Here is a 60,948-nt window from a genome sequence, read left to right as displayed (position 1 = left end):
ACGATTATACCAGCCAATAACCTTGGGTAACACTCGTATGGCACGGGTGGATCGGATAGAAATACCTAAGAGAAAATGAAAATTGTAATTTTGAGAACAAACATAAAGGGTAGCTTGAAATTGGGAAATCATCAGTACATACTAAAATGATTGAACCGTGCTCTGAAGATAATATATTAAATATTAGATATAGTATGACGTTATTTAAATACATAAAATTACATTGATAGATAGACATATATAATAATTTTATGCTTATAATCAGATAACGCATTATGAATTCTGAATTACAGGATACAGCCACATGGAGACCACGCGAGCGTGTGATGTTGCTGTTTCCTGGAAACGCACACATACGCATTTTACGATAATTACGGGGATAGGATTATTATTATCTTATTGTTAGAAGAGGCGACACAAAGAAGCAGGCCTATATAGGAGAGACCAGAATAGATCAAATTCAGACGTGAATTTAAAGACCCAGTACAAGCACCTTCACGTCAGTCACCCTTCTGAAATTGTCATTTGGACTTCAAAATATTTCAATCGAATAAGTTTGGTGCTTAGAAAATATTCGAGTAATCTGATACTTTTCTGAGCACCAACGGTTAAGTTTGAAGGCTGGACTATATTTCTAGTTCCAATAATACATTTAACAGTTAACAGAGTTTCAATTCAATAAAAACCAAATACTTAAGCATTCAAACAATTTGTTAATTAATTTTACCACTTCCCTTCCATATCACCACAAGGATCACTCTTCCATCTGTTGAGACGCTATATAAGTATAATTATTAATATTTATTTAGTTCTAAAATTAAATTAAACATTGAAAAGATTCAATAGTAAGTGAATGTGATTAACATTTTTTTTTTTTTTTGTTATAAAGTATGTTAGGTAAATGTTATTTTTTAAACATTATATTTTGTTTCTAATCACTTTATAAGCGTTCAAATAAAAAAAAATTAAAAAATATATATTTGTTTCTATTCGCCCAATCTAGCAAGTGAATAGAAACAGAGCACTTAAAAAATAGAAAAATATCTCTTAAAACCCAATTATTTTGAATATATATATACTTGAAGCATTCAGATTTGTATAAGCATCTGAAGTTCAAATATTTTTGATATTAATTGTTATCCACCCTTAAATTAATTATTTCTCATTGATACTTTCAATTTTAACAAATTTTTTTATAGGTATGCATTTTCTGTACATGGTATAATTTTTAACATGATAGTTTATTTTCAAAATATTTTGAATCGTTTTGAGATATTTGATATTTGATATTTTTTTATATTGTTAAATATTGATAAAAAAAAATGTAAGCTAGGTGTAACAAAAATCTCAAAAACATGATACAAATTTCTGCATAAGTTGTAACTATAGTAGCTAAAATAATTCAAAATACGTATGTGCGATTATAAGTATTAAAACTTCAAATTTTGACACATTAACCAAACTCCATCAAAATCACAAAAACTTATCAATTATTTTGCAATCAAAATTTATAAAATGTTCAATGTATGTAGAAATTGCTAATGATTGGATATTTAGAACAAGGTTTCTCAAAATATGTAGTAACCAAAACAAAAAAACAAAATTATCTACTGTATTAAGTGGTAAAATTAATTACATTAATAGTGATGTTATAAATTATACTTAAAATATACTTAGTAATAATATATGCTGACAGATCGTCTTTTCTCGGAATCGTTTTTCGTATACGATTAATTTAAATTTAACTTATTCATTAATGTCAATGGAATTAATAGCAAAATTTGATCCATTTTTAGCATCACATATTTCTAAACATGCTAATAAAGGAAAAGAGTCAATATCATACTTATCATTCTATACATAATTTATATCTTTAATGAAAAACAAAGTATTGGAAAATATTCTAAAAGAAGTCCAAACAGCAAAGTATTTTTTTATAATAAGGTATGTTTTAGACGGGTATCATAAAGAGCGGTTCATGTGTTTTTCAGAGAATACTGGGCATAAATCTGAACAATTGGCTGATAGTATATTAACCATTCTTCCATTGTATAATGTTGATGTAACGAACTTGAGAGGACAATCTTATAATAATGCAAGTTACATGTTAGAAGCTTACTCAGGTTTACATGCAAGAATCAAGGAGGTTAATCCACTAGTAGAGTATTCTCCATGTGTTGCACACTCTCTAAATTTGGTTGGTAATTGTGCATCAAATTGTCGTGAAAAAGCCTGTCATTTTTTTGAGCTGTTACAAGCAGTTTTTTTACGGCATCTACTCAACGTTTGGAAATGTTGAATGCAAAAGTTACGTTAAAAGGTCTGTCTGAAACTCGGTAGTCAGCTCACGAAGATGATTTAAGCTTTTCTGCCGTACAAATACATTTTTATCAATATTAATTTTAAAAAAAACTAATAATGATCGAAAATTTCAAATGCCTATGAATAGTTTAACTTAAATCGAAAATTTTTGAAAATTGCACGGTGGATAGAATATACTTATATAAACATACGGTGAAAATTTCATGTATCTATGGTCATTTGTTTAAAAATTACATCAAAAACCAAAATCGATTTTGTCGAAAAATGAGTGTGCGTAAAATTTCCCGTTTTCCCTCAATTTTTAGTTTGTTTTTCTCGATTATTTAGAAAAGTATTAAGAACACTTTTGACCACCAAAGTACTAACTAGATTCACTTTCTCCTCGAATAACGTACTGAAGTCAAAAATCGAAGCACTTTTACTGCCCCAAAACGAGACGACAGACACAAAAAAAAAACACACACACATCATGGTAAAATCAATACATTCATCGCTCCACTCAGAATCTAAAATGTATAAACTAATATTTTTTTATGAATTTTCACGTTAAAATTTTAATTTTTCGTTAATCCGTTAGTGAGATATAGCTGCCCAAAGTTTTGTGGTTTGGGTAGGTGTGTTTGTGTGTAAATTTGCTATGCCTAGTCAGTAGATACCGCAGAAATTAGGGTTTGTATGCCTCGACGTAAAACCCTTTACAAATCAAATCACCAAGTACAGTATACAGTAAACTAAAGCTAGCCCCCAAATGTATTCTATTATATCCATTATCTTCCACCGCCATTACTTACCTATAGTTATTACATTTATTATTTTATATTATGTTCGGACTCTCAACTTTGCCAGTAGCCAGTAAGGCTTTCTAGTCATCAGACAATATTTATTACATTATATTATAAACGTAATGTTTATAGTCACCTACTTATCAGTTTGTGAATTATGACTCAATCCCTTAATTAGGGACAAGTTTTGACCAGGATTTTTATAAGGACATCGCGTCACGCGAAGTGCTTCGGCAGTCACATAACGTTAACTAACATACTTACATACTAAAAATCTTGTAGTCTTCGAAGAAATCTATTCAAATAAAACTATTTAAAAAAACTATTTCAATTTTTAAAAAAAGTATTCATAAAAGTATTCTGAATACTTTTATTTGTATTTATTTATTTATTTATTTTTATTAATTGAAACTTTGTGGTTTTACAATAATTTATTACAACATTTACATATATGTTTACAATTAAATTTATGAATTATGATATCTTAACAAAGGGGCAGTGAGGTGCAGTGATCACACAAGTTGGTCACGATGCGCGCAGTCACTAGTTGGAACCCGGCTCAGTGCAAAAAATATTCTGCAGAGTTTACTGTAGTCTCTCCCCTGCCGTAGTTTTGGTTGCCTATACTGCCCCCCCACCGGACCCACTCCACTGGGAGTGATGTCCACACACGTTTATATTATCTTCTTAGAGAAGGGTACAAGAGCTACATGCACTCTACCCCTCCTAAAGTGAAAAGACGTCGATGAAGACCTTGGGGTCGTTTCGATACAAAAACATTAAAATAAAAAAAATCTTAACAATTACAATTGTAACAAAAATGTATATCATATAATATAATATATCGACATAATTTTAAGGAGAAAATATAGGAAGAGAAGATGGGAGTAGATGATTGACAACTGTAGTTAATAAAAGTAATAAAGGGTTGATTGTGGCTTTAAGTCCTCGAGAAATTTGGAGATCAAACTTTCTGGCGTAACTATTGGGGGTGAAGTGTTGGCTGTAATATTGGCGTATGGATGTTTTTGTTTCAGGTTGGAGCTGGAGGTTGATTTGTTTACAGCCGGTGTGGTGTGATTGAGCGTCGGATCGTGATATCGTCATGATAAGGTTTGAGCAATTGAGATTTTTTGCGGTTTTCACTTAGTTTTTTAAACATGGGACATCCTTTGTATGAGGCTGTGTTTGGACCCGAGCATAAAGCACACTTGTCGGGTTCTGACGGTGATTTGGTACAATCGACCGTGCAGTGATTATCTTCACATTTGACGCAACGTGGGGACTGGTGGCTAAAATTACTAGGGTGATAATAAGCTTGACAATCATGGCATTGTGGAGGGGAGCGTTTTTTCTTGGGCAGCTCTATTTTGATTCTGGTGTGAAGAAGCAGATGTAATTTGAGAATATCGATATTATTTTCAGCAGCTTTTAAATCAATACGAAAAAGTGGCAGCGGTCTTTTAGTGATACGATGTAGAATATTAGAAACCCGAATAACTTCGTAGATCATATCAATTAGGCTGGCTTGTATGTCTTCCACAGCAGTGGACGGGTGGAGGTGCCTGATAAATATGGCATATGGTTTCATGTCATTAGGCAGATAAGTGTGGAAATTAATCTTATCATTAGCGGTAAGGTATTTATAAACTAAATTATAATTGGTGGCTCCGTCAGTGCGGATAATTAGATGCTTTCCGGTTTTTTTTTTAAATTAATACCCAAAGGAATGACAAGGTCAAGAAGAGGTTTCTTGAGCGTGTTGAATTAATAGCCACCGCTTAAATAAAAGGGAGGTGCCAAATAAAAATTTTTACTTGGAGAGGATTCCAGGTGGCTGGGTGGTGTGTTACAATGACCTTTGGATGGTATTGCGATAGAAGGAGGGCTAAACACCTTTGATCAAAAGCGTCGTCCTCGGAGAGTGAAGCATAGCGATTTGGTGTGAAGAATACTTTACTTCGGTTTTCGCTAGATTTTGTTTGTGATGAAATGTTGTATCTGTTCAGTTGAAAGGGTTCACTGCTGGACTACACAGGTTATGTCACCTGTACACCCCACCTCTTCCCCTCCGCAAGGTTCAGTCCCCGCAACAATAGCTGTGCCCGGACTTGCACTGTCGGTCGAGACGGCTGTGCCGCCAGCGGCAAAGACAGTGCAACCTGTGACCCAATAATTATATTATATTGTATAAAAAAGTCCCCCTTCCCGCACACAGAGCAATAAGCCGAGCCAAAAGACCGGAGTCGCCGTTTTTTTCTCCGCTCCGAAGCACCGAATTTCCGTGATCCAGCCACTTGGCACCGTCGACCGATATCACTTATATTATGATTATTCAACCTAGTACTTCAACTGCCATGATGGGCTAAGACACCGCCAGGGGCCTAGTGGCCGAAGACGCCGGCTTGCGTACTGTATACGACAACCATGTGACCACGTATTGTATTTATTATTTAATTCCCTTTTTCCCTCTCATTTCCCTCAATTGCAATATTCGCAAACGTCTATTATTTAAAAGTATTATTAATATTGAAAAAAGCTTAATATTATTATTAATATTCGCGCTCCATATTTTATAATATTCACATGCTTAGAGCGTCTTGCTCTGACGCAAACCTGGCAGGAGCTGCGTAATTTTTATTATTATATTATTAGTCGGATGTGATCGAAAGACACATCCTGACGTATTATTGCTTAGCATCACTGCGAATGTTATTCTTTTATTATTTTCCAAATATTATTCTTATTATTTGTCTACCTGCCATGTGCATTGTGCCCCATATTATATTATATTATTGCCAAAACCATTACTGTAAAACTATTAAATATTATTTAAATCAACTTGTAGTATTATGTTGCAATTATTATTATTTGCCTAAAAGTATTATTTTGTATCTTATTGCCAAAATGCTAATTAATATTCTTTAAAATGAAATCTTTATTATTTAAATGTGTTATGTTAAAATATATATTATTCTTTGTTACCGTAATCCAAGCCATATTTTAAATTATTTATTCAGGGTAACCTATGTCATTATATTATAAATCTTCGACATTCATTTGTCGATGCGTGTATCAAAACCTATCAGTTCTACCGACGTAAGTCTCACGACTTACCACGCGGTATGGCTGGCAGGTCATGGTTCCAATGCCCCTTGGAACCGTGGGTGGTTTGTGGGGTGTAAAAAACCCCACATTCTCACAAAGGATATGATACATAATCATTTGAAAAATTCATTAAAATTACGAAAATTTGCAAATTACTTTGCATCACATCTCACAACAACATGAAATACATATTGCTGAACGTAAACTTTATAAAATGTTGCACGTGGATTATAGAGATAAAACAAATAGAGCGCTGACATCCTTTCATAGTGGTTATTGTTGATATTGATACAATATTCAGTCTTAATTTTTTTGATTAAAAAAGTGCACATAAACCATCTAACATTAAAGTGGTCACTTTATACCCATATAATTCCCCTACACCAGGGACCGTCAACCTTTTCCAACAAGTGAGGTGTATTTAAAATTAAAAACACCAAGTATATAACTACTATTTGTTAAGGTATATGTATTGTAATATATTTTTTATACTATTGCACATAGCAGAATAATACATTTTATAATAATGTCCTTCTATTTCTTTATCAGAAAATTCAAAATGATATGTAATTCTTCGCTAATAAAATAAATACTTTATTTTGTGTATAAATTATTAGGGGGTGTTTAAGTCTTAAGTTGAAGATTACTTACGCCCGTGATAATGCAGATATTTATATAATTCCTTAGATTAGGTTAGGTTAGGTTGGTGAACACAACCAATGCCTGACACATTATCTTTGATCCAAGAATCAATTTCGTATTTCCCGTTATTAATTATCACGATAATATTAGTTAATATTCCTATTATTAATTGTATAAATAATAATTTGTTCGGAAAAAATATAGTTACTAAATGGATATCAAACGCGAAACATAATACATAGGTGGGTATTATAAATTTTGTTTAAGTCGTTCTTAATATTCGTGAGTTCCGTCGCGATTGACAGTTGCTTAATAAGTTGCTTCTGAAATTATAACAATAATAATATTCCAATCTCTAGTCTATAACGATGATACTTGTGATTGATATATAACACACTGATTCACGATGATTATACAATTTTTCTTTCTTCTATTTATCAACCGCAAATCTTTTTGTGTTTCTGACATCTCTCATTCTGATTGTTATTGTTGTACACCCATCATCATTGCAGCCTCCCGAGATCGTTTTGTGTTTTGTTTAGCAGACCAATAACTCTCATACCTATCCAACAATTTATACAAAAGAATTCTATCTTAATTACAATACGAGGTAGGTATCCTGACATTCTTACGATGAAGAGTGTGACGTACAGATTAATGGTGAGGGTTACCTACCAAGTTATTTGTAATGATCTACACAAAATAAACACAAAACAATATAAATATAAATTTCATGCATATGATATACATATATATACCTATGTAGGTTTATAAAAGCTAAATCATACATTTATCTAATATTTAAGTTTGTAATACCCTTTGTGTATATGTGAAATAAAAATTTATATTTATATTTTAAAAATATTAATAGTTTTTTACGTCGTTTAAAACGGGATAGTCAAATTGCACTTATTACCTACAAACAAATAGTCGAATTGCACTTGGGTTTAAAAATGGTAATGGTCGAACTGCACAAAGGTAAAAAAAAAAGGTAATGGTAGAACTGCACTCTGGTAAAAACCAGGTAGTGGTCAAACTGCACTTGGGCTCAAAAAGTATTTTAAGCGGTTGGGGCTAACACTCATTATCCTTCCCACTTATACAGACTTAGGACTGACAATGAATTTAATCATTGGCGTGGTTAAAAATGATTGTTTTAAACATCACATTACCTATGTTAATATTATATAATATATATTTACATTTTAATTATTACATTATATTATACTACATATTATTATCAACCATTTTTTTTTTTAATCGTCAAATTTAATTATTGTCATTGTTATATATTTTTATTTGTCATTTCGATCATTTTTGTAGTAATGACTAACTGTATTCAAAAATTCTAGCCTAGTAATACCTAGCCTTTTGTGTATATAAGTCAATTTATTTTTATCTGGTACCGTGTTGTTGATGGTCTTGTGTCAGTACTCTGCATTAAAATGTAGATGACGATTTGTAATCGTGTTAAAACATCAATGAAAACAAATATATTTGGATGTGGTGATGAAAATGATTTATTGAACTTCGCGTGGGAAGACTCATATTTGAGCTTAAAATATAATATAAAGTATAATATAATAATTATAGGAAAATGAGTGTTAACTAAATGTTGAACCCCTTCAAATTTATCATAATTTTATTGAAATACTTTTTAGCCAAGTGCAGTTCGACCACTACCTGTTTTTTACCCGAGTGCAGTTCGACCATTTCCTTTATTTTACTCGAGTGCAGTTCGACTATTTCCTTTTTTAAATCCAAGTGCAATTAGACTAAAATAAGTGCAATTTGACTATACCCGTTTAAAACATGTAAAAATCCAATTAAAAAAATTCATTTACCAAAATAAATTTCGCAAAATTAAAAATATAAACTTCATCAATCTGTATTAAGTATTCATAAATATATAATTATGCATTTGTAGAATAACATTTATATTTCTATATTAATATGTAGGTACGTATCTAATTCGAATATAAAATTATTTTCGGCTTTCTTCGTGATGGATCATAGCTTGCATGGACGCGACAACAATAAGACATAATGTAATACAATACGTGTAAGTAAAAGGTTTATTATTTGTATGTAAGTACCTATATGTTTTCAATCGTAATTGCAGTCTTTATGAAATATTGATATTTTGTCAATTAGCGCCTAGCATTTCATATTTTCATGATCTTCTGTTGAAAAACTACATACTTTTAATTTAAAAACATAGGTAGGTATTTATACCAACAATATTTGACTTTATATTATTTATGCACAATAGTACCTAATACTAATAAACATTAAAACATTTAGAATATGTAAAATTTTAATTAAATATTCCAAAAACAATAGTTTTGAACATATATGTTAATACATATAAACCATCGTTATATGTAATGACTGTGTGTGATGGGTGTATAAAATATATGTATGCGTATGTGTATGTGTATGTATATACAGGGTGTAACAGAAATATCAAAAAAAAAAAAATAATCCTAATTAAACGTATTACAAAAATTGTTAATATTATATGAAAAGTAAATAGGTAATATAAGAATTAATATTATACTCATGTCAGCGAATTCTCAAAAATCATATTTTTAAAAATTTTATTACGTTGCAAATTAATTTAACCAAAAAAATTCTAAAAAATAAACTATGTGATCGTGACGTCAGTTCTCACGATAGTAAAGTTTACCGCCATAGACTTTCCGTGACCAAGATGGCTTGGTCAGAACATTCATATAGGGCAGGGGCGTATTTAGATATATATATATATTTTTTTTTTTGGGTGGGGGGGGGCTGTGGTATTTTCTCCAACTGAAATTCCCAATTCAGCCTATATGAGTTGGAAAATTTACATCTGATAGGACATAATAAGCAGACTTCATAAACAATTCCTGGATTTCGAGGGGGGCTGAAGCCCCCTCAGCCACCCCCATAAATACGCCCCTGATATAGGGCCTCAGACGGACAGTTCCTTTGAGCCCCGTCGGTGATTAGTCAGTCGTATACAGTCGATTAAGTGCAAAATAAGTGTTTTACTGGTCAGAACCTCTATACAGAAAATCTAATAATTCAGAGCATTTATAAGTTATACTCAGAATCTCCATATTTCATTTAGTAATAAATAAATTAGAATTATACGAGTATCTCTTGTCAAATGTGTGTATTTTTTATTTAATTAACTTATTAGGTAGGTACCTAGTTAGAATTTATAACGGAGTAAATTAATCTTAAAAAAAGTGGGTAGATGTTGCTCTGCTGTACATTACATAGGTGGTGGGGTGAACCTCTGACTAGGGTAGGTTAGATTTGAATGCAATGATAGGTATCATTGTATACGAAAAACGATACTGAACGGAGATGATTTTGTCAGTCTAGGATATAATATTGTATTTAAATATTGTCATATATTCTATTTTGAAACAAATATATTATTTTTCAATTAAGACGCATTTTGAATAAGACATGGTTAATCAATTTTTCCAAAAACATTGCATTTAGTTATCATAATTCATAATACCTTAGGTATGGCTTATATTATCATAGATAATTATACCTGATTTCATAAAAATTTAAAACTCAAACGCTCAAAACATTATTCCTATAATGACGCTTCAAATTTTCTCAATAGCTATTTGAATCAAAACTTATGTAAAACTTAGTGTTGAATTTTTTAACCTTAGATATAAATACAAACAATTTTATGAATTTTGAACTACAAAATAATTTGCAAATATTTATGGTTTTGACAAATTTTTGTCAATATTTGAACTTCAAATGCTAAAAAAAAAAATTGTGCATATGTATTCTTATAATTTTTTAATCACTATAAGAATAACTTATGAGAAACTATGTATTAAATTTTCAAGTATTTTGAAAGGGCCAAAAAAACTTCAAAAAAAAATTTTCAGAAAAATTGATAATTTCAGTTGTCTATAAATACCTCAAAAAAAGTCAGAATATTTTGAATTAAATCATATAAAGAAAATGCCAATCTAAATAACTGGTAACATTTTCAAGTATCTATGACTTATACTTTTTGAATAATAACAAATATTTAAAATCGTTCGACGATAAATCGTTATTGTTACGCTATTTCGTAAAAATAAAAAAACTATAAACGCTTATAAAAAAAATTGTGACTAACGATTTTTAATATTTTTTAGCTACAATAAGAACAACTCATAAAGAACCTTGTATTAAATTTTCAACCGACACTTCAAAAAAAATTTTTCATAAAAATCGAAAATTTCAGTGGTCTATAAATAACTCAAACATTTTTGAAAATTAAACAGTATATATTATAGATAACACTAACATAAACATTTGGTGAAAATTTCAAGTATTTACAGTGATTAGTTTTTGAATTACAGCCATATAAAAAAATCGATTTGGTCGAAAGCTGGGTTTGCATAAAAATTCCCGTTTTTCTGTCATTTTTTTTTGTTTTTCTCGATTTTTTGAAAACCGTTGGAAAATGTTTACTTTTGATTTGTTTACTAATGCACAGTGGCGTATTTTCAAATTTTTCTGGGGGGGTCCTTAGTTTATACATAATTAATATTAACTATGATATCATGTAATAGTTACGTCCTTATGCAGTTTTTGTAGGAAGTTGAACAAAATATATAATCGTACAGTCTTTGCCACTGAATATCACAGTATTAGGAAATTCAAAAGTAGGTTCGGGCTTCCAAATTTTTTTAAGAACTTCTTCTTTCTCTACATCTGTTAACGAGTGGTTAAAATAAAATCCAATATCAAAATTGTCAAAATTATGTTCATTTTCTGTTTCAGTATTGTCAGATTGTTTTGACAGTTTGGTACGTTTGACATTATTATCTATATTTGGTGAAATTGGCCGTTTATTTGGAGAAGTTACGGAAACTAAAGATTTGTGATGGTCAAATTGCAGAACATTTGTATTGTTGGATTTTTTAAAAAAATGGCTTAACGAAGTTTGCTGAGACATAATAAAAGAAATATATTGTTAATACAATAAAAAAATACAATAAACTTGTTCACTGGTTCATTCGTTACTCGTATTCGTGTAGCTGTTGAAGGCAAAATGAGACTAATTGAAAATGTGTAATATCTTATAAAAGATAAAAAGCCACTAATTTATATTTTATTATATCTATATCCGTATATCGTATATGGCTATTTGCTACACAACTATTACTAATCGCTATACACATAAATCCATCAATAATCAGTTTTTCTGTGCGATAAAGTTTATATTTCAAAGATATGGGTACCTACTTAATATCTATTACTTCGCACTATATTATCGTACTTTGTATTAAGCCGTAACTTGGAAACTGTCGTCAGAATAACATTACTATAAATGTATACATGTATATTTATATAATATTTTGTTCACGGGAAAATACTATGTCCGCGTGACTGCGCGCGCCTACGTAAATCGGGTTCTGCGAATATGTAAGAGTTTTAGTTTTTTTTTTTTTTTGGAGAGGTTCTGGGGGGGGGGGTTCAATACCCCTGGACCCCCCGTAAATACGCCACTGCTAATGCACCAAGGATATTCACTTTTACATCGGAAACCACCCTCAAAGTTTGAAATTGAAGCATTATTTCGACTAGTTATGCTGTACACAGGTCACAGACACAAAAACAAACATAAAAAAAATAGGTCTGTACCTATATCTTAGTGGGTACATTATTCTATGTGTACCAACTTACTATTTAACTTAAACTTTCAATGATAATGTGTTGTTTTTAGTTTTTGTGTATATTTATTGTTTAGATACCTACCTACATGATTTTATACTAGAAAAAATGTTTCAGTATTCAATTTGGAAGGTGGTTTCTGATAGAAAATTGTATCTTTTTGATACATTAGGTAGGTTAAAATGAAAAATGCTTAGTGCTTTTTAAAATAATTGGAAAAAAAATTTAAATAGATATGTATTTAAAGAAAAACTGGAAATTTTTTGAATCGGTTTGTGACAAAATTGATTTATAAGAAAATTAAGTAAAACAGCTTCTTCCTAGGTTGATACTTATGCTACCTAATTTTAAAAAAAAACTATTATATAGACACAATATTTTTAAAAGCTTTTACAGTTAGAATTTTAAGCCAGTTTAAAATTTATTTTTTATTTTTAATACTAGCCCTCCGTGCTAGTATTTTTAATATTAGAGTATATTACCCCTTCTCACAAATATAATGGATGAATATTTTTTAACGCCCTATAAAAATCTTTCTTTTTTTGATACATTGTTTTAAAACAAATTATAAGCACTCGACAATTATTAAATAAACACTCATAAACCATACTCTTTCTAAAATTAAACCATCAAAAAAATCTTACTAAGGACCCTAAATAATAATCTTACCTTAAAATTAAATAATATAGATAAATTTAACAAGGATAAAAATAACAATTAAAATGGATTATTTTGAAGAAAATATTTGCCATGTTATGTGTTAGTACGAGAATATCAACACAGTACCTACTTTATACAATTTTAAAAAATAAAAAATATTTTAAATATGAAATTTAAATCAACAATATTCCTTTAATTTTTTCCTATGCCACAAATTAAGTCAAAGAATACCCTTGTTCAGAAAAATAAATAAAATATATTGACAATGTTTAAAAAAAATTGATCACTTGGAGAAATAGTTGAATGCAAGGTTTAAGTGTAACCATTAAAACTATAAAATTCATTGAGTCTTTTACAAACAGTAGGTATTCTCCAATTCCAATTTATATTATTAATTTATCACAGAATTTATTTTGTAATAAAATTATTATTATTTTTAAATATATTTCAATATTGGCTATAATGATAAATTTTATTTTTACATAACAATATTTTTCAATAGTCACAATAAAATAAAATGTATATTACAGATTCATAGTTCATATTTAAAAAATTTCACAAACGGAAAAACTGTAAAAGATTTAATTTCCTATGCACATGTTCATAACAAAGTTTAACTTTTTTTTAAGATTTAATAAAAGTTAAATTTTCTTGGAGGAAAATGGAAATCATATTAATATGTTAATATTGAGTCAAGTACAAAATTGTAATCGAACTAAAAATTACAGCATATATTATTAACATTATTACAATATTACAATATAATCAAATACGTATAATATACATAATCATAATTTCACATACAACACATTTTTACAGATTCAAAATGTCCCATAAAATAATAAACAATTAAAATTGACGAATTTGGTGTGAAATAGTAAATGTTAATGTAAATAAAAATAGAATAAAATATTTATTTTATTGATTAATAATTTTATATTATTATAAAATTTTTGTTTAAACTTGTGTTTTTCCTTAGTCATTTTGAAGACTAACAGTGGAATTCACTTCACGGCAGTGGTCAGATCACCTTTATCCTATCACTATTAACAGTTGATTATAATGTTATTATAATTTACAATAACTTTACCTTGCTATATTTAACAAAATAATACCATAAAGGAATTAAGGATTAAAATTATAATTAATGTCCAAAGTGTGGTAAAAATATTATAAATAGTTTAAATTCATAAAATAACAATATTATTGAAAAGTACCTAATATGAAAAAACTCGCATCCATATTTCTTAAAATATAAATTGTAAGTTTGAAATTTGAATAAACATTATGATTTTAATTATAATTGTTATATTTATATTATATATATATATATATTAATTACATAAAATTATACTGATTTACATAATGTATTATCTAATAATAATAGTAATGAAATCTTAAAAATCTAAACTATAAATCTTACTAACACCAATGTATGAATAAATAGGAATATAAATAATACTAATTGATGACATTGAAAAAAATTATATTTTCAATAGTATCAAATAAATTGTTTATAAGTGATAATTTATTACAATAATTGTAGAATTAAAAAAAAACAGGACATTTATCATATAATTTATTAAAATACACTTAATATTTTTAAACATTAGAAACAATCAAAAATACTCAAATCATGAATTATACATCTAAAGACTTAATTAATGTGTTTTAAATTATTTACTTGAAACAATTTTATCAGCTAACAATGATAATACCTATATGATACAGGTATACATTGTATTTAGTTTTAAAAAAAATGTCTGAGATAATAATTATATATTATGAACTAATAATTAATGACATAGAATAAAAATATAAAAACAAATTCAAAACACCAATAGTATACTATATAACAATAATCACCAATTAATGTTTATTTTTGGAGGACCACTATAGGAATTTAGGATATTTTCAGGGGCCACCAAAATTAATATACCAAAAAAAAAAAAATAAATAAATAAAACAGAGAACATAATGTGCAAAATCAAAAAATTTATAAAAACATAATTTAATTCACCTAATAACATTTGTGTGTACACATACAGACAATTGGTGACCCCTACTATATAACAATGTCTAAAGATAAATGTATAGTTTTTAAATAGAGTAAAATAAACACTTATTACCTAAATCACAAGTATAAAACTTTTGATAACTAAATTCACACTGAATTTGTATAATTTATCGTTTGTTCATTCGAGAACGCATACTTGTCCAGTGGATGCCAATATGTGGTCTCAAAAAGGCGGAAGAGGGATCATTCAAGTTTTAAGCCATATGCATTTAACAGTATAGAATATAAGTATATCATATTAGATTTTACATAAATTAATGTAGAAATCATTCATCATAGCCCCAAGTTTTTTTTTAAACTTGTACAGATACATTATGGATTATTATACCCTTAAAGAATGAATTGAATAAAATTATTATAACCCTTATGTTAAGTCTTAGCAAAGCAATGTTAAGAGGATGCTACACCCGCATATGTTGTTCTCTGTCTTACAAACGTGTAACATGGCAAATTTTATCCTCAGCAGATCACATTTAGCTCCGTTAGTTTAAAATTTAGAGTAAATTGACCTCTTATAAAAATTAATGGTAACATTATTATTGAGGGCATCTCGTAGGCTTTTTATTGTATTTCAATTTTAAAGTGAGTTATGTGTATTTTAAAATTCTAAATTGTTTATGTACCTTAAAATACTCATAACTCACTTTAAAATTGAAATATAATAAAAAGCCTACGAGGTGCCCTCGATAATAATGTTACCTTTAATTTTTCTAAGAGGTCAATTTACTCTAAATTTTAAACTAACGGAGCTAAACGTGATCTGCTTAGCATAAAATTTGGTATATTACGCACTTGTAAGACAGTGACAACATATACGGGTGTAGCGTCCTCTTAAATAATTTCTACTCTATTAGAATATTAAATATGGTTTGTAAATACAATATTATAAATGATAATTAAAAGTGACAATGATTCTTTTAATAACTTAACAATCAATTATTTGTACAATATTGAACACAAATGTTTTATATAAAAATTATATTCCAATTAAATAATAAATAATAGTGTTAAATTAAATTTATTTTCTAAACATTTATATTTCAACTATAAAATTTAAGGCACACACAAAATACATATCAAATCAAGTAAACAAACCTTTTTAAACGAATTGTGTCGTGGACGCAATTAGTGTTAGCTTTTCATCCACGGTTAATTATTTAAAATGGTTCCTAAAGTTATATGCCACGGTAAAAATGTAAGGTTAAATTTAAAAAATTTAACTGTAAAATATAATACCATAATATAAAAATCGTCATTATTATATATTTTTAAAGAAAAATTGTAAAAAATTTATATCATAAGTAGTATAAATCATAAATCAATCACAAAATTAATTTAGTTTTTTCTATGTTTATATTTATTGGCTGATGTGCTAACATAATTTTTAATTGTGATTTTATTATTTTAAAGATTTATTTTATTTAAATAGTATTTTTATTGTCTTATTGGTTTTCTGGGTTTCCGTCGTTTTTATCAATATTATAGCATCGGATTGCATATTTTTAAAAATTCTAAAAATAAATTTATGTTTGGATGAGGAGAATCAAAAAACTTGTTAAATTTCGAATGAAAAAATTTGCAAGCGTTGGTATGGTGAACTTGAACTTTTTTCTGCCCAAAACTACAGTAAAAATATTGAATTTTCATTTATACATGTATCTACTAAATAACTTTTTCATGTAATAATATTATGTTCATGATGAATATTTAATTTTTTTTTGTTATTAATGTTAGTTTTAAAAAAATTTATAAATACTATCGAAATTTAAATTTAATTTGGAAACCACTGGGAACCACTAAAAACAATGTTGAATGAAAAGTATCACAAATTGCGTCCAGGACACATCAAACGCAATTCATTTCTAAAGGTTTGTTTAACTGACTTGATACGCAATTCATGTGCACCGAAACATAACACCAATCCATTTCATAAAATAACAATTAATAATAACATAAAATAAAATAAACTAATCCAAAAGCTAACTATTTTTGTAATAAAAACTAAAAAGTTGTACATTTTTACAACAAAATAAATAATAACATTAAAATTAAATTTAAAACTATTTAAAAAAAACCTTTGAGTGTCAATGCTCAACAAATGCACTAAATACATAAGCTGGTAACTTTTCAAATGTATCTCAATTAAAATCAAAAGATTGATGCTCAAGACTTAACTTCTAAACTACATTTCATTTCTATCATTTTATTGATGTTCTCTGCTCGTATTTTGAATTGCTCAAACATATCTGATGATAGTTCTTCTTTAGTAGTATAACGACATTTATCAAAGCTGAATATATCACGCATTAGCTCAATGACTTGATCCTAGAACATTAAAAATAAAATACATCTGATACAACCTTTATAAAAATATTAACTTAATTGAACATAAATGAATCTGCAATGTACATTTATGTTTAATCAAGTTAATATTTTTAGTAGTAAATTACACTAGGTGATTTAATTCATTGATATTTACGTACTTTAAAAAATAAACATATTCTGCTCAGTTCTTCATCAGGACCTAGAAAGCCCCACGCAAGTAAAGGTGACATTTGTTCAGATATGTTATAAAAATGATGCATAAAACCATTTGGATATTTCAATTTACTACGTTTCGCACGGAGAACAGACCATACTGCAGTTGATAAAGCCTAAGACAGACAAATACAGTTAATATTACATCGAAAAAATTCTTAGATCATATAAAATGGATAGAGCAATCACTCATTCTTACTCTATATAAACAATTGAAGCCAACATAATACTAATATTTATTACATCAGAGCATATGAAAATGTGTAGCAAATTCTTTCCAATGTGTATAAGTAGTTGAGAATGATATATATGTATTAAAGGCTAAAGCATAATATTTTTCTATATTTTGCAATAGAAATTTATTGCGTATATTGACTTATAAAATGCACAATACTTTTATATGACATTAGTACCATCTATAAACTGTTTTTATGTTTTTGTATTAATAAAGAGTAGACAATTTTGATTTTTAAGATAATTGTAATAAAATAAAATGTGTTTACCAATTCATTCCACCTTTACATACCTATAAGAACTATAATCTATTCAAAACAAGTTTCAAAATAAATTAGGAGAAAATTATGATTCAAATGCATTCATGTGCAGTCTCATTCACTAATCAACAATCATAACAATGTAACCGTTTCAAAGCTGTGCAGTTTTCCAAACTTACTCTGTCCCACAGAGATCTGACAAATGAAATAACTTTTGTTCTAATCAATATTTTTAAAAAATTTCTTTTAAATATAATTCATAGACACTTGCACTACATTTTTAGAATACATTTTTTATTTTTTAATACTGAAAATAAAAAACTTTAAAATTGATAAAATTTTTTTTCGAAATATTCAATATAGCCAATTTGTAAATCTGATTTTTAGAAAAATGTATATGGTAAAAACACTTATTTAAAGTCAAATGGCTGATTTTTTACAATTTTTTTAAATATCCATATTTTCGTTAAGTAAATTATAGTTAATTATAGTAATTTATAGTTTATACATCACATATTATTAAAATAAATACAATAAAAAAATTTATTATATTTTAGCATGCACCTATTTAAAAATGTTCTTATAAAATATTTTTAAAAAACTTTATATTATTTGAAATTAAAATGTTTCTAACATAAACTAGATCGTAATTTACTTAACGAAAATATTGATATTTAAAAAAATTGTAAAAAATCAGCCATTTTACTTAAATAAGTGTTTTTACCATATAAATTTTTCTAAAAATCAAATTTACAAATTGGCTAAATTGAATATTTCGAAAAAATTTTTTATCAATTTTCAAGTTTTTTATTTTCAGTATTAAAAATAAAAAAATAAAAAATGTATTCTAAAAATGTAACTCAAGTGTCTAAGAATTATATTTAAAAGACATTTTTTTTAAATATTGATTAGAACAAAAGTTAATTCATTTGTCAGAATGTCAGATCTCTTTGAGACACCCTGTAATCTGTTTCAGTGTCCAAAAATAAACACATAGATATCTGATATATACCATTAAAACAATATATCTGTTTGCACACACAAAATAATCATATTATTCTTTTTCTAATTTAAATTTTTCACAATTTTAACAGAAAATCTGATGCACATGTGACTTTGACTTTATTTTTAAATTGCCAAATTGTTGACTGAGAGTTTTATATAAAGTTTTGATTCATTAACAAAAATATATAACAACAGTAACATTATATGTTACAAAGAATTCATGTATAATAATAGTTTATAATAAATTACAGTATAATTTTTATAATCAACAATATAAAAATTTGTTTAACACCACTTATTGTACGTGAACTACTCTTTAAACATTCAAATTATCAAGATTAGGTTAGGTCAATGACTAAGACCAATTGCTGAATTACAGAAGTAGTTTTGAAGTGTAAACCACCACTATAAACATGTTTTTTTTATATATAAATAGATAGATAGAAGTTATTTGATTATTTATTATCCTGCTTAAATTTTATTTTAATACTTTATCACCATATTGCATAAAATACATTAAATAAGGTATTTTTTTCAACATTTACTATTAAATATGTAATAATTGTTTATATAAATAACATACTATTTTTTTACCTCGTAGTTTATTTTTCATATTTAACCAATTTCCTAATTTAAAAAAAAATAGATATTAAAATATATGTACCTGTTAGAGTTAACTTTCATATTACAAATTTTAATTGGTTCCAAATAAATGTGATAAACAAACACAGGTATGCTTAATAGGTAATTTAGTTCTGTTGGCTTCATAAATTGTTCGAGTAATACTTCCATTACATAATATAATCTAAGGATAAATCCAATAACTTTAGGTATAACTTAAAATATTACAGTTTCCTTAAATCCTTTAGATAGCCAACGATTTTGTATAACTGCAATCACCGATGTTGGAGGTGCTTCGAGATCTTCAAATGCATCCATTAAAACGTAGTCCATAACAATGTCATAAAATGTCATTTTTTTAACACCCCTAGTTGACAGTTCATTTTCTGCTTCTGTCCAGTGCGCATCAGTTTTTGCCCAACTCAACATCTCTTCATAAGCCAAAAGAAAATCCTTGGGGTCCTAAAATAAAATACCAATTATATCAGCTCATAAATTAAAAGTCAAATGTAATGTGACAAAAAATATTACTTTTTCAGCAAATAAAAAAATATCAGTTAATATACGTCTCCCACAATCAGCAAACCACATTGAGTTTTTTTCATTCTTAAATAAATGTTCAAAAGCTTGACGAATACAGTGCAATTTACATACATATTCCCTATCTGAAGCACAATTTACTAATGTTGTTCGATAAGTCCTAGACAAAAGTTAAAAAGTAGGTAATTTAAGTATGAATTAAACATGTGTTAAATGTTAAATCATCATATTATATAACCGTATTTAAATGACAAGTGGTTAATGATTAATTTAACAACAATTAACAAACATTAGGTACCTGCATACTATCCCTTCAATTTCAAAATATCTTAAAGCATTTTGATATAAATAATAGTTATCAAAATTTAATTCTTCAAATTCTCTTAAATTTGCTACCTAAAACATACAAAATATATGCTGTTATATTTAAAAAGAAAAACAATTAAAATAACAGTAAAACATTAAGACCAAATTTAAGTTTGTTTGAAATTATCAATTTTAACAAAAATTTAATCAATAACAATCTGAATCATCAGATATATTAGAGTAGTAGAAATCAGATTTTACTACAAACTATCCATATATGATGATTCAGAATAATCGTACTATTTTATACATATATTTTTGATGTAATAAATAAAATAAAAATATGATTCAATAAACAGTTTAATTTTTATTTATAAGTAATGTTCAATCAGTTGCTTATTTAAAACTCTATGGATCATGATTTAAGAGGCATAATAGTATCTATATAATTGGATATAATTTTGTAATATAGACCAATGAGTTTAATACAAGTAACCCAGTAGCATAGGTAGGAATTAATCAAGGTCAAGGTTTTTAACATATATGATATAAAGACAATAACATTCCTGCTAGGGCATACATTTATGAAAATAAAAATACATTCAAATGATAAGTAACACAGCCCCAATTGTGTATGGCTACTGATCTTCATTGATAAGAACACAGTTGACTATATCTGTAGAATTATTCTGATATTATGCCGCATAGCACATAATGTTATTATTTGTATACATATACCTCTTTGATATAATAACATAGAAAGGACAGGAAATAAAAACCAAATCACAGGACCACTTAGAATTTAAGGTAAGCTTGTGCTAGGGGGAGGGGAGAATCAGCAAGTATATATTGATTTAAAGTAAATGGTGAATTCAGCGCACGAAACGTACTTGCTGCTTCTCCCCCCCCCCCCCACACACACACACAAGTATACCATGAACGTCATAAAGTTTAGTAAATGTTCTTAATAAAAGACTTCTTAGTCAACCAGTTATCAATACTTTTTGGAAATGTTTATAGCAACAAACTCACAAAATTCAAGTCTCCAAGGATAATAAATTAGTAAAAAAAAAAATTTAAAAGAGAGATTTAAACATTTTCACCTGTCATATTTTTCATTATACACATTTAACAATTTTAGTATAAACTAGTATGCCACTACAAAAAAAAAAAATGGTTTAAAAATAAAAAATGATAATAGTATTAACTTTTGGTGAACAGTTCATATCCATATGATGGTACCACATAAAAAATTAAAAAACAGTGTTAATCTTAGCATAAGTATTAATATATACTCGTGTGTATATATATATATATATATATATATATATATATATATTACAATTAAGACTCCTAATACAAGATACATAGCTTACATCTGTGCGTGCTGATACAAAACTATCTACTGAAGAACGACGATCATCAAACTTCAATGTGTCTCCATTTCTATTTTGTTGAACACGAAATAATACTGACCTCTAAATTAAGAAAAAAAAATGATATAATGATAAACTACAACTTTTGTAATACTTAAATAAAATAAAAATATAAAATCCTTACTTGATCTAAGAAAAGTAATTGACATTGATCTTGCAATGAATAAGCAGAATCCACTAATAGCTGAAGTTCCTTACAAAATTGAGAATCTTCAGTAGACATAAGTTTATTGGATACCATTGTTGAATTATTGCCGGAAAAAGCTATCAATGCGTCTTCCCAAAACGATATACTACAAGCTAATGATTCCATTCCTTAAAAACAACCATTAACATAATTTGAGTACAAATAATTAAACATTATCAACTAAACTTTTAAACCATTACTTACCCATTACACCTAGTTGTTGAGGTGCAGTATACTTAACTTCCGAAGATTTACAATGGCTTGGAGAATCTTGAGTTGAAGATATCACAGATGTTTGCCTATTGGTGGATTTGATGCTTGGACTTAATGATCTATGACTAGTTCTAAAAATTCGAAAACTAGAAACTGAAACATAAAATATAGAAATAAAATAAATATGTGATTAATTGTTTGAATAAACATTTTAACTTACCTGAAGGTACATCAACATTAGCTTTTCTTTTATCGTAGGAATAATGTTTGATAACTGGAGCAGATTCTCGAGAATACTTTCTTCTTTTCCAATAGTTTCCTAATACTACTATTAATGTAGTACTTATAACTAATCCCAAGGATATAGATACACGGAAACCCTAAAATAACAATAACAACTTTTATATTTTTAATTTAATTACCTAACATCAAATTAAATACTTCATATCATTTTTTAAACACCTCAAAAAAGGAAAGTAAATGATTTGTTTAAAGTAGTTTCTTCTTGAACAAGTAATAACATTAAACAGAAATTATCAATGTCTTTTTATCTTCTAATTTAATGTAAATAATTTTCACAATATACACCAATTCCATCATTACTACATTTTATAGGTAGGTTTAATACTTGGAAGAATTTATAAACACATACATTTTTAACTGGTCATTGAGGGTATAATACTATAATGTTGAATATTCTAAATCATAAAAATAATTACTATACAAATTGAAAAATTAAATATTGAATGTATCAAAGGTTAGCCTGATAAGTTTATGTAAACAACAAAACTATTTTACTTTATTAATATGAACTTAAATCAAAAGTATTTGTTTAAAATATTTAAATAAAAAACTATATTAAATTCTTTTTACAATAAAAAAAATACTTAATCATTTAAAAACTACATTATAATATAACTCAAATAACCTCATAACAACACTATGAAACAAAAACCATCCTATCAAGGTACTAGAATCATCATGAATTTTAATATTAGAGGAATAAAAAAAAAAAGATAAATGGTTAACTTCTTCTGTACATTACACATCTATAGTCAGTAATTAATCTGTTGAATTTGAATTCAATAATATTAAATCATTCTATCAGCCTATTATATTACTAAGTATTATTTATGATATTGTGATTAAAGTTACTCCACTATAATGCATTTGAACTATGATAAGTCAAATTATTTTTTGTCAAATTGCTTGCAATTTGTTGATATGTGTATAAAATATAATAATATCTTAAAGTTTCTAGTATCCACAAATAACATTTTTAAATTACAACAAAATAATTAAAACCGTTATTCTAGGTTTTAACATGTATAATTTCGTCCAAATTTGAACTTAAAAAACAATAAAACTGTATTAATAAAATTTTTAATAAACACTTAGGTAGCTATAAAAATGAACATTTTATAAATTATTAACTACAAAAAATTAGTAAATTTTTAATTTGATAAATATTTTTCCAATCACAATTTTAATAATAAATCAGAAACCTTGTACTAAATGTCCACACTTTAACCTGAGGAATAAAATTTAATTAACATAAAAAAAAAAATACAAAAAATCTTTAAAAACAAATAAGTCAAAATATTTTGAAATTTTGAAAAACTAGCGAGGAACCTTGTATTATATTTTAAAGTTTTTGAATGAGCAAAACTTTATACATATTAACTATAGAAAAAACTAACAATAATTGAAAATTTCATATGCCCATAATTAGCTCAACATAAGCCAAAATATTTTGAAATTTTTTCGGTGTAAAAAAAAGGTTAATATAAACATTCAGAGAAAATTTAATGTATCTATGGTAATTTATAATAGAGAAAAATTTTGAGTAAAAATTCCAGCCTTTCTTTCATTTTTTTTGACACTTTAATATTGCAAGGAAATTTAAATTATGAAATCATGCATGTTGGTACCAATTAAATTCGCTTTCCCATTGGAAAAGATACTGAAGTATAAAATCAAAAGATTCAATTAGGTACATATCAAATATACAGATACAACAAATAAATAAAATTTAAAAAAACATACATCATTCAAAATCAACAGGTAGGTACATTTATAACTCTGCTCAGGATCTAAAACATTTATAACTCTACACAAAATAATTTATAATTCTTACCAACTTATTTATATTTATCGAACTTATAAGTTTAAAATAATTATCGAAATATAATGTGAGCCATAAGGGATTAGAAATCTAATTTGGCAGATCAATTATTTTATTGGCTACTTAACAAATATTTGTATATACACATATCAGTTCCATTTAATTTGTGTTCAATTAATATTGATAGTTGATACCGATTATTAAACAAAATATACAAACATATCAAACTATAAATAAAAATAAATAAAAAACATAACTAGCAATTTATAAATCAAATCATTTTGATATAAGAATAGGTATGAATATGCAAAATAAAATTTTTTAGTGCCATTTACAGCAATTATTTCATATAATTTCATTATTTATGGATCAATTAAAATAGTTGTGTTACATAATATAATCATTTAATTAATTTAAGTGCCTATTTAATTAGGTTTATAGGTACTAGGTACCTCTTAGGTAATTAAATGTAAGATGTCATAACAAAATATAATAGGTATAAACACAATTTAAAATACCAAACAAATAACAAAAATCCAAAACCTATAGTTTCTATAGGTAGGTAGTATACCTACATAGGTACAAAGGTAAAGCTACTTTAGTTTAGTAGGAATATAAAAAGATCCATAGATAGTTGTAGAAAAAAAAAATAATGGATAGGTAACTAAGTGAGTAATAATAAAATTATTGTTAGTATCAAAATAATATATAATCAATAGTTGATGTTAGGTAGGTATCACAAGTGTTGTTTAAAAATTGCACATATAGGCAGTGTTGTAAAGTATTTGAATAAAAGTATTCAAATACTTTTTTAGGTATTGAATACTTTTTAAAATACTTTTATTTTTGAAGTGTTTGAACGGTATTTTAAATACATTTTTTTAGTATTGAATACTATTTTATTGAATACTTTTTTTATTCCTTTAATTCTTTATTCATTGTCAAATAATAATAACGTCATAACTCATAATATTATAAATATAATATTATTTTATCATTTATGAACAATTCGATATCGGTTTTAGTTTTAGAAATATGTTTTACACCGAGAAACCGTCTGTTTATCATCGACAACGATCGTAATTCGCAACGGTACATTATCGGTACCTACTACCTAGCAGTGCGTCAGTAGAGAGAGTGTTTAGTGTTGGTGGTGCAACAATCACCAAAAAAAGAACTAATATGACTGATAAGCATTTCAAACAAATTATGTTCTTAAAATGCAACACACAAATGTTCGATTAATATTATATATTAATATATTATGAATGATTCAGAATTAAATTTATTTTTTTGTTTTGTATTTGAAAATTATGTCAAATACTTTACTATAGATAGTATTTGGGTGGTATTTTAAATACTTTATTTTATAAGTATTTGAGTAATTACTTAAATACTTTTTAAAAGTATTTTTTACAGCACTGTATATAGGTATTTGATATAGCTTTTTCTAAAATACAAACATTAATAAATAACACTAGAAAAATACTGGCTGATAAGTATATGAGGTATTATATATTTTTATTCATGCGTGAGGTGCCTAGATTAATCAATTACAATACACTTAAGTAATAAATATTTAAAATGCAGAACCTAATAGTGAAAAGAATTTATATGAAATAAAAATATTGCAAGTAAATAAAAAATCAACAATACATACTAAACTAATTTAGGTAGGTACACAATCAAAATTACGATACCAAAATTGTAGACAAATATTGTAGATATACACAAACAGAAAATGTGAGGTACCCAGGGGCAGATGGGCCCATCGGGAAATTGGGAATCTTCCCGATGGGCCGGTTCTTATAAGGGCCACTTTATTTACTATATAATTACAAAAATAAATTATATTTTTGTATAATAAGAAAAATTAAATATGAAAGTATTATTTTATTTTGGTACTTATTACTTTATTAGTACATTCGTACTATTAGTGGCCGAAAAAGTGTACGATAAACAACAAATTTCTTATTTATAGAATATTTTTCTCAGTTTTTATCTATGTTTTCAAGACTGGTTTTAGGAAATGGCTACGCGGCACGCGCGCGCTATTGCATAATATGGTCGGCAGTGAACGCGCTAATGAGTTACCGTAGACCGTAGTAATAGTAATTACATTTGTACATTTACTATTTAGTGAAAAAATTCAATTTGAAATTCAAATTTGCTTCTTAGAGAACTCAGTTATTAAATTAAGCCATTTAGGTACATGTACTTAACTATAAAATTGCATTCATAATATTATATTTATGTATTAAAAATGTAATTATTATTAATTAAATTATCTAATAAAAAAAATGAAAAAGAATGATTGTGGAGAAAACTGTCAATTGTTATTATTAAGTAAAGACAAGGCAATATGTTATGGACAGTTGGAAAAATAATAAAATGTATTTAATATTTATATAAAAAGATAGAACATTAAATGAAAGTTTAAATTGAACGTCTATTGTTACAAAATAGGATATTTTCTATAAATATTTAAAAATAATACCTTGTAATAACCTGTAATATGTTGAAACATTGTAATTTTAAATAAATAAAAAATAAATAAATAAATATTTAAAAGTGTAGTAAGATCAAACTTTAAGATCAAGTTAGAACAGGTTAAACTTATCTGACTAACGCACTACTGGTATAGGTAGCTTAAATATAAGTATTATATATTTTATTGATTTAAGGGTGAAACTAAATTCATTTTGAAATTTAAGTAAAACCATGTGTTTTTTTGGTTAGGGAAAGAGTGAGGGGGAGAGTTACATTTTCGATGAATGGGCCGGTTTGATTCTTATTTCCCGGGCCGAAAAAATTTGCCAATCCGCCCCTGGAGGTACCTATTTTATTTTGTCCCCAAAAACATAAGATACCTATGAATACTTTAATTAAACATTTCTGAATTTGTTTTAGTCAAAAGAATAAAATAATTAATATTGTTTCATAGCGCCTAACGTAATAATTAATGTTTAATTATTACGGTCAAGTGTCGCTAGAAAACTACTGTTACGAAAATGAAAAAAATACGTAAATAATGTACCTATGTATATAAAGTTCAAGACAAGACTGACTTACATGTTGCGAGATGTGCTTTCGCAAGATAACCGTGAGTTTAGTCAGTGGATACAGAACCAGAGCAGATTTTTTGCCCATAGTTAGGAGACCGATGGATTACGACAGGCGCACGACGACGTTTTGCACAGAATTTATGGGAACGCGAAACATTTTAATAAAATATTCGATATCGACTGTTGTGTATATCAAAACTCGATACAAAATTATAAATAATATTCGGACGACTGGAAGATCTTGCGGCGTCTGTGATCCGACTACCGATTGCAGTGTGCCGTTGCGCCGAAGCTGTATGCGGCTCCTACTCACACTCGGTACATATACGAAGTGGGTTATCATGTCTTATCACAATCACGAGAATGCGAATCTACGATAACGCTTCTAATCACAACTTCGGTAACCACAGGGAACGCAATTTTAATTCTAACATTGTGCGATAACAGTCATCAAATAGTGATAATGTTTCGATAGTACCACAGAATCAAGATCTATAAAGATCTGAGATTTTTATATTTTTTCATTATAGATCTTGCCACACAATAACTCTTATTCTGAGATAGTACCAAGGTGGATTGATTATATTATATTATATCAATCCACCTTGGATAGTACATGAATATTCGCCATAGATAATAAAAGAATTGTATTAATAAAATTTTTTTATCTATGGTATTCGCCGACCGACGTCCGCGGCAAATACTATAAAATAAAAATGATAATACGAGAAAGTCAATTCTCAATGATAATGTGGCGAAAACTAAATATGCCCTCAGTCCTCACTGCCTCAGTTTCACTATTGGTGGCCTACCTTTGCCCCTTATTATTATTATTATTATTATTTTTGTTCTTTGATAGATAGGTACTATAAAGTATAAATTATATATTATAAATTATAATATCATTTTTAAACAGTCCTAAAAATATCTATTGTAAAATTATTTTAACATAACTTACTTTTAATAATAATAACATAATATCAAATACTATAAATGATTTATAGGATTTAATAATGTTTAAAACTTTCACCAACCTTGTTAATAATAGTAAAATAATACTATAATATATGACAATAATTTAATGCAGTTTCAAACTTTATTATATATTTACAATTTACATATGTAACAATAAATTAGGTACTTTTAAATAAAATATATAAATACATAATAGCGAATAAATATTATACTAATAATATAAAATCAATATTTATTCTTATGAATGTGTAATTTTTTTATCCTTTTATTTCTGTTTTAATTTTATAGTGGGCCATATTATTATTACAGTTCTTTATATAACTATTAATTAAAACATTTTTTGATGATTTTAAGTTTACATAATATACTACATATTATATTTATTGTCCTGATACATACGGTTTGAATCAAATTAATCATTTTACTTCTTACATTCGTTTTTGATTCCAAAAGCATTTTTTGAATATTTTCTTTAAATAAACAAGTCATTTTTTTACAAAAATCAATTACCTATTGAATCAAATGGATACAGCAAATCACTATTTTCATATTGTTTCATTTCAATGAAAATAGTACATGGGTTGAAAACAGCAGTGTTACTTTTGTTTTTTTGCTACCAATTGTTTGATGCATTCAAGATGTTCAAGTTTACTGCATACCCATCCTATGGCATAAGCTACTGCAGATGTATTATGCCGATCCATGAAGATGCTGTTGATATTTGTAGATGACAAATGAACATCTAGTATATTGTTATACATATCTTCATATCATTTTCAATTATATTATCCCATGGTTAAATGAATTTACTTTTAGTCTAATTGTTTTTAATTAATTGAGCTTGGTTAAAAATTGGTAGTCATCCATTTCACAATTCCCTTCTTCTGATGATGATGTAAGCAAATTATTACACATCAACATTCTTATTGTAGACTGAAATTTAGTAGCATCTGGAGTAGTATTATTACCACCTTTTAATCTAATTATTGAAGATACATTTTCAATGCAATCTTGAGTTAACCTTCTGGTTAGTAAAAATTCTATAGAATATATATATATATATATATAATAAATATACTGTGCTTAAATAATAATATTCTCTGTTGCTAGACAGCCTCCCTCCTCATATTTAATCATCATGTAAATATTATGTTAAAAAAAAAAAAAATCCCATTTGCTTATTGTACTTATTTTACAGATTGTAAATATTCTATTTTAATAAAAAAAATCTCCATAAAAATTTCATGCATTCATATTTTCATTCCTTGGTCACAAATTACCACTTTTGATATGAGTCCTATTTCTTTTAATTTTGTTATTGTATGTCCAACAATTTGTTTAAGTCTATATTATGCTTTGACTGGTCCACTTGAAAAAAAATATCCAATAACTTGTTTCCAAGGAGTAATGAGACCTTTTATCATTACGACTAAGGATTGGTCACAGTGCTTAGTACTCTTTTTAAATTAATAATTTAATTAACTTCAAAATCTTCAAAGCCACTAAATAAATCATTTTTTGAGTTGTATGAAACTTATATTTTGATTGACATTATTCATCAATGATTATTGACAGTAGTTTTTCCTTAGCTTTAACAGACATAAATTTAGTTTTAAGTATTTCAAGAATATTCGAGTTTAATCTGCACAAAACATCTAATAATTGAAGCCAAATCCTTAATGATCTTACGGTTGGCAGACATAATCATTTCTCCGTGAATTTATATGATTTTGGTGAATTATAACATAAACTAATGGTAAATAATTTTTCATTTTCCTAATACCTTAAACCTCTCTTTTTCACTTGACTAAGCCCTGGTTGTGTTTGTAAAATAAAATTATTCTTTATGGTATTTTGGAAAAGCTGCTCTTTTTTTTAAAAAAAACATTTAGATTTTTCTTTTTAAGCATGGTTATTCTAAATTTTAATTTAATTTTTGGTAAGCTATTATTTTTAATTTCAATGACTTTTGTGTTTCTTATCATAATTGTTGATCATGCAAATGATGTACAGGTAATTTGTAATCTACAGAATACAACATTTTTATAATACCTAATTAATTAATAAGTACTATTAATGTATTTAGTATTATTAACAGTGGCTATTAACTATCTACTCCATAATGCTTTGCGTAAAGTTTCTAAAGGGACTGTTGTCTAGTCAAGTTGATTCATCTGATTTATTATCATTACTGAATTTCAAGGTCCCTCCCCGTCCCCGTCAAAACCGTTCTAGTGTTCCTTTACTTGTCCCTATATGACCGAGCAATTATATGAAAAATGAGCTTATTATAGGCGTTTAATGTTAATGGCCAATGAGGATCCCTCTATAGATCTTTAATTTTACTGTTTGTTGATCTTTTTCGTTTTTTAATATTAATAATCTGCTTTAATTACTTAAATCTAATTAACCTTATTTATCTATCATTATTTGTAATTAAACTATATACTCTGTTATAAATGTTATTGTAATTATGTAATTTATATACATTTTCAAAAGGGTTTCAAATAAAATAAAATAAAATATTATATGGTGCATACTCTAAAGAATAAAGATAATTAACACCCAAAACTTTTTCATTAAAATTGTTAAAATTATGCTGAATATACCCTCATCAAGTTTGATAGGAACATCTTTGATTATTAATGCAGTATAATAATTAATATTATATTTTATATTTTCTTATATTAGTTAACTATCTAACTAATAATTAATTAGAAATCTAAAAGTTACTTACAACACTCAACATAATTCTTTATCTGTAGTCAATTCCAATTACAATAAATCATAATAACAAAACAAATACATACATTTAGTAAATAATATATTAATATTAATATACAGTACAATGATTAATAATAAATATTAGATATATTGTATTAATTAACTAATTAATATTAATAACATATGTATATAACAAATCTAAAAGTTACTTACAACATTCAAAATAATCCATTATCCATTGTCCGTCCCAATTAAAATGAATAACAAAAACAAAACATATACACCCATACAATAAAAGTAGGTACCTATAATAAAGTACAGCTGTAAAATTATATATTTCATATTTTCATTAACAAACAAAACACACTTACGTTTCTTAATATTATTTTTTGAAGCTGTTGGTAGTGGCTTAACAGTTATAATATTTGAAGATTCTAACTCAGGGTCTGGCCAATAAAAAGTTAACGATGGCATAATGTAGGTATTTGATTTCACTTGTATTTTAGGTTAACCTACATATTAATTTTTTTTTAATGTGAAAATTTAAATAGTGTAAGTAATCAAAAACAAAAAAAAAAATGAATTAACCTTGGTATTGGGAATTAGTTAGGTATGCATTGTATTACATGGGGACTTAGAACTTTAGATATTGTAATTCGAAATCATTAGGAAATAGGATAATATTTACTTAGATGACTTAATATCACGGACTACTTACCTACTGTTGTAGTCCGTGCTTAATATATAGCAAAACTAATGAAGTAATGACTATCACTATTCTACCTACGTAAAAGTTGAATAACTCACGTTTTATTTCCTACGCCTTTCCATATATTATAATCAGATGATTTAAAATGATCAGAACAAATAACATGGTTTTTGTTTAAAAATCTAGAACCTTTAGATTTGAAAATATTCATAATTTCTGAGCTTCTACACCACTTGACCCATTTTTGACACCTAATATATTAATGTAGTATACAAAAATCGTAAAATGCAATTTAAAAATTTAAAAATATATTACTAAAAATAATATCAAACTATTCAGTCTACAATTATTGTTTATTTTTATCTAGAAGCATATGGTTCTATACATAATTATTTTAAGAAACTTACAATTCTTCATTAAATGGAAATCTATGAAAAGCTAAATTTGGATTTAATTTCCCTGTATTGTAACAATATTTTGTTGAACATGACTTTTTAGAACACATTTTTATTTTTCATAAGTTTCTATATTCTACAAAACAATTAATATTGATCTTTATATGAAAAAATAGTTGTTTTTTCTTACAGCCACTTAACACTTTGGCGGTATTTATTATATGAATTACGCCTTGGATATAAGAAAAAACAGTATAAGGGCTCCGTATTTCACAGCTGATTACCATTAACCTTCTCGTATTATATTTATAGACTTAGTACCTAATAACTAGTATTTGTCCACGGTCAGAATTTCGCCATTTCAGCACTCCGCGATAGAATTATACAGACGACCGTGATAGAAATTTCGGTATTCATGTCGTATGCACACTTGTCGTCTACCACGTATGTTTCTACACGTCATAATTATGCGGTCTACTGCCGCGTATCTATATATATTTTTTTGGTCATTATTTTGATTTAAAACTTAGAATTATTAAAAAATGCACGGTACATCTCCATCATTGATGCCCTCGTATTTGGCGAAACAATGTGGCATCTAGAAAACAAAAATGACAGCACATTTGATTGTTTTTTAAGAGATGTGAAATTATATTGTACCTAATTTAAATTGATTGACAATGCATATCTCTATATAATTTTACATTTTTTGTCAGTTAGTTTTTAATACATATACTAATCAAATTTACCTACATATTATAATGAATTACCTAATGCATATTTTTTATATATTTTCACATTTTTTTTCAGTTAATTAATTAATTTTTAATACATATAGGTACTAATTAAATTTATCTACATATTTTTATAAATTTTTTGTATTATTAAATATTATATTGAAATTCTGCATTAATAAATATATTGTAATCCTACATTTATGTATTCATTCATATTTTTAACTATGTGGTAAACCACATGCGTGGTAGACGACAATTAATGTGCGGTAGACCGCATATGATGTGTAGAAATAGCGGTAGACCGCATTCGACATGAATACCGAAATTTCAAATTGAACTAATATCTGATCTTTAATTTCTGGTAACGCTTATTACTAGTTAGAATATTCAAATTTTCTCTTGGCCTATGTAGCTAATTCATTCTTCAGTGGTATATAAGACGTGTGCATTGTGCATTAATCATAAATGCATTTATGTGCAATAATCTAATGACCAGTGGCGCCGATCACCTAATTTATCAATGACATATGTCATAGTAGATTTTTTAGCTGGGGGGCCCACCAAGAGGTACTGGGGCCTGGTTGTGAAAAAAATAGGGTGGGGGCAGGCCCCAGAGGGGCCTCTGAATGTACGATATCATAGTATTTTTTAAACACTTCGGCGCCACTGCTGATGACCATTGATGAAGTACTAACATAGTGTAAACTGAGAAAACATTACCAACTACCGGCACTACGCACTACAATTATTTGACATGTCACATGTATATATCTATTATGGCTGGTGTAGTGGGCTATTCAATAAATTTGTACGACACAGAGAGCATTACCATTACGTCATCGTGTTAAGGCTGCGAGACTAAAATACTGTTATATTTTTCTTATTAGAATATTACGTTACTTGCTTTTCATCATGCTTTTTAGATTCTAAGGGTAATGATAATAGTTCATAATTTATAATTATATTAATAACTTATTACTTCTAATGTCAAATGAAATCACTAGTCTCATGACATATACATGTTCCGATGTTATTTATTCTATTTGCATAAAGAATTTATAAATTCATATAATGAACAAAGCCCAACAGTGCAGTATAACAAAAAATAATTTATGTAATAATGTATGAGTATGTGACTTTGGACTTTGGTACTGATTGTGTGTATTAGACAGGATGTCATTTAGAAGATACTGTATTGACTATATAGGCATGAACATGCAATAGGTCAACGGTGGAGGCAAATAGTGGACCGCAGAAGACAGAACTGGACAGTCAACATATCATAAAAACTTTTTGATCCTCCAGACTCCGATAGAAATTACTTGCTTACCCCTGTGCTAGGAAATATTTAGAGCAAATCGGTGAAGAAAAGAAAACACCCATTGGCATAAATAACTACAAGGGAGCTATCAGCACTGGATTTTAATGCTAGTACTCTGCATCTCGTGATCATCTTAATTTATAACTAAAAATAATGAATACATGACTACCATGGATAATATCAATATGGTATAATTGGTAATTGGTAATACCGGGATAATTAGGGGTATATGCTTACATCAAAACAAGAATTTGAACGAGAATACAATATGGTATTTAATAGCATTATATCTTAAATGCAATGGCGTTTTGAAAAACGAAATAATGTTGTTTTGGATTTTTCATTATTTTATTGGTGTTGTAATAGTACCTTAACGGTTAAATTTTTAAAAATATACAATGATCAGGGCCGGATTAAGATATTTTGCACCCCGGGGCAAACCTACCTAAAATTAAGAACTAATTTTTATAAACATAACATTGTGTTACTATAATTTGGCATTTATTAAATAATATTATAAATATATTGAAATAATATGTTAACAATCTTTTTAATATTAATATATACCTGAACAATACATTTATTAAAATAACAAATAACAAATTTGTAGTATGATTTAATTTAATTTTAGTTTATTTATTAAAATGATATATAAAATACTTATTTATAATATTTTATAAAAACGCTTTTCTTGATTTCTGTTTAGCGAATTGGTCAATACATTCATCCCATGACATAGATTCAAGTAAAACATTTTCAATATTAAGAATAGCAAATGAATTTAATTTTTCTTTTGAAAGAGTAGATCGCAAATAGCTCTTGACCCTTTTTAAGGCCGAAAACGATCTTTCGCCGGAACAGTTAGATATAGGTAGAGTATAATACAATTTCAGTATTAGGAAATAAACTATCCAACTTTTTATATCTCAGAATTGTCAATAAATTTTGTGTATTTGGTTTATCTTTGTTCGATTCATCTGATTTGGGGAAAATAGAATTCACTATAAAACTCAATTGCAATACTTCTTGAACAAAATCTTTATCTATATCATCGCAATAAATATTTTGAAAGTGATCTGCCTTCTTTTCAATATCATCCGATTTTAGATTTCCAAGATTAAATAAAAAATCAAACTGATTATAAATTTTATCATAAGCAATTTTTCTTTTAGTCAAATCAGAAATCATTGTATCGATAATAACAAAAAATGTTTGCGTTTTCATTTTATGGGATCCATGAAGAATTTCTTCGGTATTTTCTTCATCAAAAAAAATTTAGGTTGACAAAATAGCAGTATAAAATAACAAAACTATGACATCGATCGACTTAATATTATTGTCTGCGCTCGACGAAACGAATGAAATGATTGTGGTCGAGATACGAACGAATTTAGTCGTTCACTCGTACTGCGTTATCGCGTAAGCGGTAAGATGGATAATTCAATAATTTATAATCTATTTTTAAACGTTTGAATAATAATTGGTCGCAGTTGTCGGTGGAAATGTTATCTATATTATATAGACGTTAAATAATAATTATTATTACCTGGACACTGTGACTAGTTATTACTTGTAATTCAGATATCGGTAAATTTGTGGAAACGCTTATGTGAGTTTGCGCGCCGTGTACACTGTCGTAATCGCTAATAGTTTTTTCACTCTAAATCTACAATATTTCAAAACTTTGCGCCTTTAAAATCTTGCGCCCGGGGGCAGATGCCCCCTCTGCCCCCCCTTTAATCCGGCCCTGACAATGATAAACCAATAACACTATATTATATAGATACGTTTATCATACGGGCCACAACGCCACACCGGTTATCCCCTTCAGTGACCGCGTCATTTTGCGTCATTTGCGAAACGATGAAACAAATGATCCGCTCGCCGCGTATTTTTATTATTGTCGATTGACGACGACCACGACATAACTCGCTCCAAAAGTCCGATGCCTTTGTGTAGGGATGATCATTACTCGTAAATCTTAAGTAAATCTTTGTAGTACGTAATCCGTCGCACATATTTTGTTATCGTGGTCATTATTATTTTGTGTTGGTTGGTCTTATTTATTGTGTTCTTTCTACTCGTGCGGTGATACCTGTGTCAATTCGTTAAGATTTTTGAATCTATTATAAGCAGTTAAGTACGAGGTTAAGTATGTCGAATATTCCTGATAAAAAGGTAAGTGTTTAAACAAATTAGTATTACTTAATAATATGTTTTAAAAGTACTGTATAATTTTATTATATTGCTAGGTAGGTATGTTCGAGTATAGTTTGTATTTGGGTGATATACTATTTTATAACTTATATAGTTCTTTTGACTTTTGGTTGAAAACCTTTGTTTTTTACACTCATTAATACTCTATAATATGTAGATTGCAGTTCAGCAGTTGTTTACCAAACTCCAAAAATTCCAATAATTATCCCCCGATTTTTTTATGTGCGATACAAAACAAAATAACATCCATCAGTTGTTATCACCAAATGTACCTACATTGTACTAAACTCCTTTAAATTCTTTGTAATTTAATGAATGTAAAATTTCAATTAGTTCCAAGTCCAAGCGTATCAGGCACATTATGTGTCTTCAGGAGAAAAAAATTGTGACATGAACAAACGGTGAAACAACTTGTGTACCTACTAGGTACTTAATTAACGACATTTAAATGCCTAATTTTATTTTTGCAGATGTTAACAAAAAAACAGAAATGGGCAGTTGTCATATTTTCTTTAAGTAAAGATTACAGTGTTGTACCAATTAATTGGCTTTTAGAGACAGAAGTTGAAAATTTATCTAGCAGTACTATAAAAATTGTTACTGGTCACCCTTCAGGGTTACTAGTATCCATTTAAAAGAAGCCATAGATCCAGATCTGTCTTGGCCGCAGTATCAAATCAAGGTTGTTGGTGGTAACAAGACTTATGGTAAGAGAAATAAAACAATTTTAAATGAATACTTTACTGCAAACACATAGCATTTTTACTGATTTCTTTTACATTTTAATGAATACCAAATTAATACCTAATTCTTGATTATATTTTTATTGTGATAATAGTATGATGGTCAGTTTTATTTATAAACAACTAGTTACTATCTATTTTAAATATAATTATATTACCTAATTAAAATATAAAAAAATTGTTAATAGTATGTATAGCTGTTTAAGTTAATGATAATGAATATGTAAAGCTCTTTAGGTGCCATGTTTTTATAAAATCAATTGTTCCTTTACGCTATATACCTACCTAGAATTTGGAAAAATATTCATTTTGTTACTCAGCATTAATAATAACATAATATATTATTGTTAGTTTTTGTATGCTAATGAACTTTTACATAATTATTTTAATATATTTATTTGTATCTTTAATATACAATTTATCTGTTAGGTAATTTCAATAAGGCTTGGTACAAAAGAGTTGAAGTAGAATCAACAGATACTGAAAATGTTTTAAATGACTCGTTACTTATGAAAAAAAAGAAACAAAAGACCTACATAGACAGTAGTGACAGTGATTGTGAAGGTATAAACATTATTTTTTATATTTAAGTTTTATTTTGTGTATTATATTATACCTAACTAGTTGTATTTTATTTAATTTAAAGATTCTGATTATACTGTCATATCCAATGTTCAAGGGGTATCAATATTAAAAACTTTTCCTGAAGAGTATTTGCAGACGCCTTCAACATATTAGTGTTTTGTCATCAGGAGTAGACTCCAATTTTTCCAAAGAAAATAGTTACACAGATTTGCATCCCTTAACATAATTTGATTCAGATCCCAATTCAAATAATATAATATCTATGATGCAAAATTCAGATGACATAAATTCATTATTACCAACGACAAGTCAATCTTCAAATTCAGTATCACAGGTAAATATTGATGGGTTTTTATGTTCTTTTCATAAAATGCACTTAACAAATTTAGAATTTATAATGTCTTACAGAATTTTGAATCCATAGCGTCTGAAAATCGACCTTTTCCAAGGTCGTATCCGACAATACAAAATTCATCTGAAGGTAATACTAATATAAATATGCCTTAAAAAAGTGACCAAACTTGGTGTATTTAAAGTCAAATCACAATTTTATCATAATTAAAATTAATTATTTTTAAATAATTTAACTAAAAAATAGTAAATATAACAAATTATATTTCATATACCTATAAACCTATCTGTTCTAAACTTTTCAAACATTATTACTTGCTCTTTAATAAATTTAATATTATAAATTATAATTTGTAAGTACCTACATCATTTTTTTTTTATATCTAGGTACATCATGACTAATTATTCACAACAATTATTACCTACATTTTAAAATTGTTGATAAATATTAGTCCTATACATGATGTATTCATAAAACTCTTAAAGTGATTAAGATTGAAAAATATACTTAATAATTTACATATTTTTGTGTTTGAAGGAATTCACATATTGTTCAAACAAATTCATGATGAATTGATAGCTAATCGAATGATGAATGATAGACTCTGTAGTAAAATTGATTCTTTAAAAGATATATTATCATATAATAATACATTTTATGTGTTATGAGTTTATGAGATTCTTATAAATATAATTAAATTTTTTTTTTTTATTAGTTATAATTAAAAATAAATATCAACATCCTGATTCTACATTTGAAGTAGAAGTACAGAGTTGGTTTAGAACAGCTAAAACTCGATATGACAGGACCAAGTAAATTTGATAGCATTCTTACTTTAAAAAATTAGATTAATACAAACCAAATACATATAAGTATAATAAATTTATAATGTGTCTATAAATATATAATATATATTTAATAAAATAAAAAAGATTTGGTATTAAAAAAAAAAAATTATTGTATATACTTGTTTTAGTGTTAACAGTTCATAAGCGCATTAAAGATATTGGAAGTATATCGAAATGTCAATTTCAGAGGCGTATTAAAAATAAATTACAATCACTACATAATAGTAATCCACCAATATCCATTAACTCTGATATTCAATGTTCATCACAAGTGTGTTTTAAAATATTAGTTTGTTTTATATTTAATTTACATATAATTAAATGTTTCTAGGTAATAAATTCTATCACACTTTCAAAAGTTTCTTCCAAAGAAATATTTATTCAATTAATTGTATTCAATCGTGTACTTCTATGAACATTAATTTAACTAATAATGTGCAGACTAATCAATTTTGTAATTTCACTGTAAGCATTAGACACATTTATGTATTTTTACATATGTACCTGATAATTTTTTTTTAAATTATAAAATGTATTAATTTTATTTTTTTAGGATTTTTCTGAAGATGTTCAGCACGTTGAAGAAGTGTTGTGTACAAATATTTTGATTAATGACAAAAACAAAGATCTTGTGCAACATCTTCGAAAATGGACTGTGCAGTTCAACATATCTCACTCGTGTGCTAATGAAATGTTAAAAATTCTGAGAAGTACAAGCCTACAAGTTCCTAAAGATATTAGAACAATTCTACAAGAATATAAGGTTATTAGACCTATTTTTAAAATAGAAAATGGATCATATCACTTAGGTATTTACAATATTATAAAACCTCATTTGGTTAAAGAAATAGATAGCATTCCTAATAATATTACAATAAAATTGAGTTTTAGTATTGATGGTCTAAAGCTGGTAAAAGCTCTAAGACTAAGTTTTGGCCTATTCTTCTATCATTTATTAATTACCAAATTTTTCAAATAAAATATTTCCAATTGCTATTTATCACAGCTTTAAAGGTAAACCAGGTGATGTGAACGAGTATTTACGCCCATTTATTAATGAGTTGAATAGTCTTTTAACTTCGGGTATTAAAATTAATGATAAGCAAATACATTTTGAAGTAGCTCATATTGTAGCTGACGCTCTAACTAAGGCTTATTTATTAAATGTTAAAAACCACAATGGCTATTTTGCTTGCACTTCTTGTGAAGTTGAAGGTGATTATATCGAAAATAAAGTTTGCTTCTTAGATTTTTCTGCGCCATTAAGAACAAATAATTCATTTAGATTAAAATTGAACTCTGAGTACCATAAATATGGATTTAGTCCTTTAGTATATCTTCCAATCGATATAATAAATTGTGTGGTCTTGGGTTACATGTATTATGTATAGTAATCTATTGTTAAATTATTAAATATAAGTGATTTGTTTAAATAACCAGTGCCAAGTTAGCTTGTATATAAGTATTTATTTTTTTTTGTTATTGTAATGAACCTAAGCATTATTAAATTATTATAAGTTATATTAAATTTGTTTATTTATTCCATTTGTTAATAAAGAAGGATGGGTAATTATTTTATTACACCTAACCTAATATTATCTCTTGTATCAATTAATAAATACATCTAGAACCTATGTATCTATGTTTGTTTTATTGTTTTTTATTATAATACTTTTTGATATATTACATTTTTTTTTAATTCTATCTGATGATAAGTATAAAAAAATAATGATGGTATATAAATATTGTTACATAATTTGTGTTGATTAATAAATATATACTTTTAGAAATCTTATAATATGTATTTTTATTTATTAATATATTTTTTTTACTTAATCCTTAGTAAATTCCACTCAGTTTTATAGATGTATCTATGAAACTTTAAAAAAACATAATGGGAATATAATATTTTATCTATTTACTAAAACCAAAAAAAATATATAACTGGAACTATTTGTTGTAATATTAATATTATGTTCCAAAAAACCATAAATGAAATATAAACGTAATACGAGTATATAGTACGGTTATGTTTCATTCATTGTTTCAAACAACACGGCATATTGCGTTATTGGAATGGTTTTGGAACTCTAATGGAAGTTCCGTAGAAACGTTTCAAAGTTCCCTAGGAATATTCATTTTATATTATCGTAACGGTTTTTTGTACAGATAATATAAAGATAAAATATTTTAGAGTAGAAAAACTTCTTTCACAGGTTACTTGTGAAGAAGATAAACTTAAAATAAACTTATAAGCTAAGTACAACTTATCATATGCTTTTGAATAAAGGTTATAAGTATGTAAAATATTATTTCGAACATCGTACAGTTCTTACAGCTGCAAATACTTTTTAAAGAACCTTGTTCTTCTTTTGAATCGTCTTCTTCATCGAATTTTTTACACTATTAAAACTTAACCAATTTCTTAAAATATCATCTTTTCGTTTATATAATATCGTACAATTTAAGTCGTCAAATTTTGGTTGAATCGGAAAAGTTCATTTTGATTTGGTTTCTTAAACCAATAATTATACTCACAGTGGCCGTCTTGAATTTCGGATTGTAAATTATTTTTGGTACTTTTATTGAAAGTTGATGACATGGATTTATTTTCAAATTTTTCGGGAGAACGATTTGAATTTCAGAATAATTAGATGTGGTAATAGATGCATCAGATTTTAGAGTACTCTCGGTTACGTTAATATTAAACTTGATTCAACACTTTTGTCAATAGGTATCCTTATTTTTAGATTGAATTTAAAACCTAATATCTAAAGACTTACATTTAGGTGCATCAATGTTGATCAATTTCTTTTTTCTCTCTCTTAATTTCTCAGCATTTCCTTTATGTTTTCTTTTTATATTTTCCATTATATATTAGACACTTAGAAAAAACAGCGGGACTTTTAAAGCTAAAAAAAAATAAATACCAATTAAGTTTAGAAAATGGTGATAAGACAAAACCAAAGGATAAAATTAAATCTGGAGAAGTTTTGGAAATTTGGTAAATATATTTCAAATTAGAAGCCAATTAAAGGGGTAATCATTAATGGATGATCAACAACACTAACAAATATATTGATATTATGTATTATTTGTTATTTATAAACAAAACCATATTATAATATTTCATTGTAGATAATTCTTAAATTTAATTGAGGTTCAATATTTTGACAAAAATTAAGAATAAATAATTTAATAATACATTTAAATTATTAATTTTTCAACTACAATAATACTAGTGGAAGCTTAATAACGAATTAAATTATATATATATATATATATATATATATATGAATAATAACTAATTAAAATAAATATAAATACATTTGTTTTTATAACTTATGTTTTATGTGCCTCAAATAACTTAGGAAATAGACATTTACTACATCAGTATATTATGATAGTATAATGAATCCATATTGCAGCTATTATTTTTGGAACCAGAATATTAAAAAACAATTACATTTTTAAATATTTTTGATTTAACATAAAATCTAGTTGTTACAAGATACATTTTACTTTTATATGTACTTATTTACTATATATTAATGATCGGCAACTAGCAGCCTGTGTGACAATTCAATACTGCCATTTTTTTTTTTTAAAGAACTCATAGATTAAAATTTTTTCTGATATGGTCACAAAACTTTTTTAATTTTTAATACAGCTCCAAAGTCAAAAAAGATTGCCGACCACTGCTATGTATAATTATATATTAGTAAAAACAGTAATTATAATAATAATTTGTAAAAATAATTAAATATTTATCATACTATGTTAACAATAAAATAATTCACTTATAATATAATTAATATAATATAATTCAGTTATACTTGATTCCATCTACAAAAATTTTTTCAACTGAAAAAAAATAAATTAAACTTTATTAGAAAATGAGTTAGAATAACTTGTTATGACTCTAAATGTATATTTGTAGGTACCACACATTTGCTAATCATGGGCCGGGAATATATATTTTCCTCATTCATAGTTTTACGACAATAGGAATTGAGACTCTATTGTGTTCAAGACTTAGGATATGTTAACAACATTTGTATTATACATCTTAGTATGATCAAAAATGTGTTTAATACCTACCCATTTATATTTGATGTTTCGAAAATAACATACCTATGCAAAAATAGGCGTTCAAAATGTAATTATTCAAATAAAAATGTATAGAATATTGTATTTAATTTATTGTTTTTTCAATATGGATACAGAAATTAATACAATATTTGATTTGCTCAAATTATTTCAAGATACTAGTTTATTAAATTTTTGTGTTATATAGTTTCTAATTTCTTTGAATAAAAATGTATTTACAATATTTTTTTATGGTATTACATAAAATAGGGTGACCACAGGGCGTCATTTCGGGTTATTTTCGGGTGTGCGAAGTTTCAAGCAGGCCATTTTGAAATTTCATCAGGCCATATAAAAATAGATATACATACGTATATTATTTCCATACATTATAGACCAGTTATTATAATTTGATTTTAATCACATAAATAATTGTGCATTCGTGGCTCGTGCATTTTTTTAGGCTTTCAGCAAGGCGCAGGCCAATTGTAACATGCTAAAAGTAAGGGGTGCAACCGCACACCCTGCCACCCCCCCCCCCCAAATGACGCCCCTGAGGGTACCTACTCTCTATTTATCTAAATTGAGTATGTCATAATATAGTATTGGAGGATGCTACATGGAGACAACAAATGCATACATAGAGTCCTTTTAATAATCATAAGCAATTTTATCATTTAAATTTATTTTATATTTTGCAATATTAATTAACTAATACTGAATTATGTGAAATACAAACATTTTTTTTTAAAATTAAAATGAAAAGGCAATATAATACTTAATATCATTAAATCATATTATGATAAAATAATTATTCATATTTGTTATAAAATAATAAGAGTTACAAAAAAATATAATTATATCCATGGTTAGATTTATGTCCTACAATACTAGTTATAGCCTAAACTACTTGACATCTTTATTATATCTAGAGCCGTAGAGATATAAAATAAAATATAACGTAAGTATTTTTAATTTGTCTAATTTACGGCTAAAGATATTTTCATGTTTTTTTTTTTTATTCATCTAACTATGATATAATTAAAATTATGAATGTTATGTTCATCAAAAATAATTTGTGATCTAACTTTTAGTTGTGATCCATAAACTAAATCCACTATAGGGACTATGGGTTAGCCAAACCATATCTTAATGATTTTAAATTAATAATATAACTTTGAAGTAAGTACTATATACTACGCAACTAAAAAAAATCAAATCTTTAAGGCATTGCACAACTACTAATTATCATTACCATGAGAGATAATGGTGATACTTAATTATTTACTCTTGCATATGCATGGTTCAATTTTAATTTGAAATGTATTAATCATAATAGAAAGGTTTTGATTAAAATAAGAAAACATTTAAAATGCCATTTGTAACTAGGTATAATAATAAATGATAAGCTCGTACAACAATATAATATTATTAGTATTAACACTCATAACAGAATATATTATTTTCTAGATTTGAGCAAATGCATGGAATATCATAATAATTTGTATTTTGCTGCATCTGAGCAACACACTGTATGCGGAACAGCATGTTCAGAATAAAAATTACATGCATTATCTAGGACATAACCCTGTTTTTTCAACTTTTATATTTACATTTTTGGCATCAGACCAAAACTGTTTATTGTTTTTATGAATCATTGTACTTTTTTGTGAAACATATTCATATTAATTTAATAATAAATAACTTACTGGATTATCATCATCAATAATAAAGTCATTATCAAGGTCTTCTGGCAGTTGTAAAAACTCTTCAGATGACTCTTGTGAAATATCACTTGCTTCTATTTCTTGGTTTGTAATAAGTCCTATTCCACCTTTAATACATTTTCATATTTTATTACACGTGTACATTTAAAAATTAATATTAAATAACTTCAGAGATTTTTTAATTATGCATATATGTATATTTACATATATTGAATATGAGTAATATAGATTATAATAGATACATGCTAATTTTCATTCCTAAAAACATTTTTTTCAACATCAATGATATGTCCAAAATATATATAGCTTCAAGTTAAGAAATTACAGTGACGGCAGAAGACAATATGGCAGAGACTGCAATACTGCCAATATCACAATCATATAATACCAACAATACTGAGAAGAGGCTTTAATTGAAAATGATTAACACTTAAAGTTATTTATGAATATAAATAATCAAGTAAAAATAGTAAGGTTTTGGGGGCCTATATGTATTAAATAAATTATAGAATACAATCTATTTATAAAAATGCATTGATTAGGAAGTATAATTAATAATCATTGACATAAACAACAACTACATTGACGGTGGTCTGAGGTTTATATTTACTGTATTAAATTATAAACATTTCATTATGGGATTGATTGCTTTTTAATTTGTCATCAATCGGTCAACGCCACAATAAATGTACAGTGGCTCCATGACACAGACACCAAATAAATGATTATTAAATTGTGAGGCAAGTTAAGACTTTACTCTACATTACTTTAAAAGATATGAATACCTAATACATATGGAATTACTGCAAGATAAAATATAATAATAGTTACAATTTATTAAGTAGGTACCAAGACATTACTTATAATTAGGGCAGATAACTTCTATTCATTTTTATACTTGTCCAGAAATAGGTCATAAATCAATGTGAGTGATGTATAAATATGTTTTAAAACCTAGGAAACTATTTTTAAATTTTAAATATTTTATCATTACTGCATATAATATATTTGAGTATATTGAAAAATTAAGAACATATTTTGAAATTACTCTAAATAGAAAAATTAGTATCAAATAAGAATTTAAAATAAAAAAGGGTAGTTTAAACAAATAAAATTATATTCAAATATTTTTTGTATGGTTATACTAAATAATCATTTCACAATAATTACAAGATAATTTCCAGGCTAATAATAGCATAACACTTTGTATGCATACTTTAGATGTTCATCATAATTAATCAAGAACCAAGATGCCATGTGCAGTGGCCATCAGTTAAATATTAAATATTTTTGTTAGCCCTTCTGTCTATCACACAATATAGATTAAGATGACAATAATTAATATGTGTACCAAAAACTAGTTAAAATTATTTGCCATTGCTTGAAATTTTAAATATATATTTAAGTGAAGGAAAAATGTTACCAGAATCCACAAATAATATTAGCTGCAGTAGAATATTCAAACACAATAATCATGATAAGTATTTAAGTTATTAATTTAGTTAATGATTAAGTTAAAACAGACATTATTAAAAACATTTCCCTATTTTTTATTTTTTTTTTTTTAGACATATGTAACACTAAAAGAAAAACATAATAACATTCCAAAGAAAAAATAAGAAAATATAATTTTCAAAATTAATAAATTATTATGACCTACTTAGTTTAATTTTATTTAATTTACTTATTTTGATTAACAAATGTATTAATATTTAAGAAACACTTACTAACAATGAATTTTGACCACATATCTTCTTTACCAGCTATAATAACTGCATCTTTTACAAGATACATAAAATTATTATAAGACTTCACATCATTATTTACAATATAATATTCTCTTAAAACCTTCAAAGTTAATGTTGGTTTCATTAAATCTTCTAGATTTGTACTTTTCTCTATTAAGTTTAGAGTTACGTATTGCATCTTCTTACAAACTGCAATAATAGTTAATATACATTTATTTAATTTATTATTTTAAAATAACACCTGAAAGGCAAACAATAAAAGAAAGAAAAAAAGAAAATGTATTTTAAATAATTAATTTGGTCTTAATATCCAAGCATATAGCCAAGATAATGCAGATGATGCTGATTAGATCACACTTTTATATTCAATTATTTGTTAGTTGTTAAATTCCTTACGATTGATAGATAGTACACCTAGTGAACATAGTGAGTTATCAAGTAGAATAAAGAGAATTTAATGGTTTATTATTATACTTGTAGTTTATTTTCGATTATTTTTAGCATCGCAGCAATATATTATTTATAAAAAGTTATTTTATAAAACATCACACCATTTTAATGTTTAAATTATGCATGCATCCAATTTCTGATTTTTGAATTTTTAAATATAGTAGACCATGTTTTGAATACTTAAATATTTTTCACAACATTTAAATTTTAAGGAGTATTGTGTGGTAATATTATTATTGGTTTTTCAAATAAGAACCTACATACCTTCAGTTTCTGAAAATTTTACATTTAACAACTCAGTTTGCATTTGTATTTGAATATTATTTGTATATAAAATTAGGCATTGATCCTTTAATTTACAATTAAACAAAAATTTGATATTTGCTTTATTAAATAATAAAACAGATTTTTAGGAGGTTTATCTTAAAATTCTATACTCAGCCTCTAAAGAAAACAATTAGTTTTAACCCATCGAGAATAATAGGATTGACGAATTGAGAATCACATCATCACACAATCACTGTGTAGTTAGTGGGAGATAAATTACTGATGAAAATTGCAATTTTTCAAGAGAAAACATGCCGTTTTTACATATCTCTGTGCATCACCCTACCATTAAAACCGGTTCATCTATGACGGGTGTCATGTTGAAATACTCAAAAAAATCTGGTTTAGGTCAGACAGTGGAATATTCATTAGTGGAACAGGGTATATTTTTGTTTTCATTAATTTAAGATATTGTTTTCTGCTTATAGTTACATTAGAAAATGTGTTAGGTTTATTGTAATATTCTTTATTTACTAATTTTATTGTATTATTTACTTTTTGAAGCGTAAAATAAAACAAAAATTATAATTAACATTATTAAGTAATGAATTTTAAAATTTTTGACCATAGAATTTCATTTAACAGTTAATTGAAACAGTATTTTTAATATTAAGTTGCACTCTACCCTTCAATAAAAATCCTAGCTACAGCCTTGTCTATACTTACAACCGTACAATATAAAAAATAAAAAATACTTCTAACTAAAAACAAATTTTAAAATACCAATTGCAGAGTCTAATCCATTTTCTAACAGTTTATAAAAATCTTCTATCGGGTTCATTTCTGTAATCACACATTCTTTTGAAACGTTCAAACCTCCATCATGAATGAATTCTGTAGGATTATTATCTTCAATCAGTATCGTTTCCTCTTGCAACTCAACAATATTATCTTCAATCAATATTGTTTCGTCTATCATCTCTACAATATTATCTTCAATTGGACAACTATTAAACAAACATAATTAAAAATTATTTTCGTTATTTATTATTTTATTTCTTAAAAATAATATTAAACACATACTCTTCAGAAACTTCTTGTGGAAGTGAGGATGTATTTATAAATTCTTTTAAAGGCGGTACAGTAATTTCCATTATGCTTTTAGAAATTGGCTCTGGAATTATTGCTGTTGACGAGATTTCATCTGGAATTAAGTTTTGAACAATACAATCATACAAAGATTGTAATTGAGGGTCGTATTTAATTTCCGGCATGACAAATCCATTCCTTAAATAATATCAATAAGTAAAATAAATAAATAAATAAATTATAACAAATAATATTTCAATTTACTTATCGTTATGCTTAGGAATATTATCATGAATAAGTTGTAGAACTTCGGTTATTGATGGAAGTTGATACAAATGATCTTCTTTAACATATGGAAGATGGACATAAACGAAAAACTTAAACAATAATGTGTTTTATAAGAATTATTAGAAAATAATAAATGAATATAGAATGGAACATTTAGTGTAGGTTCAAGGCTTCAAGTTAATTAATTATGTGGTATAAATGTTAAATTACACATAATGATATACATACTTTTTCATTATCTTCTTTTTGGGGAAACAGTAAACCAATGTTTAACAAATTGATGTATAAATCAATTTTTCTAACCACCATTGCTTCTTCTCTTTCAACCATAAATTGGAAAATACTATTAAATGTAATAATATCTCTCTACATAGAATAATAAATATATTAAATACAATTATATTATAATTAATAGTTGATTATACTAATTGTAATACCCGGGGTTAGGGGATATATGAAACCAAGATCGTCAATCTATTTAGGACAGAAAGTTTTATGATCAAACTAGGATTCCAAATAATATGTATGAAAAATATAGTGCTGATGGTCAGTAACATTAGATTTTCATTTAAATTATATATATATATAACCCAAATAAAAATATATGTATTAGCCATCACCAACTTTATATTATTAAAGTCAATTAACCTATTATTTCTGTTTTGTTTCAGTTAAAATATTTGAATAGCACAGATGTGTTAAGTTCTTTTTAAATTATAGAATTTCTGTTACCATAATCGTACCATAAACTTGCATTATTGTAATATGTTAAATGGTCCTATAAATTGTATCTTCTACCACAACAAAATTAAAACTTTAATTTCTGTCATGTTTATTTAGTCATTATACATTGAGAGTATTAGTAATAAAAATAATACTAATGTAATATATTATATGATTCAATCGTGTAAGAATTTAGTTTAACTTATATAGTTTGAAACAGCAAGCCTGTGAGAATAAGTTATTTAATAAAAATATTTGAAGATAACTTAATAATGCAGAAAAAGTAAATAATAATTAACAATATTTTGATTTACTTTATGGGGTTTATAAATATATGATCCTCCTTCCATAAAAAATGATCTTTGTGTATCGGTAGTTTTAATAAAACCCAGTACTTGTAAACACTTTGGACTTTTCTTTTTAGTGCTGCTCTCATCATCTGTGTCAGAATCTATAAAAATATACATCATATACATTAGTATATTATGGAACAACAATTTTAATTAAATTTAAAGTTTTTGTGATACACTTACCATCAACTGATATAGGTTTATCATTAAGTGCATCTACCATTTGTTTATCTTTTTCACCAGAATTATTTTTTGTAGTTGAATATTGTGTATCATAGTTATTATTGAATAACCATCTAGAATTTATAGTGGTCACATCAACCTATTATATAAATTTAAATGTTTAAACTTTAAATATTAAATTAATTGTTGTTATTTCGAGATGATATAAATCACAAAATTAAATATTTATTAGACACAATAAAATTGTAAATACCTGTTTAAAGCCGGAAACTTTAATCATGAAAACTTTTTCAAAACTTAAAGGGGCAGCCCAAATGTTTTTAATAACCTCTTTTTGTTTATAATAACTTAATGTAGGTATAACTAATTTAAAATTAACAGCAGTCGCCTAAAAAAATAAGATAATTATTAATTATAAATATATGGTTCATTTACATATTTTTTCTTATAAAAATTATTAAGCGGATGCCACACAGGAATTTGTTGTCTCTACCAATGTACAGCATGTCAAATTTTACATTCACAGTAACACATTTTATTCTGTAATTTATAAAATTACAGTGAAGTTATCTCTTATGAACTTTAAAAGCAAGAATATTATCTAAGGAAACTAGGTGGATTTCATTTATATTATTATTTTTAAAAAAGTTATGTCTATTTTTAAACTGTTTTTTTTTTTTTTTGTCCATTTTAAAATGATCATAACTTGCCTACTTATAATTAATAATATTAATAACATCTTCCAGAATTCCATAGATGATATTCTTGCATTTAAATTTTAATAGAGGCAAATCCACTTAAATATTTCAAATTACAAATTAAAATGTATTATAATATAATTAAAATTTGCCATGTTGTATGTTTGTGAGATGGTAAAATCAAAAGCCCATGTAGCCGCCCTCTTGATAATCTGATTTTAAAATTGTAGCTTAGACAAATTAAATGAAATTGAATTGTTCAAGTTTCAGATTTATCAAAATATTTAGGACTTGGGCTTTCATACTAAATATTACTGATACAGTAAAATATTTTTTCAGGATCGATTCTATATTGCGATATTATAGTGTATAGTATAAATAATAACTAATATATCTATGATTAATAAATAATGCATATATTAAAATGTTACTGGGAATAACAGTTATGTACTGTTAAGAAAACTAAAAAATATTTTGGTTATTAATGCAGAAAATTGTATTAGTTCTTAGCAATTTGTTATAATATCTAATAAATGTAGTATATTATGCCTTCTAAGATTGATTAAAATATGAGTATCTACTTATTAGCATACTTAATAGATTTAACTATTTAAATTCAAACCAAAAATTTTACGGGCTTATGGAGCAAAACAATAATTGTTAAGATCAAATTATAAATAGTTTTTATAATACATAATATAAATATGAGCATGTGTACAAAACACATGTTGAGCTTAATCCTTTTTTAATGTAATTTATATTATATTGTATATTATACCAAAGTAAAATACAAATTTCATAGAAACATTCATAATAACTTCTTCCTACATAACATACATTCATTAGTACCTACATATGGTTACTGAGACAATTCATTCATAATAATTTCTAACAAACAATGGCTATATTTTTGATAAGAAAATACATTTTGAACACTGCTTATCAATACAAAGTATTTAGATGTTTCCTAAAAACTGTATTTATTTCCTGAATTATTAATTTTGTTGAAAACATAGAAAAATGTACACAATATTATACAATAAATATAATAAAACTATATTACCTTAGTTATCTTAATAAATAAATCTAACGAAGGGTTGAGTGGTATAACTTCACAATTGTTTCCTCTGAAATCATATAATTAATTTTAAATAAAATTTCTTAAGTTTTTATTAAAAGTAATATAATATAAAATAGATTATCGTTAATAAATTCCTCTTAAAGATCCTAACTATGCATCATTGATTTTTATTTAGTTTAATATTAGAAAAATAATACAATACCTATAAATTGTATATAAAAACTCATATTAAAAAAGTTATGGTATCACCGGGGTACAAACCACAGTAATAATACATTCTAATGGATGACAAGTGACTAATCAAAAAATCTAAACTTTTAAGTGATACTAGGGCTAATAGCTCACTATGATATTTCATATTGAGTAAAGAATATTATTATTGTACACCAGATTATATTGTTTTATCAATATACCATGTTTAAAATAAATATCAGTATTAATTATCTGATTGTTTAACATTGAAGACCAATCATTGTGATATAAGGTTGAAATTTAATTTCTATATTTAATACATATAGGCCGTAAATTTGAATAAATGATTTTTACATAAATAACAAAATTTTGTTTGATTTTTAATTGATATTTTTTCCATGTTAATATATATATATATATATATATATATATATATATAATATATGATTTACTGATAGATACTTGTTAGTTGTTACACGATTATATCATTAGGTTTTCAGTTTAATATACCTACATATTATATATGTTTAAAATAAACTTACATTATAGTTAATCTAATATTTTCTCTTCTTAAACAGGTTGATATTATATCAATATTTTCAAAAGAGATATCAGTAGCAAGATTTGAAAACATAATAATCTGGAGGCTAGAGTATATTTTGTTTCTGAAAATAATGTAACTATTATGGATAAATATGATCAACAATTAACAAGTTAGATGAATAAATAAACAAATAATAAATATAAAATAAAATAAATAACTTAAAAAAATAAATAGTATCATAGAATTAGTCATAGGAAAAAATCAAGTTGATATTTAAAGTTTAGAATTAATATAATTTGAACTATTATTGTAAAAATTTCATTGATATATATATTTTTTAAACAAACAAAAGGTATTCATTCCTTCAATTATTTGTTCTAGAATTAATTACATTTAAAATTTATGGAGAAATTTGTAAGAGGGAATTAACTTCATACACCTAATTTAATATTATAAAACTTATCAACCATGCCAAAAAAATTTAGTTTGACGCCATTGTGTAAAATACTTACTCATTTTCATTTTTAATCATATCTGCAGCAAGAACAAAAGTACTGATCCAATCCGAAGGTGTTATATTTGTAGGATATAAATTATTAATATGTTTAACTAAATCTCTAGATGCCACATTTAAACCAGAAACAATTTCTATACTGTCATAACAACATTCTTGTGATGAGAGATGATTAATTGTATGAATTGACCCAAACAATACCAATGCCAAATGATCTTCACTTCCTTTGAATATCTACAATATAATATGTACTATTAAAATTATATATAATATATACATATATATGTATATATAATTTAATTTTTATAAAAATGTAATTGATAATATAGAATATAGGTTACTTTTCTCTTTAAAATTATAGATGCACAATGTATGGATTTTTCAAAATAAGTTTTCCCATCTAAATCTCTCTGTAGAGAATTTTTTCCAACGTCAATTGCAAGTACTATTGCTCTCTATGATAAAAAATTGTAATGATTATTAATAAATAATAATTATGAAATACACATAACACTTATATATTTACATAATAATAAACTACTTTTGCAATTATGTACTATGCAATTACACAATATACTTATTATTGAATATAAACAACAGATGAGGGTTAGGTTAACATAACTTAAATGTTAATTGGATAACAGAAATCAGCTTGGGATATTTTTACGATATTCCGATTAACACCCTATATTAACTACTTAGCTAGGTATCCCAAGAATAGCAGTGATGTCAATATAAAATATTTAAGAACCTTAGTTTTAACCAACATACTTCAAGATGATTAAGAATATTTGATTTAGAATAATTATATCATAGAACATTTTTTCATTGGTTAACTTATAAGTTTTATGTTCAAATGTACCTAGCCAAGAAAATTGTATTTGAACTTCAAAACCAGTCTCTTTGTAACATCTATGTCCAGTATTCTTCCTATTCATTTTACTTTTCGATGAAACACCTTTCTCTGTACTTTCCACAACATAATATCAGCAAAATCTGTAAAGTTCACAATCCTCTTTCATTGTCACTCTAGATACATCCAACTTAACACATTTTTATAATCTTTAAATTCTATTAATTTTTCCTTTACTATCAACAAAAATATATTTATCCTCCATTCATGTTTTTCTTCAATCATACAGGTTTTCCAACCAACAATTAAAATCCAATAAACAATGTTTAAAAAAAATACGTTTACCTTAGAAATGGATAAACATTAACAGACTGAATAAAAAATAAAAATTCAGCGCCTAAATAATTAAAATTTTAAAATTGCTTTTATCAGAAGGTTGTATGTTTATCATTTTATCAAAATATTTTTAATATTCCATAAGTTAAAACATAGGTCTTATAAGTAAAAAGTTGACTATTTGAAACCATTGTTGCCTTGAGTCCTGAATTCAAGTACCTAGTCAATATTACTATAAACATCTAAAACTTTGTAATATTTATAAAAAAAAAAAACATTGCATTCCAATACCTTTTTCTGATAATGAGACATCTCCATTATAAATGAGGTAGTTTTTTATATAGAGAACTGGAATGTACTCGGTCTTAATTATACACTTTCACTTGTACTCAAGTAAAGCAAAGTATATAGGTACCGTAAATGGACTTCAGTATTTTTTATATCTTGAGATATTATATGACGTAGATATATAATATGATATTTATATGCATTGAAGCAAGACGTGCAAATAATTTGCGACGATAATTTGTATACTGTGTACTTTATTGCGCTAACGGCAGGCGATGATAGTGTAGTCGTCTAGCGATGCTATACTGGCCACTGGCCACTGAAGTCTTGACGGCGTACTTGGCGCAGTAGTGCAATAAACAGCGAAAGTAATTGTAGAACGATAAACTATCGAGGACGGTGCGAATACTGTGAATCAATTAGTGATGCAATAATAAACCGGTACCGTCTATAATCATACAAATTTTAAAACTAGAACCACACAAACTAGTCAAAATACGTAGCAGTACCGGACAGTGGACATCTGCCATCAGGAAGTAATAATATTCTACTACGCAGTATGCGGTAAAGAAAGGCTCGCGTCTTCCGAATTTCAGAATGCCGCTACCCTTGACCTCTACACCCCGCCCCACATACGTGCACAAAGAAAGCGATGCTCACGAGTGGACCAATCACCGTTCACCGCCGGGCTGACAAGACTCCCAAAACATAACAACAATGAGTTGAGAGAACAAAGGAGAAAATCGATATTTTATTGGAAGAGAAAAACGTTTGCATACCAAAACAATATACACGGAAACATAATAATAATAATAATAATATATCTTTGTATCCATGAGTGTTGTTGACCGATAGAGCAACGCCCTATTCTCTCATTCATGTCCAACATCGACGGTGTTGCATGTGCATGCTTTATAAGCGCTGCTACTTTTTCCTCCATGCGCGATCGATACCGCTTTCAACATGGTGTACGCAGAACAATTTAAACATACGAGTGCACTAATATAAATTATTAAATAGTCGCGTGTCGACCACTCGAATCTCAAGGAGGGGGGCCAAAAATAAAAATGATCACTCATAATAAATTACAATAATATAGTCTCTCGTTAGTGTGTGTAAAATATGGAGAAGATCATCACATTGTGCTTTGCTCTAAAGGCCATAGTCTCTCGGCTAAATACGCTCGTCTGTGCTCCGCCACTGATCACACGGCCTTCTACAAAGGTTGTCCAATTAACAAGAAACGTATCGAATCAAAAAGAAAACTAATTGTAGCAAATCTTCAAACTCGAGAGCCTAGAACTTGTTGTCACGGAACTTTACCCGTCCAATGCTACACGTCGTATGCTAACATGACCACCAAACAATAATTTCGAAAATTAAATCCTTTTAAAACCCTCTGGCATCTATTTACCCCTTCTCACTCTTCTTATAAATAAACTATTAAAAACTCAATGAATTCCTCATGATTAGGTGACTCGGAAGTTGATGCAATTTGAATTTGGTTTTTTGGAACTTTTTAGATGATGCTTTCTTAATAGAAAATGTTTTTCGATAACATACGAATCTAAATTATTAGGTACTAATTCTTATATAGCATCTTATTGCATTTCCAGCCCTCTTTTCACTTTTATTATTATTATTCATAATACTACTAAATTTTTTACATTTTAAATCAATTTTTCTGTCATTTTAAGTTATTTTTGTGTATTTTAGTATATTATTATTTTTAAGCATTGATCACTTAAACAAATGAAAAATAATAGGTACTTACTAAAATTATTTAAGACAGCGTTTCTCAACTTGTGGTACGCAAAATGCTCTCTGCTGGTATCCTAAAAAAATCTCCTTTCATAAAAATATAAAATGAAGCACAATTAATAGTTATTCACATAAAGTATTATTTGGTTTGATCGATGTTAATAACACTATAAAATATCTAATTGTCATATCCAATTTTTTTTTTTAATGCATTAAAAGCTTATAATATTATCATAATTTTAAAGTTCCTAATAAATTGCAATTCTATACGCCATGTAAAATAATGTAAACATTTTTTATACAGTGAAAAAAATGTTATTTGGTCATGTGGTTCATGAACATTTTTAAGCTGTGTAGGTGATACGCGGATATAAAAAAGTTGAGAACCACTGGTCTAAAATATTACTAATTGTATGGCCGCCACGCACCCATATATACAGAGTACCTACACATCTTATTAACAACAATTTAGTACGAACGCAATACATTGTTACCCGTTTTTATGATGTGGTAACTGAGTATGAATGCTGCTCAGTGGCGTAACTAAGACTTTAGTCCAGTGGCATATAATTTCTTAAGGCTTTTAAATTTTTAAAAATAATCAAATGCTAACTCTTCATTATGTAAAATTAAATGTTTTTCAAGTGGGGGTATCAATGTAACATTATTTTCATATTTATTAATTCGTTGCGAAATCTGTAATCTAACATAAAAAAAACGGTAGTTTTGGTTAGGCTATCCGGGCCCTAATTAGTTTTGGATTCGTGGCGTTTGCCGTTTGCGCACCTTGCCCACCCGGTTTTTTTACGTCACTATAGCTTTAGCGATTACATCAGTAGAGAGTAGACGTAGAAAGGAGCTCCGCTCAGTAAAAGCATTTACTTTCTGTAAGCCACCGCTCATTCAATTTGGAAAATTACACTAATTGTTAAATATAATTTAAATTTAATTAGATATCAATTTTTTTTTCTCTTTAATATTTTTTAATGATATTGATATTGTTTTTATACATACAAACATTAAAATATTTAACTATCTGTTTAAAAATAAAAACAATTCTTAATAATCATTTTTAAATTTTTTATATAATGACTTATTTAATTTAATTATATTTTGGTTTATTTTTAACTTTTAAGTTATTTTTCGTTGTTTTATTCATATTTTTTTTAAGGGATTCAGTCTTTGTCTAACTCATCCGATAGATATAGTGAAGCGATAAGAATTCTAAAAACAGATTTGATGAATTTTTCGTCAAGTCTACTGAAAATCGACTTTCCCACTTTTTAGATTTTTTGACTTTGACTGTTCAAAAATTTAAAAATGTCATTTTTTTAAATACTATTTTTGAACATAACGTTTTTTAGAAATTTGGGAGACAATATTGAAAATGTAGAAAAGTCAATCTCAAATAGTCTTGACGGCAAATTCAAATCTGTTTTCAGAATTTTTATCGCTGCATTAGTAGATTAGTTGGTAGGTACGTTTAGAAAAGAACACGTCTATCCTATACGTTGCATGTGCATCATTATAGGTACTAAGACAGACAATAACGGTATCGAAAATGTTTCAAGGTTTTTAAGGTCATGAACTTCTGAGCCCTACTCATAAGTCATAATCTATAGTATACAAAACCTTTATCTTCATCCTATGTATATTATATCACTCGTTACAATTACGTAACATTTTCAGTATATTACTCCATTATTATATTAATAATTATAGTTTTTTTCATATACCATTTAAATTCTTGTGAATCGCGTATTTGACTTATCAAAAATTTAGTTTATAACTTTTGAGCTATTATAGTTTTATAGGTACTTGTAGCTAATAAAAACTAAAAAACTATGATCACTCATTAAATCGACAGTTTAGGTACCAAAAAGTGTGCATCGTGTGCACACAACTGTTGTCCAGTATAATTAAATAAATTACATATTACTGCGCCAGTGGATTTGTTCGCTAAATATTGATCAAATCGAATTTATATTTTCAGCCAAAAGATCACAAATAAAATAAATAATAAATATAATTTTTTCTAATTCTATACAAAGAGTATAGACGTATAGTTAGTGACGGTTACACAGAATATTATTTATATTATAATTCATATAATACAGTATTACTATTGTAATAAACGTATACCTACAACGTGTCAAATTTGTGTTCAACATTACGACGTTATTATTTTTTAATCGAATTAAAGAATTTTCAAATAGTAATATTTTAACGCATTCATTACTTATACTCTTTTTTATAAAAATAAAAAATACAATCTATACATGATGTGGTATCCACAATATAAGTATAGTATTAAGTGAAATTAAAAATCAAAACATTATTGTAGTTACATGATTAAGAAGCCACTCATTAGTGACACTGTTTATTTTGAGATCTCTTAACAGACGGTTTATGAAATTTTAGAAATTAAAAAATATTTTATTTTGTATATTATTACTATTTTGAATTTTATTCGTAAACTTTGATTCAAATATATTAATATTATAATATTATATTGGGCATTATACATGATTTAGGCGAATAACAATTTGGAATATTTAAATGTTTTTACAGAACTTTCTATAATACCCGTTACCATTTATTACTGCGCTGCCGCGGTAGAAGTTCGACATTCCCCCAAGGTTGCCTCAGTTGAGGAATGCCATATATAATATAATATATATATATATATATAATATCTATGGGCACACACACAAACGTAAAATGTTGTGAATAACGTATGCACAGGGCGTCATCTAAAGCGGACACAAACTACCGGCCACCTTTAAACGTTGGCCGCCGAGTATTATTGTAATCATTAATCAATGTTTGGTAAATTATTTTTCAAAAGTAATTAAGTTACTTTACTAATTACTAAATAGAAAAAAAATTGTAATGATATTATTTTATTCTTCAAATTAAAAAATAAGAAATAACTATGACGTTATACTTTCTCGTTACATTCAAACAAAAAATATATTATATTTATGATTTCTAATTATTTTACAAGCTACCTAATTATAGAAACACATTATAGAAAAAAAATATAATTTGAATAAGATGTATATAAAAAAAAAATGATACATAAATATATTAAACACAAAATATACACGATACGGGTTACGACTGTTGACTTATGGAGTTTACCTACATCAAACTCGAAATAACAATTAACAGCTCTCAAATTGTATGTTTATGTATAGTTTATTAGTTTATAGAAATTGCTCATGAATTTTGAACTTGAAGTATATTTTTTAAAGAAAAATTATATTTTCTACAACTGTCATCATTCAATATAATATGATACATTAAAACGTGTGTGAATATGTATTGAATTCTACACATGCAAACACACTTTCTGGACCAAAAATATCGTCGATCTACTCGACCAAGCTATTTTTATAAGTAGGTACAATTTCAGTAAAGGTGAAATTCGTGCTCGTATACGTTTTAACTGCAGTGATCTTCATATTATATTATAATAAAATATGTAATTATTATACGCATTTTGTTAACCGACAGCGTCGACCAAAAACATTAGTATAGGTCGGTGATTTATTTTTAAAATTAACTCATCTTATAGGTACGTCAGTGGTGGCTAGTTAGGAGAGGCAAGTGCGAAAGCTCAGTCTCAATTAACTATTATAACGAATAAAGGAGATATACAATATATAGTATATACCTACTATAATTATAGAAATTTCCAATCGACTTTAAGAATGTTATATTCATTAATTATAATATATACATTTTAAAATACAAGAGCCTTTTGTTATTGTAACATAACACATTATTATAATCACAAAACATTCATTTTGTCACGTATAGTGTTAATAATTATCATAATAAATAGTACTATAGTAGGTACATAATAGAATACTATACGTAACGTTACTGTTGTCAAAAAAACACGACGAAGATGTTCGTGGAATGATAGAAGTCAGGCCCTACTTAAGAGTATCAAAGTATTATTATATTTTTTATTATACTGTGACGTAAGCGCGTTTGATAAGGTTGAACCTCATGTTCAAAAATATTTATAATAATATTTAAAATTCGCTTATAATAAAATACCCATAACAATAACAAATTGTATTTAATTGCAATGAAATTATCAACATGACGACATATCACGGGTATTTGTTTTCTGCATCTTACAAATGTACGACATGAACAATTTTACGTTTACAATAATATATTTAATATTTAACTCTGTAATTTCTATAATTAAAGTGAATTTAAATATAACTACATATATTATTATTGAGGGCACCTCGGAAGACTTTATTGATATTATTATTTTTAAGTACCTAAGTTATGCCCATTTTTAAGCTGGTCTTCTGTAGTACATTTCA

General features: G+C 26.5%; 2 protein-coding genes and 2 pseudogenes across 4 annotated transcripts; 1 reads left to right on the top strand and 3 right to left on the bottom strand.

Annotated features, from left to right (window-relative positions):
* Nucleotides 1-13,906: 13,906 nt before the first annotated feature.
* On the bottom strand, nucleotides 13,907-28,124 carry Miga (mitoguardin). Its single transcript, XM_089216585.1, has 10 exons — nucleotides 27,817-28,124; nucleotides 22,840-22,999; nucleotides 22,611-22,772; nucleotides 22,344-22,534; nucleotides 22,160-22,261; nucleotides 20,776-20,873; nucleotides 20,469-20,637; nucleotides 20,166-20,399; nucleotides 17,763-17,933; nucleotides 13,907-17,604 (listed from the first exon to the last, which is right to left on the bottom strand). The coding sequence occupies exons 1-10, from the start codon at nucleotides 27,892-27,894 to the stop codon at nucleotides 17,443-17,445; spliced, it is 1,527 nt and encodes a 508-aa protein (XP_089072711.1). The 5' UTR covers nucleotides 27,895-28,124; the 3' UTR covers nucleotides 13,907-17,442.
* Nucleotides 28,125-31,739: 3,615 nt separating this feature from the next.
* On the bottom strand, nucleotides 31,740-32,722 carry LOC149059388 (uncharacterized; annotated as a pseudogene).
* A 3,260-nt stretch (nucleotides 32,723-35,982) lies between these two features.
* LOC107165334 (uncharacterized) lies at nucleotides 35,983-40,976 on the top strand (annotated as a pseudogene). Its single transcript, XR_016191018.1, has 9 exons — nucleotides 35,983-36,089; nucleotides 37,221-37,272; nucleotides 37,358-37,594; nucleotides 38,060-38,194; nucleotides 38,277-38,549; nucleotides 38,624-38,696; nucleotides 39,544-39,686; nucleotides 39,747-39,880; nucleotides 39,969-40,976. The product of XR_016191018.1 is annotated as an uncharacterized LOC107165334 (transcript).
* Nucleotides 40,977-43,116: 2,140 nt separating this feature from the next.
* Nucleotides 43,117-55,366, bottom strand: LOC107165328 (DNA repair protein Ku80-like). 2 transcript variants are annotated; one of them, XM_089215902.1, is made up of 15 exons: nucleotides 54,839-55,366; nucleotides 53,700-53,813; nucleotides 53,357-53,592; nucleotides 52,843-52,965; nucleotides 52,091-52,154; nucleotides 50,583-50,717; nucleotides 50,330-50,468; nucleotides 50,111-50,247; nucleotides 49,302-49,439; nucleotides 49,050-49,162; nucleotides 48,780-48,983; nucleotides 48,480-48,703; nucleotides 46,959-47,168; nucleotides 45,214-45,338; nucleotides 43,117-43,279 (listed from the first exon to the last, which is right to left on the bottom strand). In XM_089215902.1, exons 1-15 carry the CDS (start codon nucleotides 54,863-54,865, stop codon nucleotides 43,262-43,264), a joined length of 2,007 nt encoding a protein of 668 aa, XP_089072028.1. In that variant the 5' UTR covers nucleotides 54,866-55,366; the 3' UTR covers nucleotides 43,117-43,261. The 2 variants fall into 2 exon arrangements, with proteins under 2 accessions (XP_089072028.1, XP_089072029.1); XM_089215903.1 differs by lacking the exon at nucleotides 43,117-43,279 and having other exon boundaries at nucleotides 45,215-45,338; nucleotides 46,963-47,168.
* Nucleotides 55,367-60,948: the final 5,582 nt, after the last annotated feature.

This window comes from Diuraphis noxia, unplaced genomic scaffold (assembly GCF_037042655.1).
Source record: "Diuraphis noxia isolate RWA-SAM2 unplaced genomic scaffold, SU_Dnox_SAM2 contig0001, whole genome shotgun sequence".
Taxonomy (NCBI): Eukaryota; Metazoa; Arthropoda; class Insecta; order Hemiptera; family Aphididae; genus Diuraphis; species Diuraphis noxia.
This window is presented reverse-complemented; position numbering and strand designations above follow the sequence as displayed.

What these genes read in the sequence shown, in the direction of transcription:
- LOC107165328 (XM_089215902.1), bottom strand. Translation starts at nt 54,865, where the DNA reads ATGGAGATGTCTCATTATCAGAAAAAG. An exon ending in AATATTAGATTAACTATAAT is followed by an intron (nt 52,155 to 52,842) that starts GTAAGTTTATTT and finishes ATATGATTTCAG; the next exon opens with AGGAAACAATTGTGAAGTTA. An exon ending in CCACAAGAAGTTTCTGAAGA is followed by an intron (nt 48,704 to 48,779) that starts GTATGTGTTTAA and finishes TTTGTTTAATAG; the next exon opens with TTGTCCAATTGAAGATAATA.
- Miga (XM_089216585.1), bottom strand. Translation starts at nt 27,894, where the DNA reads ATGGGCAAAAAATCTGCTCTGGTTCTGTATCCACTGACTAAACTCACG. An exon ending in TAATGTTGATGTACCTTCAG is followed by an intron (nt 22,773 to 22,839) that starts GTAAGTTAAAAT and finishes TTTATGTTTCAG; the next exon opens with TTTCTAGTTTTCGAATTTTT. An exon ending in CTAAAGGATTTAAGGAAACT is followed by an intron (nt 17,934 to 20,165) that starts GTAATATTTTAA and finishes TGTCTGTCTTAG; the next exon opens with GCTTTATCAACTGCAGTATG.